General features: G+C 40.3%; 2 protein-coding genes and 1 pseudogene across 6 annotated transcripts; 2 read left to right on the top strand and 1 right to left on the bottom strand.

Annotated features, from left to right (window-relative positions):
• The first annotated feature begins 15,089 nt into the window (after nucleotides 1-15,089).
• LOC110160236 (uncharacterized) lies at nucleotides 15,090-24,165 on the top strand. Of its 3 annotated transcripts, none has more exons than XR_008632574.1 (7): nucleotides 15,120-15,209; nucleotides 15,289-15,626; nucleotides 15,754-15,807; nucleotides 19,575-19,679; nucleotides 19,758-19,795; nucleotides 21,683-21,773; nucleotides 23,745-23,781. XR_008632574.1 is itself a non-coding variant. In XM_055156508.1 (7 exons), the coding sequence occupies exons 1-6, from the start codon at nucleotides 15,151-15,153 to the stop codon at nucleotides 21,729-21,731; spliced, it is 648 nt and encodes a 215-aa protein (XP_055012483.1). In that variant the 5' UTR covers nucleotides 15,120-15,150; the 3' UTR covers nucleotides 21,732-21,773; nucleotides 23,745-23,883. The 3 variants fall into 3 exon arrangements, 2 of the variants coding, with proteins under 2 accessions (XP_055012482.1, XP_055012483.1); XM_055156508.1 differs by having other exon boundaries at nucleotides 21,678-21,773; nucleotides 23,745-23,883; XM_055156507.1 differs by lacking the exon at nucleotides 21,683-21,773 and having other exon boundaries at nucleotides 15,090-15,209; nucleotides 15,279-15,626; nucleotides 23,745-24,165.
• Nucleotides 24,166-36,739: 12,574 nt separating this feature from the next.
• Nucleotides 36,740-68,339, top strand: LOC110160231 (uncharacterized). Of its 3 annotated transcripts, XR_008632565.1 has the most exons (11): nucleotides 36,740-36,851; nucleotides 42,365-42,703; nucleotides 43,089-43,163; nucleotides 44,304-44,408; nucleotides 44,728-44,765; nucleotides 45,651-45,779; nucleotides 46,775-46,867; nucleotides 49,857-49,908; nucleotides 67,488-67,592; nucleotides 67,672-67,709; nucleotides 68,155-68,339. XR_008632565.1 is itself a non-coding variant. In XM_055156466.1 (7 exons), exons 1-6 carry the CDS (start codon nucleotides 36,779-36,781, stop codon nucleotides 45,747-45,749), a joined length of 729 nt encoding a protein of 242 aa, XP_055012441.1. In that variant the 5' UTR covers nucleotides 36,740-36,778; the 3' UTR covers nucleotides 45,750-45,779; nucleotides 46,775-47,505. The 3 variants fall into 3 exon arrangements, 1 of the variants encoding a protein (XP_055012441.1); XR_008632564.1 differs by lacking the exons at nucleotides 67,488-67,592; nucleotides 67,672-67,709; nucleotides 68,155-68,339 and having other exon boundaries at nucleotides 49,857-51,301; XM_055156466.1 differs by lacking the exons at nucleotides 49,857-49,908; nucleotides 67,488-67,592; nucleotides 67,672-67,709; nucleotides 68,155-68,339 and having other exon boundaries at nucleotides 46,775-47,505.
• On the bottom strand, nucleotides 53,850-63,052 carry LOC110160229 (UDP-glucuronosyltransferase 1-2-like; annotated as a pseudogene).
• Nucleotides 68,340-72,089: the final 3,750 nt, after the last annotated feature.

The following is a 72,089-nucleotide window of genomic DNA, read 5'->3' as shown; positions in this document are numbered from 1 at the left end:
TTTAGCAGACAAAACAGCAAATCAAGTAATCCAAAAGTATTCAGATTACATTACTCACTTTAAGTAATTTAATGGATTACGTTACAAACTACATGTTGGGGGATGTAATCTGTAATCTGTAGGGGAATACATTTTAAAAGTCACCTTCCCAACACTGTATATGGTCACTGAAATAACTAGAAACTGAGAAAAGCAATAATAAATAAAATATTACTGGAAAATAAGCAATAAAAATCAGACACAAAGTTCTTCCCAAGTCTGTTGCAGAAGTTCCATAAATGTGTGACACTTGTAGGTTGCTTCACTCTTCTGTCCAGTTCATCCCAAACCAGCTCGACGGGGTTTAAGTCTGGACACTGTGCTGCTGCTGGACACTTCATGTTTTCAAGTTTTACCATCTTGTTCTTTTTTCCTGAGGTGGTTTTGGCAGAGCTTGGGCTTGTGTTTTGTATCTTTTAACTTTTATTTATTTATTTTTAACCTGTCTGTTCAGTTCTTACCTTCGTACCATTTCAAGTTCTTCAGTGGACTTGCACGACTTGAATAAATAACTGGAAAAATCTGAGTGTTCGAAAACTTTTGATCGGTAGTGTAAATACGGCAATTATTGCAGTTTTCACATATTGAGTAAATACATACAGTAGTTATACTATGTAAAATATTGTGTTATATATTGAAATATATCATATCATATGAGATTATATACTGATATCCTTTAATCCAACTGGCCAAATTCCAGCGCACACAAGCGCACAACGAGTACGATACACAATGTATCACGTGACCACTTTGACCAATCAGAACGAGAGGAGCTAGAGCGGAGCCAGAGCTCACGATTAAAAAGCTGTTTTTAAGACAACTGAGAGATTTTGAGCTGAGAAAAAGTTTATGATCTCAAAATAAGTAAAAACTGCCCCAAAATCCGACTTTTTTGAAAACTCTAGGTGCCCTGTCAGTCCCTGTCAGTCCCTGTCAGTCCCTGTCAGTCCCTGTCAGTCGAACATGAGCAGTTTGTGATTTCTTTCCGCTCCATGGGAAAAATCCTTTCTGGGCAGGAGCTATTTTTTTCACTGAAGTACCAGTGAGTGTCCACTACACCAACTGTATAAAACAATACATAACCATATAGGGTCCATACAGGTGCCAATAAAAGACAAAATGTGATTTGGAGCTTGTTTAACTCTAAAGAAAAAGCTTTGTTGTCAGTAAACATACATGCAATAATGTAATACACTTTTGTTTGCACAGCAATGTATTTTAAAATATATGAACCAATATATAGCAATATATGATGAAGTGCTGAAATATATTTCCTAATGTATTGCAAATATAATTTTAGTATATTGCAATGTACTTTTGTTTGAATCTGAAAATCAACAGTAGGTGCCGAATAAATTTAGCAATATGAAAACACAAATTTAAAGGTGATAAATGTTGATAAAACACTGGTAGAATTGTTTTTATTTATTTATTTATTTATTATTATTATTATTATTATTATTATTATTATTGTTTTTTTTGTTTTTTGTTTTGTTTTTTTTGCATTCATTACTATATGTGAGAGGAGCAGGACACTCCACTTCTTGTTGATCAAAGTTACACCTCTGACAGACTCTTGTTTCCTTGTTTGGTTAAAGTCATGTTCATGTTGTCTTGAGCTGAGTGTGTGTGTCTGTTGTTCCAGAGGTGGCGCTGTACGTAGGACTGAGCCTGAGCGCTCTGCTCATCCTGTCAGTGACACTCACCTCACTCATACTGTACAGGAGAAAGAGAGCGAGAACAACACCAGGTCACACACCTGCAGCTCACAGCAAAGTCAACATGTGGACTTAAGTCTGAACTTATATGTGTGTTTGTGTTCCCACAGGAGCTCCTGACATCACAATATACGCTCAAATACAAGAGGTGAGAGTTCTGAACATTCAGGAATACAGACAGAGGTAGTACATGGGGTGAATATTTAGTTTAGTTTTACATCACTTAGGTGGCAGTTTATGGACATTTAAGTTTAGAAGTAAAGTACAAAAATAGAGGAAGATTACCTTTACCACAATGCCACAATTTACACACAATGAAGACATTTAAGGCTCATCCATTTCCCCAAAACTAAATTTAAGCAACTCTAAATGTCTCTCAATATCTGTGGCCCCCATTTGCTTGTATACATGTCTGACCACATCATGGAACGCTCATAATGAGACAACTCTAGCTGACCCAGACTGACAGACCATTTAAATACTCAGGAAACCTTTGTATGTGTTTTGAGCTAAATTAGCTGATTGGGGGTTGACACCAGGACTTGGCAATATTCAGCTTTTTCACACTATTCTAATTTTGTAAGAGACAGAATTTGGGGTTTTCATCATGTGTAAGGCATAATCATCAAAATGTCAAGAATTAAAGGCTTGAAAGTTTCACTCTGTGTGTTTAATCTAGACAATATGTGGGTTTGACTTTCAAATGAGGGATAAAAAAAATAGTGAACTTTTACGTGATATTCTAATTGTGTGAGATGGACTAGTCCACTGTATGTTTCACTTGCAGATGGCAGACAGCTCCAGTACACTCACATACGCTGAAGTGGATTTCTCCAAATGCAGCAGCGCCCCCCGGTGTCTGACTACCACAACTGAAGAGGCTCCTGTGTACTCCACTGTGTGTTTACCACACAAATAATTCTGTAATAATAGTGTCAGTCTTTTAGTTAGTGCTCTGATGCTAGGGCTGGTATCATTAAGAAGTTGCCAATACGATACATACCTCGATACACAGGCCACGATACGATACATACCTCGATACAGTGCACTTTCGATTTGAAATGATATATTTCAAATCAATTTGATACGGTTCACTAAAAAATAAAGGCTAAATCATGGCTGTGATACTAAAAGTGTTTGTTAAACCACTTCTTGTGCAAAGTTCATATGAAACACAAACATTTTAATCCTCAAAACAGTAAAAATGTCAAATGTGTTGCATAAATGAGTTTCCTTTCACTCAACAAGCAACAAAACTGTAGCACTGTAACAAAATAATTTAGTAAAACTCACCTAAAAATACTCTTGGTGATATATCGATACAGCAGCCCACGATATCGATACTGTATCATCACCTTAAATGATACAATATATCAATATTCTGATATTTTTGCACACCCCTATCTGATGCTCTGTTAGATTTTGTGTTTAACTGTCTATTTTGATCAGCTTTAACTTAAAGTACATAGAACTGGTTTTCTTTCTGAGCACTTCTGTTGACATACTTGGAACATTTGGTAACACTTTAAAAACTACACCTTATTTAGCCTTAATAAAGACTTAACTAACAGATAACAGCTGCCTGAATGATCATTGTATTATTAGTAAATCATTCTCTCATAACTTACTAATCATTAATAAATGCTCAAATGTGAACTTAAATATGCATTTGTAAACATGCAAACGGTTAGTTCATGAGTAATTAAGAAGTACTGAGTAACTATTTACAGCACAGGTGAATTAAGTGCAAGTTAAGTTCTAATTCAGGTAGTAATTAAGTAGTTACTAAGCGTGAATCATTATTAATTAAGTCTTTGTTCATGCTTTATTAAGGCTAAATAAGGTGTAGTTATTATAAAGTGTTACCAAGAACTCAGCCTAAATGTGCAGGGTTTTTGTGTTAAACGTGTGAATGAAACAAAACAGATCAGCTCATGGGCCCCTTCATTTGATCCACATTTTGGCAGATTTTTGCACTTTCTTAGTTTTTTTCTAATACATTGATCATTGTTTTTTGATTCCAAGATCTGACCTCCAACTATGTATGGCCCCGTTTACACGTACACGGGTATTTTTAAAAACAGAGACATTTCCCTTCAATTTGTTCACATCTTTTACACACTAACGGCGAATTTGCCTTCTGAAAACGAATCTTTCTAAAAACTCTGGACTAGTGTACTTAAATATGCATACTTCTTAATTACTCATGAACTAACCATTTGCATGTTTACAAATGCATATTTAAGTTCACATTTGAGCATTTATTAATGATTAGTAAGTTATGAGAGAATGATTTAGTAATAATACAATGATCATTCAGGCAGCTGTTATCTGTTCGTTAAGTCTTTCTGAGAGCTTTTCTAAAGTGAAGACTAATTATGCTTTATTAAACATTTGTTAAGGTTGGTCAAATTCCAGAGAAACAATAATGCATTACTAGTAAATCATTCTCTCATGGCTTATGAATCATTATAAAATGCTCAAATTTGTACTTAAATATACATTTACAAATGCACACACAAATGGTTAGTTCATGAGTAATTAAGTAAGAAATACTTATGAGTAACTATTTACAGCACAGGTGAATTAAGTGTAAGTTAAGTGCTAATTCAGGTAGTAATTAAGTAGTTACTAAGTGTGAATCATTATTAATTAAGTCTTTGTTCATGCTTTATTAAGGCTAAATAAGGTGTAGTTATTATAAAGTGTTTCCTTTTTCAAAACTGTCTCTCAGGACCTTCCAGGGTGATTTGCATACATCCACTGTAACGAAAAGGACAAAATAGGAATTATTCTTCAGGTTTTCTCTGTTGGCTCCACCCACACACAGACCTAACATCTGCTCCCAGTGCACACGCCACATTACATGAAGTGAAGTGACTGGGATGCATTCATGTCTGTTGTCTGAACTATATCTGTCTGTTTAATGTTTATGCACCTTGCACTTTTTCCCCTGGTAGGACAATAAAAGTATCTTATCTTTAGATATTTGGCCCCTGGAATCCTTGATAGTTCTGGCAGTTCCTCATTAGCTTTGTCCACATGGTATTTGTAGCAGTAGAGAAGATCATGGTGGAGGAGTTCTTGCCAGAGCCGACAGAGGACACTTGGAGAGAGAAGATGAAGGTTTCTGGGAAAGCAAAACAGACACCAAGACGAAGCAGCAGAGGCGGTGTGCCCTGTACCGCTGCCAGTGTTGGGAGTAACAGATTACATGTACTGCAGTTACATAATCAGAGTACAAATTATGAGTAACTGTATTCAGTTACAGTTACTGTTTCCATGAGTGGTAATTGGATTACAGTTACTTTGTTGAAATAAATGGATTACACAACGGTATGTTCTTGTTTTCACATTTTGGGCTAAATCTCTTTTTTTTTTTTTTTTGGTAATTTCACTCATTGTTGGACACTAAACCAGGACTAAATCAGGATTGAACCAGGACTGAACCCAGGTCTAAACCAGGACTAAAATCAGGTCTAAACTAGATCTAAACCAGGTCTAAACTAGATCTAAACCAGGACTAAAACCAGGTCTAAACCAGGGCTAAAATCAGGTCTAAACTAGTCTAAACTAGATCTAAACTGGGGCTAAAACCAGGTCTAAACTAGATCTAAACCAAGTCTAAATTATATCTAAACCAGGTCTAAACTAGATCTAAACTGGGGTTAAAACCAGGTCTAAATTAGATAATAATAATAATAATAATAATAATAATAATAATAATAATAATAATAATAATAATAATAATAATAATAATAATAATAATAATAATACATTTTATTTATATTGCACTTTACATAAAATAATCTCAAAGTGCTACAGGTAAAAACAATGAGTAAAAAAGTGCATCAGCAAACAGTGGATCAAGCTAAAACTATTGCAGGAATTAATAAGATAAAACAAGAATAAAATACAATTAACAAAAGGCTTTAGCAAAAAGGTACGTTTTAAGATTTTGTTTCAAAACAGAAATAGAGTGTGGGGCTCTCAAGTGGTCGGGGAGAGCATTCCAAAGCCTTGGAGCAGCAGAGGAGAAGGCCCCATCACCCATGGTGCAACGTTTGGTTGTGGGAGGTTGGACAGTGTTGGTGGCTGCAGAGCGGAGGGAGCGTGAGGGAGCGTGAGGGTGAGTGAGGGTGAGTGAGGGGAGCGTGAGGGAGCGTGAGGGAGCGTGAGGGTGAGTGAGGGTGAGTGAGGGTGAGTGAGGGTGCGTGAGGGTGAGTGAGGGTGAGTGAGGGAGCGTGAGGGTGCGTGAGGGAGCGTGAGGGTGAGTGAGTGAGGGTGAGTGAGGGTGAGGGTGAGTGAGGGTGAGTGAGGGTGAGTGAGTGAGGAGGTGAGTGAGCGTGAGGGTGAGTGAGGGTGCGTGAGGGAGCGTGAGGGTGAGTGAGGGAGCGTGAGGGTGAGTGAGGGTGAGTGAGGGTGAGTGAGGGAGCGTGAGGGTGAGTGAGGGAGCGTGAGGGTGAGGAGGGAGCGTGAGGGTGAGTGAGGGTGAGTGAGGGAGCGTGAGGGTGCGTGAGGGAGCGTGAGGGTGAGGGTGAGGGTGAGTGAGGGTGAGTGAGGGTGAGTGAGGGAGCGTGAGGGTGAGTGAGGGAGCGTGAGGGTGAGTGAGGGTGAGTGAGGGTGAGTGAGGGAGCGTGAGGGTGAGTGAGGGAGCGTGAGGGTGAGTGAGTGAGTGAGGGAGCGTGAGGGAGGTGAGTGCGTGAGGGTGAGGTGAGGGAGCGTGAGGGTGAGTGAGGGTGCGTGAGGGTGAGTGAGGGTGAGTGAGGGTGCGTGAGGGTGAGTGAGGGAGCGTGAGGGAGCGTGAGGGTGCGTGAGGGAGCGTGAGGGTGAGTGAGGGTGAGTGAGGGAGCGTGAGGGTGAGTGAGGGTGCGTGAGGGTGAGTGAGGGAGCGTGAGGGAGCGTGAGGGTGAGGGGGTGAGTGAGGGTGAGTGAGTGAGGGTGCGTGAGGGTGAGTGAGAGGGAGCGTGAGGGTGAGCGTGAGGGTGAGTGAGGGTGAGTGAGGGTGAGTGAGGGTGAGTGAGGGAGCGTGAGGGTGAGTGAGGGTGAGTGAGGGTGAGGGAGCGTGAGGGAGCGTGAGGGTGAGTGAGGGTGAGTGAGGGAGCGTGAGGGAGCGTGAGGGTGAGTGAGGGTGAGTGAGGGAGCGTGAGGGTGAGTGAGGGTGAGTGAGGGAGCGTGAGGGAGCGTGAGTGAGGGTGAGTGAGGGAGCGTGAGGGTGAGTGAGGGTGAGTGAGGGAGCGTGAGGGAGTGAGGTGAGTGAGGGAGCGTGAGGGAGCGTGAGGGTGAGTGAGGGAGTGAGGGAGCGTGAGGGAGCGTGAGGGTGAGTGAGGGAGCGTGAGGGTGAGTGAGGGAGCGTGAGGGGGTCTGGGGAGTGAGGAGTTCCTTAAGGTACTGGGAGGAGTGACCGTGGATGCACGGGTGAGTGAGGAGGGAGACCTTGTACTCAATCCTGAGTGTGATCGGGAGCCAGTGAAGGGATTTCAGGATGGGGGTGATGTGGTCAAATTTTCGCACTCTCATCAGGATCCTGGCAGCGCAGTTCTAAACTAGATCTAAACCAGGTCTAAACTAGATCTAAACCAGGTCTAAACTAGATCTAAACCAGGTCTAAACCAGGACTAAAACAGGATTTAACAGGACTAAACCACGCCGTGCGGACCGTGTCTCCTCCTCTTCTATCAATAATATTTTTAATATGGTTAAGTAAAGACTTGGCTTTTTATTGTCTTTTAGCAGATAAAACATCTGAAAACGTGAAGATTTCCTCGTCTTTGCTTCTCTACAGCTAATCAAGTAATCCAAAGTATTCAGATTACGTTACTCACCTTAAGTAATTGAATTGGATTACATTACAAATTACATTTTGGGGTATGTAATCTGTAATCTGTAGGGGAATACATTTTAAAAGTAACTTTCCCAACACTGTCCGAGAGTGAAGTGTTGCCGAGCTCGCAGTCAGATGGCAGCATTAAAAAGAGCAGTGATTTAGGACTTTGGGTATTTTCATAAATGATGATAAAAAAGTTGTAATATTATGTCATATTTGTTTGTTATGTCACTGCTGCTGACCCCTGCCCCGAGCCAGATTTCTCCATGAGGAAACGAAATAAGTGAAAACCTGAAATCTGATTTTCGATTTTAGTGCTGTAATCCTTAAACAAAATGGCCTTAACGTACACAAACTTATAAGTTCATAATTCAAGCCTCTACAGCCCTGATCTTATCGGAGTGCAGAAAAATATCAAAAAGTTCCCACTAGTGCAAAGAAAAAGTCCCTATGCTAAATACTGACCCCCCAAAATAACTGAACGATTATTGAAGGATAACTCTATATAGTATTTATCGTGACAGGCCTATTTCTGTGTGGAGTTTGCATGTTCTCCCTGTGTCTGGGTGGGTTCCTCTCAGCACTGTGGCCAGGTAGTCCTCACCGAGACTAGCTCTAGATCTGGAGATGGGTGGTGGGCGCTGTACGGCAGCAGCTCTCTGACAGTTTGCCCCAGCGACGCTGAAGGACGGGTCACATGCAGAGAATGAATATCCTTTAAGAGGCATCAGTAAAGTACACCTTAACCCTGACTAAGATGTGACAAGACAGCAGTAAAGATACTGCAGAGATACTTTTTTTGGGACACTCTAAATTCTAGAAGCCCTGAGAGGCAAGAGAGAGAGAGAAAAAAAGAGGCAGGTCATTTGGGCTCGATTTTCAAAGTTGTTTTTTTTGTCACTGTTGATGCGGCTGATGAAAAAAAAAAAAAAAAGACACTGCTCAAAGCCCAAGTGTTTTCCCAGTATATTCCTGTAAATCCCAAACTTCAGCACTGGTGGAGCATTAGTTCCTGGTGTTAGGTGCTGGGTTAGGATGTGGGAGGCCGGGGTCCTGGTCACGTGCATATTCATTCTTGCTGAATATAGTCTTTTCATGAGTTTTACTTTTGAGTTCTCTTTTATAAGTAATATGAGAATTAAGCTCGATGCATCACTGATCACACTACAGGCATAAGGCGCTGTTTTTCTCTTGTACTTTAGTTGTGCTGTTGTACTTTGTTGCTCCTGTTTAGTTTATGTGGCACAGGGCTGCACTATCACATAAAGGAGTCGGCGTTTGACTTTTAAGGTAGATGATTTGTTTTTTTGTCTTTGCTTGGGTTTTCCTCGTGGAGTGGCTCTCAAAGTGCCCCTGGTTTAGTCCTGGTTTAGTCCTGGTTTAGTCCTGGTTTAGTCTTGGTTTAGTCCTAGTTTAGTCCTGGTTTAGTCCTGGTTTAGTCCTGGTCTCCTCATGTCTCAGGTCACTGTAGGACAGTACTGCAGATACCATGAGCCTATTGCAGGTTGTTTTCACCATTGCCAGTGGCTCCAGTTTGACATTTTAAGCAGCCTAAACTTGCGGACGTGGTCTAATCTTCCGCACATGTTATACATTTCCTTTCCCTTCTCCGTGTTTGATAGAGGTTAAGATTTGTGGGCAGGAGCGGGACAAAATATCACAGATGTGGGCGGGAGAAATGAAAATTATTATTCTTTGCGGGAGGGAGCAGGACTGAAAATTCTGTCCCACACAGACCTCTTGCTCGGGGTTCTCCCTCTCTCTCTCAAATCCAAGATTAGTCCTAGTTTAGTCCTGGTTTAGACCTGGTTTAGACCTGGTATAGTGGGCTCAGGTGTTTTTACTTCTACTCTAAGGGGAGGCATTCACTCTGAAAACCCCTGATGTATTATATTATTTTTGGTACATTCACTTTACCAATTTCTGCATAAAAAACAAGCCACTGCGGTATGTCATATGACTGGCATGTGAATTAAACCATGTGAAAAAAAACAAACAATAAAACATGATTAAGTACTAAATAAAGGCCAAAGCACACATTTAAATATGTTTAGTCATTATTTGTATTCATGCGTGTAAAGAGTGATGTTTGGAGGTGGAGGCTCTAGTGCTGTTGACGCCTGAGCCTCCTCCACTGCTGCTCCACTACGGCCGCTCCTTTTGGGCAGCTGGATCTTTCACGATCACGATGAAGTTTCAGGAGACGGAGCTCCTCTCGTGTTGAATAAAGTTCAGCAGTCAGCTCCTGCAGCCTCCTGGACAGTTTCTGGTTTGCTTTGGTGGTTTGATCTCCACCAACATCGTTACAAGTAGTTTCAGTCTTTAATGTAAGTTGTTTAAGTTGTTCTTTCAACTTCTCATTCACTTTCTTGGTGTTGAACAGCTCTTGTTTGAGCTCTACTTTGTCTGCCGCCGACTTGTTGTAGAGAAATCTTAATTCTTTGTACGCACTCACCTCATTTTCCAGCTCTTTCTGTTTTGTCAGGAGGTTGGCTTTGACGTCTTTCAACTCAGAGTCTTTTTCATTTGTTTTTTCACTGACTTTTTTGAAGTTGGCAAACTCTTGCCTGAGTTGCACGTGCTCCTGTACTTTAACATTGTACAGGACGCGGATCTTCGTATGTGTGTTCTCTAGAGCTTGGAGTTCCTTTTCCTTCTTTTGGAGAGTAGAAGTAAGTTTTTGCAACTCTTCTGCAAGTCTTTCAGCAGACTTTTCTGTGACTTCATCAGAGTTCAGCTTTTGTTTTAAGTGTTCATTTTCCTGTACTTTAGATTGGTACAGGTACTGGAGCCTTTTATGTGCTCTAACCTCTTCTTGGAGTTGCTTGTCTTTCTCCTGAAGAGCATTAGTGAGCTCCAAGGCCTTTTCTTTGGCCATCTTCCCCTCAGTCTTGAGCTGAGCCCTTGTCCGCTCCAGCTCTATGCGCAGCTTTCTGACCAGAGCGCTGTCCTCCAGGGGTGGAAGTTCCTGGACCGGACTTCTTTCCTCAAAGTTTGAGGAGTCCTGGATGTCGGGAGACACCTGGGTCTCCGCTGGCTTCTGAACGCCGCCTGATGGTGTGGGGCAGAGCAGAGCCTCCAGCTTGAAGTCCTCGTCATAGAGGTGGGCGTCGTCCTCTAGTGTATAGAGGTGCCAGGGTTTGGAGGAGAAAGTGTACGAGCTGTCCATGGTTGTGTGTGTCTTCAACAGTGTCTTGAGAAGTTGTGTTTGGTGCCAGAAGTGTTGGTGCCCTTACAGGGCATAAAGGTCACATGATGTCACATACAGAATGTTACATAATCTCCATGCTGTTAGCTGATTGGCTGACACAAGACATCGCTACTGTGATGATGGAATCTTGAATCTTGATTCCATCATCGCCATGGTGATGATGGAATATTTTGACCTCGTTGATCTGGTTCTGTACAAGTCACATACAGTTTACACAATGAGCATTTAGTACATTTTCCAAATAAATCCATCTTGCTGATCTAAACTGATGAGATGATTTTCAGTCTAATGGTTATTCTCTCCAAAACAAGTCGGTGTGATTTCAGTGTTTAAATCATCATCTGCACAATAGTTTGGTCAACTGTCAGAATTAGTTAAGAACATGACACCATGAACACCATATATGATTTTTTTTAAATATTTGATACATTCATGATATTAATTGTCAGTCAGGTGAAATTAGAACTTCCTGTCACGCTATGTGACTGTGTGAAACAGTGTTGAGAAGGATCTTTGCCATTCTGATGGTCCTGACTCTTTATATGAGAAAGGAATCTGCTTTGAAGCATGAGGGAACAGTTTTGGGAGAGATCTGAGCTTTTGCTGTGAGCTGTAATGTTGTGCAGAACTATCAGACTGTTCAGCCAAATGATTTTATAGTTTTAAGAATGCCATTTCTGTTTCAAGAAATGAGCCAAACCAACGGAGAAAAAGTGTAATAGAGGAATGTTTTAGTTGTGAACACAATTTGACCACAGAATGAGTCGAGAGATTATGGCCTTAAAAACAGCAGAGGAAAAGGCTGGAGTTTTATCAATGACACAACCAGACAGGCAAAATGTAAATGGATCTTTTTTGAGTGCTCAGAGGAGATGACTTTGGACTAAAGGATTAATGAAACAAGTGCAAATGAAACAAAAACACAACTCCAGGTGCATGTTTTTGATGAGGGAACTGTATAACCTGGCTAAAAGTAAGAATTGAGTTTGCACAGTGTTGGGAGTGTTACTTTTAAAATGTAATCCCCTACAGATTACAGATTTTGTAACATAATCCATTAAATTACTTAAAGTGAGAAACGTAATCTGAGTACTTTGGATTACTTGATTTGCTGTAGAGAAGCAAAGACCAGGAAATCTTCACATAAGATGTTTTGTCTGATAAAAGAAAATAAAAAGTCCAGACTTTACTGAACTGTATTAAAAATATTATTGATAGAAGAGGAGGAGACATGGTCCACGCAGCATGATTTAGTCTTGATAAATCCTGTTTTAGTCCTGTTTTAGACCTGGTTTTAGACCTGGTTTTAGACCTGGTTTTAGACCTGGTTTTAGTCCTGGTTTTAGTCCTGGTTTAGTCCTGGTTTAGTCCTGGTTTGATCCCAATTTAGACCTGGTTTTAGACCTGATTTAGACCTGATTTTAGGCCTGATTTAAGACCTGGTTTAGACCTGGTTTGATCCCAATTTAGACCTGGTTTAGTCCTGGTTTTAGACCTGGTTTAAAGACCTGGGTTTAGACCTGGGTTTAGACCTGGGTTTAGATGTGATTTGGACTTGATTTAGTGTCCGACAATGAGTGGAATTACCGGGAAAAAAAGGAATATAGCCCAAAATGTGAAAACAGGAAAATACCAATTAATCCAATCCAGGAAAATACCAATTAATCCAATTACTACTCTTTGAAACAGTAACTGTAACTGAATACAGTTACTCATAATTTGTACTCTGATTACATAACTCCGGTACATGTAATCTGTTACTCCCCAACACTGAGTTTGCATAATATGTGTCCTTTAACCTGCAGATAGAGACACATCCAGGTGTTTATGGACAGGCCTCATGTGAAGCTCAAAACCTCCAGAATTCCTTCCCTGACTCATAACTGGTGCAGGTGCTGGGGTTTAGGCAGAGACTATTTAGATCAGAGAGAGACGTTTTAGGTTTAAACTGACACATTTTGCATATTAACCAGCAGTGTTCATTTCCTACACGCACACATGATGTATGGAAGCGTATTATATTATCATATTTGAACATTTCCGTCACATGTGTAATCCTGTGCGTGACCGCTAATCCAATTCCCCTAATCTCCCCGTCCCTTCTCTGCTCCTCTGTCCGAAATATGGAGAATACAAACAGACACACGCTCTCCTCTCAGATGGGTGTCGCAGGGTATAACGCCATCAAAGGCTGCTGTGCCCACGAGCAAAGGAAAAGAAAAGAAATCCTCAAACCATCATCAAAGAAGGAAAAGTTCCATAGTGTAATTCTCCTACAGTCTGTTAAGAGTCGACTGGTTTATTATAAAATATAAAACAGTCTGAGAAACTCGGTTCTTAATTTCACTGAATAAAAATTCTGAGCTGTGAATCTCTGAACCCAATGAACTAAAACACTTCACATATAAAGTACAGTTGTACAGTAGTTGTACTGCAGTGTGTTGTGTGTAATGTTTCATTAAGAGTTAGGGCTAGGGTTGGGGTTATGGTGTTCCCAAATTGTTCCCAAATAGCTATTCAAAAATGTCTGAAATTTTGCACAAAATTCCATTTTGGCATCCTGATCCAAAAGTCAATGACACCCATGTCATATTTTTTATGGCATTGCCATAGCGATGACATAAACTCTCCATGTTATTCCATTGGTAAAACTGACAAATCACACAAACTTTGGCCAGTTTCACACAAATTTTAACTGTGTGTTCACACCCCGACCCTGAACAGACTGATGTAAGAAAGATGGGTGCAATAGCGCCCCCTAGAAAATTTGTATGTAAAAATAAGGTTTTATTTTACAATTAGGACTAAAACAGGACTGAACTAGGCCTAAAACAGGACTAAAACAGGACTGAGACCAGGACTGAACCAGGAGGAAAAAACAGGACTGAACTAGGACTAAAACCGGACTGACATAGGACTACAACAGGACTACAGCAGGACTAAACCAGGACTGAGCCCTGGACTAAAACAGGACTGAGCCCAGGACTAAACCAGAACTGAACCAAGACTGAGTGTGGGGACAGGCCCGGAGGTGTGCCCGTCTAGACCGTCGGGTGACCACAGGTGAAAGGATGGATGGAGAGCTCCGTGCCTCACAGAGCAAAGCGCAGCCGTCGTCCAGTGGTGCTTTGTGGACACCCTGCTCTCCCTCGGGCCTCCAGCAGGTCCCAACGCAAAACAGTGGACACATTTTGAAAGTTCACTGCGGGCACGGGAGGGAGTGAAACTGCACAACGCAGGAGCGGGCAGGTGGGATGATAAACTGCAGTCCTGCAAACTAAATATAAGTGTAAAGTAAAAAATACAAATGATTCATGTTTGTCTATCATACATCATTTGTGCTGGATATTTGATTTGGCTTTAATAAAAACATTTTAAGTTGTAGCTATTTTATATTTGTTATTTTTTAAATCTCACGTTGGGAGAAGTGGGTGGAGGGCGTACAACACCCACTACACCCTTGGTACTGATGCTGGATGAAAGTATATGCCGCATGTTTGTCCCAAATCCCCATGAGCTCCTCTTGCCAGGCATGTTTGCTTGGAGCACCCTACTCTCATGTTGGACAGGAGCAGTTTTACGCACAGCTCCAAAAGTCGCTCGTGAATGTTGTAATAACACAAATATCCACACAAATCCCATCACAACGAGAACACACAAAATGCAGAATGTCCACTCCTGGAAACCCAACCGCTCTCTGCGTCAGGGTGCACCTCAGTCCCACTAAAACCACAGAGGCAGTGCAGCGTTCTGTCTTCCAGCCTGGAGCAGCAGTCAACCAGAGTGAATACACAAGTAACCAGGAACACGTGAGGTTCAAACCCCGGCCTCCCACATCCTAATCTTCCACTGGTTTGCCACCACTGAAGTTTGGTATTTACAGGAATATACTGGGAAAAAAAATAAAATAATAATAATAAATTAATAATACTAACACTAACACTAATAATAATAATAATAATAATAATAATAATAATAATAATAATAATAATAATAATAATACTTTTGGGTTTTTTGTTTTTTTTTAGAAATTTGTATTTTTTATAGAAAAAAAAAGTTTTTTTTTTGTTTGTTTTTGGGGTTTTTTTTGAGTTGAAAAAAACAAAAAAAACACTTAAAATATGGAGCCCAAATTACCTGCCTCTTTTTTTTCCTCTCTCTTTTGCCTCTCATGGCTTCCGTAAAATGCAATGTGCCTTTTTGAGTTAGAGCAGTTTTGTGGTTTGTAGAGAGGAAATATATACGTATGAAAGTATGAAGGGCAAGACTGAACAGGAAGCTGAAAGAGTGACGTGTTGAGCTTGAAGTAGACATCACCTTTATAACACAGAAACTTCCTGGTGACTAAATTAAACATGCAGATAAATTCAAAGCATCAACATGAAAATGGACTTTGTATCTGTGCTGTTTCTGGGTAAGTTTACTCGTGACAATTTGAGCTTTTATTATTCTATCAGTTTAACATGTTGATCTCTTTGAACAGTGCTTTGTAGTGGAAGTCTATTCACCAAAGCTGTGGACATTTATGAAAAAACAGAAGGAGACGGCATCACAGTCCAATGTTTGTTTGACACATATGGATCCTGGAAATACTTGTGTAGAAATGATTGTGAAAAACAAGAAAACATTTTGGTTCAAACTTCCTCTAACAAAGGAGATAACGGACGATACAGTCTTGAAATGAAGAAGCAGCGTTCATATCCTTATGTGATGAACGTGAGCATCCGGAATGTGACCTTGTCTGACGCTGGAACATACAGATGTGGTTCAAGAACACTGGAAGAAAACTGGACATATGCACATGAGGATTTTATAATTAAAGTCTCAAGTGGTAAGTTTATGGATATTGTTTAAATAGTAGAATGTAGGCTTTACAACTTAAATATTACATTTTATTCTCCATTGCTAATTGAAAAGGACATTGTAAGTTTTTTGTTTCATTCTTCTTGTTCTTGGAGGTCTTTCCCCTGAGACCCCCAGAAAACCTCATGAGGATCACACCCCACGGTCTGGTACGTCCACACTTCACTCTTCTCTTAAATACATCCTGTTTATAACTGTATTTATTCACATTTTCAGTTCAGAACAAACACTCCCAAACAACAATAAAAAGAAAAATAGATAAATATATATATTTTTTTAATAATAATATCTATATCCATACACATATACGTACATACATACATAAATATACATATATACACATACACATACATTAAATAAACGGAATTTAAATTCACATTCTATATGACTTACATAACAGAAACATGTGTAAATGACATGGCCAAATAATAACAAAAATAAATATAAATATACATATAAGATAAAATGAAGCATAACATTAAGAAATAAAATAAATGCTAAATAAAATAAATAAACAAAAACAAAAAAATAAAACACACAAACACACCATGGGGCACACTCATACAATAAAAAAAAAAAACTGAATATAAATGTCCACAGCTACATCATATGACAACATTCTCAAGTTCTTCTTGAGGGACCCACTACAAATTCAGATACTCTAAAATGGGTCTCCATACCTTCTGAAATTTTTGTTGGTTGCCTGACACCTCATACCTCAGTCTTTCAATATGCAGCACCACCATTTCTCTAAGCCAGGCTTCAAAGAAGAGAATCTGATGTCCAGAGTTTTAAAATACATCGTTTAGCTATCAAGTTACTACTGTGGTGACATCATGACCCATACTTTCCAAAATGGCAGAAAACCCCAAAAGAGCCGTTTCAGGATCAGGGTCTATAGTTACCTTAAAAGCACGGGAAAACCATTTAAATATTGAGCTCCAGAAATCTTGGATTCTTGGGCATAACCAGAATTGGTTTTCAAGTGTCCTATCAATTGTCTTGCACCTATCACACAGAGGTGATGTTTGAGGAAAAAATGTATTTAACTTTACTTTTGAATAATGTCGCCTATGTATGACTTTAAATTGTATCAGCTGTAGTCTGGCATTAATAGAACAGTAATGAAGATCATTTAACGCCCGTTTCCATATGTCATCTTTGATTTTAATATTAAGATCCTCCTCCCATTTTTGTTTGATTATCATTGCAGGTTGAGCAATATTATGTTGAAACAGTTTAACTAATGATTTAAATACATCTTGTTTACTGTATTTTACACTTGACTTTAAATGGTCTGTTACTGATTTCTTTGTCGTAGTACAGATATACATAGTAAATGATGCTCTCTGGGTAAAATGAGACTGCTGTGTGTTGTCTGTATGTAATTATGTCTTATGTAAGTATTTTCATCAACTACAAATCAGAAAGTAACATGAACATGAAAAATGTGTTACAATCTGTTACGTGGAGCTGCTCTATCTGCAGAGAAAATACCAACAGCGCTTGTGCAGCACCATATCAAAATCCACAGAAGGCGTCAAATAAATGGTTGAACAATATCAAAGTGGTGCATGAATTTAATGATGATTCTTTGTGTTCAGAGTGTGTACATGAGATGGTTCTATTCATCACTGCAGCACTGAAACATTTGAGTCACTGTGCATTCTTAAAGGTGCATTTAAAGGTGCATGTCACTTTTCTGGATGAGGGTCCAGCAGCTGCTCATCTCATGAAGATGCTATTGCTTTGCCTTGAATGTTCCACAGTGCGGCATTAAACTTATCTATGTTGCAATGATTCAATTACATGTTTTTGTTGCTCAGAAATACCCTGAAAAACCTCCTCTCCACAGATCTGACCTGTAACGCAGCCTGGTGGTGTCACATGCTTAGATTAGTTTGTCGTACTGTGGAACATACCAGGCAAAACAACGGCAGGTGACTCCATGTAATGTAGCCAGTCCATTACTTGGGCCTAGGGCTAATTAAAGGGTAAAATAATGAGAAACTGAAAAAGTTTTAGAAAGGTTTATTGGAATAATTGAGTATGTGCAGATTGAAGTTACCTGTAAAAGAAAAGGAAATAAGGAAAAGTAAAAGTGCATTTAAATCGAAGTAATTGTGTTAAAGTAATTGTACTTCCCCTCTGGTGTGGTCTGCCTCAGGTGCTCCGGCCAAAAGAGTCCCCGGGGAGCCAGAGCACCTTAAGAAGGTTCCGGGGCAGCCAACCATGTTGTTTGGAGGAGGGGAACACAAATTTTTAACTTGTTCTATTTAGTATTTTAAAACATTAAACACTGCTAATTTAAATAAAGAGATATACATTTTTGTAATTGATGCAATTGGATATTGTTTGGGCACTGTTTTGATAGTTTGCTTTTAGATATTAAATGTACAAATTATTGGAGCTTACCTGATCGTTGTGGGCTCACCCAATTAGGACAGGGCCTTTAAAAGAAGCCAGCCTCACCTTGTTCAGGGAGGTGCTGTGTGAGCGCAGGTAACTGCTATGCCTGTTTTTAACCTTTTTTTTTTTTTTGGAACTTTTGTAAATTGTTTTTTTGTCTTTTCGGGAATAAATGCACTGGGATCTGCACTGTAAACTGGCTCAACTTGACTCTGTTCCTCCTAAAACCGCTAAGGTTGCCACCAGGCTATTACACTCCACCAGAAAAGTTACATCATGCCCCTTTAAAGCAGACCTATGATGTAAAACCTTTTCAGAGCTTTAACTGTTTTATAATTGTTTCTTTTTTACATTGACCCTCTGAAGTTGTATTTGGAGTGATTCTTGCATGTTTGAGCCACCAAATTGTCATTCAACCTCTGTTTTCACCCTCTGTGATGTACACACTTCATTCTCTAATTTTATTTTCTTAATCTCTTAATTTGATTTGCCCCTTCCTGAATGGTAAAGGTCACATTTTTCTATAGCGCTATTCCACCTTCAAGGCACTCAAAGCCCTTTACAACAAGGAACCACTCACCCATTCACACACACAATTACACACCAGTGTACACAGACACAAGCGAGCAAGGTGTGTTAAGTGTCTTGCCCAAGGACACAACGACAGCATTCATCTGTGGGAGCTGGAATCACATCAGCCAACCTGTGGGTCAGTGGATCTGACCACTCAACCTGTGATGTTTTTTTATGTCAACAGCTGGAATTGAACCGCCAACCTTCAGATCAGTGGGCGAATGCTCTACCAACTGAGCTACTGAACCGCCACCTTAATGTAGTGGAGGGGTTTGAGTGCCTGAATGATCCCAGGAGCTATGTTGTCGGGGCTTCATGCTTCTGGGAGGGTCACCCAAGGCAAACAGGTGCAGGGGGACGGGTCAGAGTAAGAGTGGTTAGGCCAGTGACGTTGCCCAGATTGGCGTTACCGGGCCCCACCCTCTAGCCAGGCCTGGGGTGGGTGTTTGACATCGAGCGTCTGGTGGCTGTCCTCCCGTGGACCCCCCACCCGCAGGAGGATCCATAAGAGACTGGTGCAGGGAGATCTGGGCGGCAGTCGAAGGCGGCTATCAGTAGGAGGAGCTGAAAGCTGCACGGCTCTTTGTTGTGATGATGTTTACTTTGACGTCAGCTCCCACTGGACCCACAGTTTTCTAATGCAGAAGTCAGTGGACTTGTTTCTTTTATTAAGTCTTAGTTGAAGATGAATATTGTGATTTAAAATTTACAAATTATAACATAATAATCCAGGCTGTCGTAGATTATAACTGTACAGCAGACACGAGCACAATATGTGTTCTTTAAGGTGAGAGGAGCAGGACAGGATATAATGTAACTTTACTCTACTTTCCTTGTTGATCAAAGTTACACCTCTGACAGACTCTTGTTTCCTTGTTTGGTTAAAGTCATGTTCATGTTGTCTTGAGCTGAGTGTGTGTGTCTGTTGTTCCAGAGGTGGCGCTGTACGTAGGACTGAGCCTGAGCGCTCTGCTCATCCTGTCAGTGACACTCACCTCACTCATACTGTACAGGAGAAAGAGAGCGAGAACAACACCAGGTCACACACCTGCAGCTCACAGCAAAGTCAACATGTGGACTTAAGTCTGAACTTATATGTGTGTTTGTGTTCCCACAGGAGCTCCTGACATCCCAGTATACGCTCAAATACAAGAGGTGAGAGTTCTGAACATCCAGATTTTCAAGAAAGTTGAGTCATTTAAAGGTTTGATGGGATAGTACATGTGGTAAATATTTATCACAGTTTTATATCGGTTAAGTGTCACTTTGAGGAGAGAAGTAGAAAAGTACAAAAGTATAGGAAGTAGTTGTGAGTTTTGCAAGAATCAATTTTTTTCTGTCTAAACATTTATATAATGAAATAAAGGTTTTTGATTAGTCTAATCATAACTATTGTGTGATTTAGACAAGTTTTGGTTCTTGTTAACATCATGGTTGTTAGGTAACAGTTACTGTGATTAATGACAACTGGAACACTCTGTGATCTCAGAATTTGCTCTTGGAAAGTCAGAGAAAGTCAGAGCCTGAGTTATAAAACCCAACATGGCTGCACTCTGTATTTGGTGACAGTTAAAACCTGTTTGTGTTTCCTTCAGTTGCTCTCTCCTGTCCGCCCGCTGTCTGTGACCCTGGTCCTGCACGGCCATTCAGCCCCTAATAGCCGGGTTTTAATTAACCGCCGGGTCCCTTTTAAATGGCAGGTGCAGGGGTATATTTGATAAATAAGCGCGAATTTGAAATAAACTCAGAGTCTAATGCAGTCTAATCCAGCCGTCCAGATATTTTTTTCCAGATATTGGTTAACCAAGATGATCAGAGCAGCGACACCACAGAGAGCGTGATGTTTAGAGACATAGCAGCAGTTTGACTTCAGTTCATTTGGAGCAATGTCATCGTAGCTGCTGCAGCGTGAAAGGAAAGTTGTGGTAAAGGGGCGAGGAAAGGCTGAGGATGAGGGGATGAGGCAGCAGGAATCGTGCCGACAAGGTAGTCATCAAGTCATCTTATAACTGCTCTAAAAACTGTAAATAAAATATTAAAGTAAATAAAAAAAAAAAAAATAATTAAATTAAAGAATTTGAGTTTCCCAGGTTTGCTGAGCGAGATTTTTGTGAGGAAGGAATTAATCGCCTGCCCCAAATTGCCTGGTCTCAAATAAATGCCTAATCTGTTAAGTGGCAAGTGGCAAAATTCAGTTTGTCGACTGGACAAAAGTGAGTTTGGTTGAAGATGTTTCGCGGCTCATCCAAGCTGCTTCTTCAGTTCTGGTCAGACGCTGGTGGACACTTCCTTATACGTATCTGTCTGCAGAGAGGAGCTAACTACACTGAAACTAACACACACACACTTGTTTACAGTTTCTGTTTGTTAGTTAGACCTATTGACCTGTACTGGGTGTAGTTTCAGAATAGTTAGTTAACTCCTCTTTGCAGACAGATATAAGGAAGTGTCCACCAGCGTCTGACCAGAAGTGAAGAAGCAGCTTGGATGAGCTGCGAAACGTCTTCAACCAAACTAACTTTTGTCCAGTCGACAAACTGAATTTTCTCCTCACCGTGAATTCTCCCTGGACGACTGAGGGATTCTTCACAAATCTGGCTGCAAATGTGACTGAAAGAAATAAATGCCCGGGCTGTTAGTTGATATTTAACGGTAAAGCACTTCACCCACCTTGCCAAGCTACCACCACCGAACGTGGAGAGAATGAATAACAACTACAGTGTCGCACTTTGAGAAGACCTTTTTACCTTTAGTTCAGTAGAGATGGTCAATTGCACATCTGAAATCATCCAGATGATTTCAGTGAATTTGTATGGATTTACAAAACACAGTAGAGCATTCCCTTTATTAACACATCACAAGGTGGAACAAAGTGTTTTCTGTTTGAGAGAAGAACTCAGCCTAAATCTGCAGGTGTGTGTGTTAAACATGTGTGAATGAAACAAAACACAACTCCACGTCTGTTTGTGAGGAAACGACATTAGAACATAGATCAAAAAATAGTGTAACTCTTTAATTGATATGTTTTAATTTGCAGAGCAGCTGTATGTATGAAGACGTCCGAGCAGACAGAGCAGAGGGGCTCCTGTAGAGCTCCAGCTACAGTCTGTGCTCTGCTCCTGATGGAGCTCAGGTAAAAGACTTGACTTCAGATCAACCGTCACTTTACATTGTTCTTTCATTTTAGACAAACAAAATGCTTAGAGGTTTTCTTTTAGACTTGTGGCCAGATATGATTAAAACAGGAACCATGACTTTGGTAAATATAACTACAGACTGATCCCACAAGAGGAAGTTCTCACATTGAATTTTTGACACTATAGTTTCATATTTCTGAGCAGAACCTTTTAACATGGTCTGTCAGTTCTTTACACTCAATGTCCAAAAAGCAAAAAAATAAATAAATAAATAAAATTCCATCTCCGAGCTATAAGTTGATTTGGCTGTGGTAAGGCCAATCATATTTTTCAACTTCCTTCCTGAAAAAAGATTTGTGTGTCAACACTGAGAAGATGGAGAACAGGTTCCACTCCAGTTAACACAATCAAACAGTCAGTGACTTTTCTCCAATAGTTCCTGAGCCCATGGTCCCCGGGAACAGAGCGAGCAACAAGGACCAGAGGCTAGTGTTAAATCTGCTTTATTTTGACATTTTACATGAATGTAGTGCTGTGAGACTTAATGGAGGCCTTTTCAACATGACGCCAAATGGTTTCTCAGTTTAAAGGTGTGTGTAACATTTCTCTCTCTCATGCTTTAGTCTCCACTCAGGATATTATATTGATCATATAGAAATGACACGATCCTTTTGGAGCAGCTGGAACATCTCAGAGACTGACTGATCACTCAGCTCTGATGCCCACAGAACAACACACAACACAAGTATTTGGAACATATATTTTTAGAGCATTAAGGACCTTTAAGTCCTATATTACACAAAATGGATTCTTGTGAGCTTTGAGCAGCTCTGGGAATAACACAGTCACACAGTGTTAGTAAGTAATAAGTGCAGCTCATCTAATATCTGTTTGGAAGTTCACCTCTGGGTTTACACATGTTTAAGGTTTATATATGTATAAGGTTTACACATGTTTAAGGTTTATATATGTATAAGGTTTACACATGTTTAAGGTTTATATGTGTATAAGGTTTACACATGTTTAAGGTTTATATGTGTATAAGGTTTACACATGTTTAAGGTTTATATGTGTATAAGGTTTACACATGTATAAGGTTTATATGTGTATAAGGTTTACACATGTATAAGGTTTATATGTGTATAAGGTTTACACATGTTTAAGGTTTATACATGTATAAGGTTTACACATGTATAAGCGCCGTCATGTGGCACATGTGTGTAATGTTCTGGTTTCAGTGTGTTTGGTAACTGCAGTGTGGACACAGTGTGCTGTGTAAAGGGGACAGCTGTTTGCCCTGTGCTGTTGTGACTAAACAACTGTGAGTGTGAGTTGGTGCTTTTGAGCTCTGTGAAGGAGAATTGCTTCTGTCACACTGGCTCTCAGTGCATTTAGGGATTTGCAGGACAAATAAAGCTGAATATTGTTTTTTCTTGAAAAAGCAGCTGGGGTGTATTTTTGAGGATTTTTCTTCTAATTGTTCTAATAGTTACAATATGTATTAAAGTTACTTTCATCACACAGTAACTCAGTCACTAACACTAAATTTGAGGGAAAAGTGATGAATAACTGTAACTAATTTACTGCTTGCCCAACACTGGCTTTAAGCCATCTTAGAATGTTGTTATCAAAAACATACCAGAGTTCTGTTTTGTTTCATTCACAAGTTTGTCTAATCTTTTATTATTAGTCTGTCTACATTTCCAAAGCTCATACAGCTCTGTTCCACCTTGTGATGTCATGAAGTGGTAGTTTTCAAGTGAACAGCTCCTTTTACCTTTAGTTCAGGAGAGACTGACAGTTCCAGGGAGTTTAAAAACACAGTGGAGCATTTGCTGTACTAAATCATGACATCACAAGGTGGAACAGAGTGTTTTCTGTTTGAGTAATGAACATAAATCAGAAAAGAGCATAATATAAACCTTTTACGTCCCACACTGATAATATTCTGTATGTTCCACTTGCAGATGGCAGACAGCTCCAGTACACTCACATACACTCAAGTGGATTTCTCCAAACACAGCAGCGCCCCCTGGTGTCCAACTGCCACAACTGAAGAGGCTCCTGTGTACTCCACCCTGTGTTTACCACACAGTGAATAACTCTGTAATAATAGTGTCAGTCTTTTAGTTAGTGCTCTGATGCTCTGTTAGATTTTGTGCTTAATTGTCTTGGATATTTTGATCAGCTTTAACTTGAAGTACATAGAACTACTTTTCATGTTTTTCTATTAATGACTTGGGTGGGATAGTATCTGTAGTAAATATTTATCATAGTTTTACTTCAGTGAATTGTGACAAAATGAAAAGAAATGTACAAATATACTGGAAGTAGTGCTGAGTTCTCTGTTATATGACATTTAAAATAAAAAGTAAAGTTATATTTGAATCAAAACAGAATATTCTCATCAAGATTATTTTGTTCTATATACCGTTACACTTATTTAAGTGGTACATTAAATATGTAGTACTACTAGTAATTAGATATGCAGGTATATAAAGTACAGAAAAATCTAATTATTGTAAGTACAAAATAATGAAATTATACAGCCAGAAAAACGTCTTGGCTGTAAAAAGGACAAGAGGAAGGACATTATGACATACTTTAACTCTTTCTGAGCCATCCTACTTCTACATACATATACATATGCATATATATATATATATATATTTATTTATTTATTTATTATTATTATTTTATTTTTTTTCAAAGGTGTCTCTCAGTACCTTTGCTCAGCAGATTAGTGTGTGGATGCAAAACAACTTTCTCCAGCTAAACTTTGACTCCAGCTAAAGACTGAAGTCATAGTGTTTGGTCCACAGAAACAAAGGGACAGTGTCAGCATCACCTCCAGTCTCTCTCTCTAAAACCTTCAAATCAGGCAAGAAATCTAGTGGTAATAATGGACTCAGACTTGAACTTTAACAGCCACATCAAATCAATAACATCTGCAGCCTTTTACCATCTAAAAAACATAGCAAAAATCAAAGGTTTACTGTCTAAATCAGACTTGGAGAAACTTATCCATGCGTTTGTCTCCAGTAGCTTAGATACTGTAATGTTCTGCTCACTGGCCTCTCCAAACGAGCTGTGAGACGCTGCAGAACATCCAGAACATCCAGAACATCCAGAACATCCAGAACATCCAGAACGCTGCAGCTCGGGTCCTTACTCGAACTAGGAAGTACGAGCACATAAGTCCTGTGCTCAGGTCTCTGCACTGGCTCCTGTGCCTCAGAGAATAGACTTTAAAGCAGCTCTACTTGTGTACAAGTGTCTCCATGGCCGAGCACCAAAGTCCATCTGTGACATGTTAGTGTCATATGAACCATCTCACACTCTGAGGAGCTCAGGGACCAACTCCTGCTGGTGCCCAGAGTCACGACTAAACAAGGGGAGTCAGAGTTTCAGGTTCATGCAGCTAAAACCTGGAACAGTCTGAACATGTGAGACAGACTCTTCTGTGACGCTGTTTAAATCCAGACTCTAAAACATTTCTGTTTAACTGTGCAAATAACTGAAAGGTTTTCATTCCGCACTCTTCTCTCCAATTTATGTCTCTCTTTTTTAATTTTAATCTTCATGATTATTTATGTTTTGATTTGTTTTTATTATGATTTTAATGTATTTCTTATTCTGTAAAGCACTTTGAATTACTTTGTGTACGAATTGTGCTGTACAAATAAACTTGCCTTGCCTTATACACACACACACACCCACGCACACACACACACACACACACACACACGCACACACACGCACACGCACACACACACACACACACGCACACACACACCACACACACACACACACACGCACACACACGCACACACACGCACACACACACACACACACACACACGCACACACACACACACGCACACACACGCACACACACACACACACACGCACACACACACACACACACACACACACACACACACACGCACACACACACACACACACACACACACACACACACACACACACACACGCACACACACACACACACGCACACACACACACACACACACACACACGCACACACACACACACACACACACACGCACACACACACACACACACACACACACACACGCACACACACACACACACACACACACACACACGCACACACACACACACACACACACGCACACACACACACACACACACGCACACACACACACGCACACACACACACGCACACACACACACACACACACACGCACACACACACACACACACACACACACACACACACACAGCACACACACACACACACACACGCACACACACACACACACACACACGCACACACACACAGCACACACACACACGCACGCACACACACACACACACACACACACACACACACACACACACACGCACACACACGCACACACACACACACACGCACACACACACACACACACACATATATATATAGCACCAGTCAAACTGCTGTGGTGAATTAAGGCCATGTACAATAAACATGAAACTGCTGCCTGCTTTCATATTGTTCCCAAATAAACTGTGAAAAGCTTATTTTTGAGTTAAAGATTGTTCTTGTGGTTTCTAGAGAAGAAAGGGCGGAGGCTGATTGTACGAAAGAGGAAGAAGAAAGAGCGACGTCTTAAAATAGTGATCAGCTTTTTAAGAAACTTCCTGATGACTCAAAATTAAACATATTGTAAATCCAAAGCATCAACATGAAAATGGACTTTGTATCTGTGCTGTTTCTGGGTAAGTTTACTCGTGACAATTTGAGCTTTTATTATTCTATCAGTTTAACATGTTGATCTCTTTGAACAGTGCTTTGTAGTGGAAGTCCATTCACCAGAGCTGTGGACATTTATGAAACAACAGAAGGAGACGTCATCACAGTCACATGTTGGTTTAACGGAATTGGATCCTGGAAATATTTCTGTAGAAATGATTGTGAAAAACAAGAAAATATTTTGGTTAAAACTTCCTCTAACAAAGAAGATAATGGTCGATACAGTCTTGAAATGAGCTATTTATATCTTAATGTGATGTACGTGAGCATCCGGAATGTGACTCTGTCTGACGCTGGAACATACAGATGTGGTTTAGAAATATGGCCTATAGGAAAGCTGAGTGTGAATTTTATAATTAAAGTCTCAAGTGGTAAGTTTATTCATTTAATATTTGAATTACTGTAGGCTATACAATTTTATTCTCCAACTCTAACTGAAAAGGACATTGTAAGTTATTTGTTTGATCGTACAGACGTATAAACAGACTGTGTCATATGTATTCTGTCTCCAGTTGTGAGGTCCATCATTCTCCAAGAGTTCTTTCCCCTGAGACCCACAGTGAACCTCATGAGGACCACACCCCACTGTCCAGTACGTCCACACTTCACTCTCTCTCAGATACATCTCATTTACTCTACACTTACACTTGACTTTAAAGGGGTAGTACCTCATATGTTTTCATGTGGGTTAGTCCATATGAAATCAGCCGCCCTCCCCTATGACCCACCTCAGATTTGGCTGAAAAAAATAAATTAAAAAAAAATCTAAAATGACCAAATGAAAGAATCTCAAATTTTAGCTCAGTCCCTTGAGTCGTTCCTGAGTTATGGCCTGTTGAAATTTTGGGGCCTTGCTCACTTTTTTGGAAGCCTTAATTTGTAAGCATCTTTGAAAGACCAGAACTTCATCAAAAATACAGCTGGGAAGCTGAAAATGTGTATTAGTATCTTTATTAAGGAGGGTGATGTGGGCCCCCAAAATCTCACATTTGATTGCTGTTCATTTTTTTTTTTTTTTTTCAATTTTTGAGGTCCAAGTCCTATTTACTCCAAGCAGATATTTACAAACTAACTGTTGAACCTGAATATTTGAGAGAATGACCATTTCTGACAACAATCTCACACTTGTCTCAGCTTTCATGGATGGTGTAGTGTCCCAGATATGGTCACAGACCAAATGTAATATCTTTAGAGCTGGTAAAGAAAAACTTCACATTCTTTATGTTTTGTGAAGCCCACTCAAACATCTGGAGTGTGGTCAATATTTGACTGCTGTCAGTTGTCTGAAGACTTGTCCTTGCAGCTGAGTGTTTTACTGTGCCACCAAAACCATCACAAACAATGCACCACAAATAATCTCCAACTGTCTTCCCTTATAACAAGCAAATAGTGTTTAAGTCTACTAAAGGTAATTTAAGTTTTCTATCAAGTGGAAAAGTCCCTAAGCTCTAACCCTAACCTGTGAGACTCATTTTCAAAAAATCTGTTCATAAAGTTAATAGTAGATGTTTTTATTACTTTAAACTAATCAGAATATGCTAATCAAACTAATCAAAGATTCTCTGGTAAAAATTTTATCAACATCTAACTGTGCCCACATGGGGAACTGAGGCTCCAAAGAAGGGGCCAAAAAGATCACATTTGATCTGTGACCATATTTGGGACTCTACACCATCCACATGAAAGCTCAGACAAGTGTGAGATTGTTGTCAGAAATGGTCATTCTCTCAAATATTCAGGTTCAACAGTTTGTTTGTAAATATCTGTTTGGAGTAAATAGATCTTGGAGTTGCAACCAAATTTGAGATTTTGGGGGCCCACAGCACCCCCCTTAAAAAAGATACACAATATTTGAACACATTCAGAATCTATGACCAAGAATCGACAATAATACAAATATTCAGCTTCCTATTCCTATTTTTGATGAAGTTCTGGTCTCTCAAACATGCTTATAAATTAAGGCTTCCGAAAAAGTGAGCATCGCCCCAAAATTTCAACGGGCCATAACTCAGGAACGACTCAAGGGATTGAACTAAAATTTGAGATTCTTTCATTTGGTGATTTTAGAATTTTTTTTTATTTTTTTCAGCCAAATCTGAGATGGGTCATAGGGGAGAAAACTTTGAAAACTGCTGATTTCATATGGACTGACCCATGTGATAAAGTACAGTGCAGGGACAACATTACACTCTCCAAATCAGGAAGTAACACAGTGTCCTGTGAAAAGCTGTTAGAATCTGTAAGAATGTGCCGAGCTGCAGAGAAAATACCAACAGTGCACGTGCTGTACAATATCAATACTGCACTCTTTAATGATGAATGTGTATTGATACTTTGCAGCTGATGTTGTCAACATTCCCTGACTCCCATACAGGACCATCAACACTTGTACTGAACACAGGCTCCTGAAAATGTGTTTAAATCTATTTTGTATTTTTTTCTTGAGTTTTCAGACAACGTTAACACTTACTGGCTGTGTTTGCTATTGTGTACATTGTGGTGCACACAATGTACACAACTACTTAACATAACTTCTTAACTTCTGAAGATTCTGTCATAGACATACAGGAAGAACACCCCCAGCATGATGTCACTGCAAAGTGTCAGTTAGACGGATGTATTAATCACTGCTGCACTGAAACATGTACGGGTCACCAGTCATTGTGCTGAACTATGTAACTTTTCTAGTGGAAGTCCAACATCTGCTCATCTCATGAAGATCTTTTTTCTTTGCCTGGAATGTTCCACAGTGTTGCATTAAACTTATCTATGTTGCAATTATTAACAGACATTCTGACTGTGAGTGGGACCGCCTCTCCACAGATCTGACCAGTAACTTGGCCTGGTGGCGCCGCATCACTTGATTGTCTCCATGGAGATAGATTAGTTTAATGTCATATTGTGGATCATTTCAGGCAAAACAATGGAAAAAGACCACGAGAAAGGTTACACTGTGCCCCTTTAATCTATTCAGTAAAATCGACTCTCACTGAGCATCACAATTCTAATGTGAAGTCAGTGGACTTGTTTCTTTTATTAAGTCAAAGTTTTAGATGAATACTGCAATTTTAAATGTACAAATTATAACATAATAATCCACATGTGTCGTAGATTATAACTGTACAGCAGACACGAGCACAATATGTGTTCTTTAAGGTGAGAGGAGCAGGACAGGATATAATGTAACTTTACTCTACTTTCCTTGTTGATCAAAGTTACACCTCTGACAGACTCTTGTTTCCTTGTTTGGTTAAAGTCATGTTCATGTTGTCTTGAGCTGAGTGTGTGTGTCTGTTGTTCCAGAGGTGGCGCTGTACGTAGGACTGAGCCTGAGCGCTCTGCTCATCCTGTCAGTGACACTCACCTCACTCATACTGTACAGGAGAAAGAGAGCGAGAACAACACCAGGTCACACACCTGCAGCTCACAGCAAAGTCAACATGTGGACTTAAGTCTGAACTTATATGTGTGTTTGTGTTCCCACAGGAGCTCCTGACATCACAATAAACCCTCAAATACAAGAGGTGAGAGTTCTAAAAAATTTGGATTTTCAAGAAAGTTGAAGAGTGTATGACAGATTTTCATGTTTTTAGTTTGGGTGGATTGTACCTGCAGTGAATATTTATGATAGTTTTACATAAATTAAGTGTCACTTAGTGGAAAAAGTAGAGAAGTAATGTAGGGTACAAAAATACAGAAAGTTCTAAAGCATGTTTTTGACGTTCCCTCATCAAAAACATGCCTGAAGTGGTTTTATGTGCATCCTCTCCTTATGGTTTGCTATAAGATGCTTTACAAGGCTCCGCCCACAAGTCTACATCACACTCGCTCCCACATGACAATTCTCCATAAATATACAATAACATGATGTAAAACTGTACACTATAACTTGATAAACCTAGTGAAATGTGCAGTGTAGTTTCATTAGTGAGATGTACACTGATTGTGTTAACGCGTTTCCACTTGCAGATGGCAGACAGCTCCAGTGCAGTCACATACACTGAAGTGGATTTCTCCAAACGCAGCAGGGCAGAATTGAAGATGTTATTGTGTACTCCACTGTGTGTTCACCACAGAAATAAGTCAATAATACTGCAATACTAGTTTAGAATAATGAATAAAGGCTTTGATGGTTTGTGTTGTTGTTGTTTTTTCTAATAATTACTTTGGTGTACCTGCTGTGGTCAATGTTTATTATAGTTTTATATCAGTGAAGTGGCAGTTTGAGGGAAAAATGAAAAAAAAATAGAAAAATAAAAATACAGGAAGTAGTTCTGAGTTCTAAATCCCTCTATTATGTTCCAACACTGAAAATTTCATTCATGGAGAGAATTCACGCACAGAAAGGCTACGCTCAGACTGCAGGGCTTAATGCTCAATTCAGATTTATTTGTGAAATAACATTTTTTTTGTGAGGTGATTCACATTTTCAATTAAATGTGACTTGTATGTGATCTCCAGTGTGAACGATAAACGCCCCAAAAGTGTCCCGCATGTGCATTGAAGGACACGACGACGTCACACACAGCGAGCATCCTCAGTGTTTCCCAGTGGTGGGATGTCAGGACCTGCAAGTCCTTCTCTGCTGGCCTAAAAGAATCTGAATCACAGACTGATGGTAATTATATTATTATTAAATAATTCCAAATGGTCTGTCCGCTTCCTTTCAGAACTTTTCTGATGCTTGTGCTGCTTCCAGACATGAATTTTCATATTAAAGCATTTGACTAATCACATTTCAGCCGTCCCTTGTTACTAGGCAGAGTCAAAGTCATAGCGTGTGAAACTGTTGCTTCAACCAATCAGATTTTGAGTTGGTGTCACCAGGGCCTTTAGCAGCGAACAACGTCACCAGATTAAGAGCCACTTACTGGACAGAGAGCGAACCAGCCAAAGCAGCAAACTGCATCTGTAGCGGAACCAGGTCTAAACCAGGTCTAAATCAGGTCTAAATCAGGTCTAAATCAGGTTTAAATCAGGACTACATGAGGACTTATTTTGGACTTGAGTGAGAGCAAGAGAGAGTGTCCGCAAAGCACGACCGGGCGACAGATGCACTGAGCCGCATGCGGCCACTGGGACTGGTGCTTCGTGCAGTGTGAGCAGCGCGGAGCACTGGCCCCGGTGCGGTCCTTTCGTCTTAAGTCGATCCCGATCTACCACCCACTCATCTCGTCTCGGACTCGATCGCGTTTGGACTCGGTCTTGTTTCTCACTCAAGGTCTGACACTCAACAAGTGTGATCATATTTCATTACAATAAACTTGTAGCGGGTGCAGGAGCGTGTGGGGCGTCTCAGTGCAGCCTGTGCGCTCATTTGAAACCCGCGGAGACTCTACGGCACATCACAAACACACACGCTCCCTATGCACGGCTCGTCTGCAAACAGCGTGTGCCCTCGTGTACCAGCGTGCATCACAGGGCAGGTTCAACTTCCTAAACATCCTACCTGTCCATCTGCCTCACGTCAGCACGCCGCCCCTCGCCTTTTCACGCTCTCGCTCCTTCCTGCGTACAGCGAACACAAGCCCTCCCACAGTGCGGCTGATTAGAAGAGCAAGACCAAACGTGAAGCAAAAACAAATCTAAATTTGTGTTCCAGTGTTGACACAAAGCAGGTCTACAGCATAGAGCGGATCTACAGAACAGACCTACTGCCACATTTGGCTGAAGTTTGTCTAACAAAAGTGCACAAATGCATCTGTGTTTGTCACGATGTGCGTTTGGTTTGGTAAACGTGCAGAGGCTGGTAAATATCACTGCAAAACCAGAAAAGAATGCAACTCCAGTTTGGAACTTTAAAAAACAGGTTTAAAAATCTTCCTTCACTTTTTTCACAGTTTTGTGTAAAGTGTCAGAGGAAGTTCTCTTAAAGAAGAGGTTCTCAAACTGTGGGTGAGGGTCCAAAAAAGGGGCACAGAGTGTTTCAGTGCAGTTTGTTTGGCTTTGTATTAGGTAGAGCTTTATGACTTGGTCATTTTGTAAGTAGCTCTCATGCTGAAAAAGTGTGAGCACTCCTGTCTTAGGCTGTATAAATAAATGGCCATGGCTAAACCGCTCCAGTTCACTTTCTGTTGAAAAAAACTGGCCCTCTCTCTGTACCTGCTGCTGTCAGGCTCGTCATTTTTGCCTTAAGATGTTTGCATTAACCCGCTCTACATGATCCTGTTTTTGTTATTTTACTGTTTTGTTCATAAATATGAGCATTAATAACAGACCAGTCAAGTGCCTTCTTTCCCCAGAGTTGCTCATTGTAGTGTTTGCAGCAGGTCTGGTTAACACCGTTAAGCGCCCGCCTCTTTTGATTAGTCACTTTAACAGGAATAAGGAGTATGGTATGATGTGTCAATCAAAGGAAGGGAGTATGTTCTGGGCTGTTGTTGTCACTGTTGTGTGGGAAGTTACTTAAAGGGCCCATGTTACTTTGTTTTCTGATCTATGTTGTCAAATTGTACCCTCATCACAAACATGCATTGCATTGTTGTGTTTTGTTTCATTCGCACGTTAAACACATGCATACTTAAGCTGAGGGAGAATTCTTCTTCTTCAAGTTTACAAGGAAATATTAATTCCAAATTAAAGTTTACATGGAACACAAGTTAAATCAGCTTTATTTAATTCCACTGAACGTCTGGGGGAGGGGAAGGGACACCAATGTATTTACATCTACAGGAAGAAAACAGAAAACACTAGGGTGACCATATTTCCATTTGTGAAAACTCGGACACCTTACCTCGACATTGAGCTACAGTCATTCCTCGCTATATCGCGATTCACCTTTCGCGGTCTCGCCGTTTCTCAGATTTTTTATTTTTTTAAATCAATTTTTCATGTTTTTTTTTTACACATGGGTGGGTCAGGACTAAACCAGGTCTAAACCAGGACTAATCTTGGACTTAAGAGAGAGAACGCCAAGCAGTTTGTCTGCAAAGCGCGATTGAGCAATTGCCGCGTTTACCTCCGTGAAGTACCAATTACCAAACCAATTACGTAGGCACCGGGCAACAGAGGTATGGGTAACATCGGGCTGACCTGACACAAACATGGTCCAAACTTTTTCACCATCTTGTGTGTCGTCACGTCAGAGGGGTGACTTAACGCACATGCACTGAACAGGTTTAAGAACTGAAATAAACCACCCACTTAATTTAAGTTTAACTCTGAAAAATCATTAGGAATTAAGTGTTTACATGGTATTTTTTAAAGTGAAATTATTTTTTATTCCGAATTAAATTAGTTTAAAGCTCTCCCTCCCTGGAGAGGTGTTCCAGGTATGTCCCACCAGGAAGAGGTCCCAGAGAAGACCTAGGAGGAAGTGTCTGTGGAGAGGGAAGTCTGACTGATCAGGGTCTCCCAGGATGGATGGATAAAGCCTCCCCAACCCCCACCTCCCTCCTCCTGCAGTCTCCTGCAGAAAGAGACGCTGTCCTGTGTGTATCATGTCTGTGATTTCAGCAGATTTCAGACTCTCCCGGGGGCGGGGTTAGTTGTATCGATCAGGTATAAGTGGATGTACGGCTACTGAAGTTTGAGATGTTTCTTCTTGTCATTTAGCACATGTGGGTCATTAAGATGTGTGCCACTCACTAATGTTCATGTAGCATCATCATAAACTATTTGAGTGCCCTTACAACATCACGAGTTAATGCTGCACCTTCACATTAACCCTTGACCCATGTGTTAACCGCACTAACACGCCCGCTTTCTGGACTCAGGTTGTGCGTGCATCTGCTGTGTTGCCAAATCATAGACCGTATAGGGGTGTCCAGTACGTTGATCGCGGTGTAAATAATGATTTGGGTGGAAATGTCTGTCTTAAGTGGAACAGGGTTAATAATTGTCTGATTTTCAGGCAACAACTTGCAAAATGTTCAGTAATTCAAGCTCTACAACCTTCATTTCAATTTTATTTTAAATCTTTTTCTTTTAATATAGCATTGGTTTACTAATTCTTCCCTGATATCCAGGGATTATTCCCTGTTGCTTTCATCAAATATACATTCAATTGTTCAAGAGAAATGTTGCTGACAAACCAAAAGAAGAGGGAATGATTTTCTGACCAGTGGACCTTCTCACTACAGGGCCTCCTGACTAGTGGGCTTTCTGATGATAAGGGTGTAACCGTACATGTACATGTCTTTGTGTTTGCAATGTACTTCATACAAGCATGTTGCTCAAATGAAAATGAAAACAAAACAAAACAAAAACAAACAAAAAAGTAAAATTAAGAAACAGTTAGGCTTGTTTCGACTGGCTCCAGTAGACTAGACTAGACTAGGCAGAGCCAGTGGAGCATACTGTCCAAAATCAGGACTATTCTGGACTTTCCCACCCTCTGAGCCGCAGGAGCCACTGCAGAAACCTGAGCCCAGGACGCATGTGCTCGTACTTCCTGGTTGGAATCAGGACCCCAGCTGCAGTGTTGTAGATATACTGAAGCCTCTCACGCTCGTTTGGAGAGGTCACTGAGAGACTGTTACAGGAGTCTAACCTATTGGAGACAAATGCATGGATAAGTGTCTCCAACTCTGCTTTAGACAGTATACCTGTCTAAAGAGATTTTCAATTTTTTTTTAGATAGTAAAAGCTGCAGATGTTATTGATTTGATGTGGCTGTTGACTCTTTCCCCCATGAAAACGACATTTGACGACCCTCCCTGTACCCTTAATGACGTCTTTTTACACCTCTGTGTCACTAAAGACGTGATTTGACGACCATTAGAAACGGCTCGGTTTTTCACATTTAAACAGAGGTTGGTGGGGGTCACTATAAACCACACTAGGCTGACCAATAAGATTCAAGGATATGTTTTCGCTGATTTTTTCCGAAGTTAATCGAAGTAGTGACGATGGTAGCTTCTGGAAAAAACACAACATGAAACACGTGCAATGGAAAGATCGCGGCGCTGCGGCGCACAGTTTTAGAAATAATGAGGAGCGGACGTATTTTATGGATAAGTTTAGAGAAAGTGACTTTTATAGATTCCAAAGTGATGATGTTGAAGTTGATTATAAAGTGGAAAACAGAGATAGTGACGGACTTACAGAGAGTGAATCTTATGAAGGTGAGAATGCCGCTGATGAGTCTGTGTGGAGTCCTGCGATATCCAAATAAACTATCCAGGCTTTATACTCGATTATGAAACTAAATTGCCCTGAAATCTGGATGTTGCGAGTCCTTTAAAATATTTCAGTCTTTTTTTTTCAAGATGAAATGTATGACAGAATCACTACAGAAACAAACACTTATGTGGAGCTCTGCACACGAGAAAGTAACCAAGATGATAAATATTGAACACCCACTGACGGGGAAGAGTTTTTTTATTATATTATTATATTATAATAAGCTAAATGAGTTGAATAAGTTAAATGAGTTGAAATAAATTAAATAAGGTGAATAAGCTAAATGAGTTGAATAAGTTAAATGGAAAAAATGAATCAGGTCCACACAGGTGAACAACAGGTAAAAACAGGTGTCCACTTGGCTGTACTGTATCTGGTGATATGAAATCTGTTTAAATACTTTGACAAAGTATATTTTAATTTTTTTTATGAATATAGTACTCAGAACATGCAGATATCAGATGTATGTAATGTAGTTTTTTTGTTTTTCGATTTTGCACCTGACCAGGTAAACTCTCATTTTCAGTGAGCTGTTATAAACCTGTAAATGAGTTGAATCACATTTAAACATCCAGAAATGAAGAGTTCAGAGTCTAAGGTTTCCAGAGATACAAATATGTCTGTGTTACAATTAAGTTCATGAGTGTGAAAATCATTTATAATCACTCGTGGAAGTCTGTTTTCTTTTATGCAAGTATGCTCTAAGGGTAGAACTAGTAATATATGTAGGGGTTGTTCCTAGTAGGCGTCCAGGGGGGAAAGAGTTAAAGTCCATTATTACTTATTAGATTTCGTTCCTGATTTGAAGGTTTTAGAGAGAGAGACGGGAGGTGACTGCTGACACTGTCTCTTTGTTTCTGTGGTCCAAAAACGATTACTTGTGTCTTGTCTGAGTTGACTGGAGAATGTTGTTTTGCATCCACACACTGATCTGTTGGATGTAGTTGTGGCAACTGTGGCACATTTTCTGTTTTGATTAGGTAAGTTTAACAGGAATAAACTGTATGTGTGGTGAGTCATGAAAAGTGTTCAGAAAGAGGAAGGATGAAGGATGATATCATTGTTGTGTGGACAGATATATAAGATAGGGATTCTGACGATGCACGTATTTGATTTCCCCTCGAGTGAAGTCCTGGACATGACACGCCACACCATCTCAGTGCTGCTTCTTGGTAAGTTTTTTCTTGTTGATTCATAATGCACTCAGAGGTGGGTAGAGTAGCTGTTTGTACCCAAGCAAGAATAGCAGAACTGTATGTAAGATTTTTATTTTAAATTCAATAAACGCGACTTAACTGTGTCCACAGATCTGAGGTAAACATGTTCTAATCAAATGCGGATTTATTCTGAATTACAAAAACACTGGACATGGTCCTGTTGTTTGGTTCTCAGGATGAAGTTACAGAAGGAGAAAATGTATATTAAACCATTTTTAAACCATATATTAATCTATATCTTGTAATTTAGCTGGGATTTTTGTACCTTTTTTCAAAATTGTAAGAGCTTAGGCTACATACAGTTACTTTAAGATATTGCTCAAATAAAAGTACAGTAATGAGCCACAGAAGTGCACAAGGAAGAGTAAAAAGTATTTGGAGAAACTATTTGAGTACAGAGAAATAGTTTGGACATAAAATGTATTGATGAGTTATTGTAGTTGGACAGACATGACATCAGATATTACACAGAGTCTGGTATTTCCAAAGAATGGACCTACAAATGACAAAAGCAAACCATATCTGAAGGTAGAAGTGTCCAAATAATTCATCTTGTCAACGTAAAGCTTTTGTCACCATAGACTTAGTCAGAGTGGGACAATGAAAAATTTTGCTCAAGTATTTGTAAAAAAAAAAAAAAGTATTTAAGTAAAAGTAGGTGTCAAAAAACTGCTCCGAAAAGTACAAGTTTTGCAAAAGGGCCCAGTTAAGCAGAAGTAAACAGCAAGGCCAAAAGTTAATGCATCTGATATAAAAATGTATTGAACAGATACATGTGTACTCTAGTTTATGAAACTGTTGACCTTTTTTCTGTACCATTTTTGGTTTTAAAGTTCCATATGTTTTAAACAGACCAAAGACCTGCAAATCATGTAAATAAATGGATGTATTTCATCATATCTTGTGTTATTCCATCTTTGAACTGTTGATGAAGGGACATGATTTAAAAAAAAAAAAAAAGTTGCTTGGAAGGACTGACATATTTTATAGAAATAGTTTCCTTTCATTTTGAAGTAATATTAAAGTATTCAGAAGAAAAAAGTTGACAAATGATGTAAAATCATGCACCTTCTACTTGCTTGCACAATTTTCCCTCCGTTACTTTTCCCTCCGTTACCATGACCTGCATATTTGTGCTGCATATTTCATTCCCTCCGTTACCGACATGAGTTTTTTATTTTTTTGTCAACAACTTGAAAGAATATCACAGGTTTAACTTGACCCTGTTGGAGTGTAACTCTTTCCTACATTCTGATACTTTACTTATTTCAATAGTCCCTCTAGTTTCTGAATAAGAGACATTTGAATGTAAAACATCTGCCCCTGTTTCCCTCCGTTACCTCTTGACCGAACCCAAAAGTAAATGTAACTGAGAACAGTGGCTTATCTCACTGCAAGAAGGTTGGGGATTCACAGTAAATAAAATCCTCCAGCAAATGCAGAGTTTCATTCACACATGTTTGAGTAACCTTTTATTAGTCTGTGTACATGTCCAAAGCTCAAAATGCTCTGTTTCATCTTGTGATGTCATGAATTGCTTGTTTGAGTCAAAGGCCACTTTTATTTATTTTGGGCAAGTAACAGATTTACAGTCTTACACAATGGAACATACAACATCCCTAAAATAATAGACAATAGAAACAACCACAAGAAAAAATAAAGGTACATATATTAATAGTTAATAGTAAAATGCATAATAAGTGTTTAATTACATCTTTGTTAGTATTTATAAAATACTTTCAATGCATTTTTGTCTAAGGCTGTATTTTGCGAGGACTAACCCATTTACTACTTTCTTCAGTTAAAGGGATAGTTGGGGATTTTGAGATAAATCTGTCTGTCATCCCCGTGAGCAGTGTCGTGCATCAACACTGACTTACCCCCAACAGCGTCCGGTGAGTCGAGATACTGGCCGTTTTCTGTGCTGATGAAAGTAGTCCGACAAGTTGGCTGGGGACTGTATAATAAAGTGTTTTTCTTGTGATACATTTGCATCACAAAACCATTGTCGCCTAAAAAGTCAGACCTCATAATCACTTGGTACTATTTTCTTTCCGTCCGTATCACTGCGCGCTGCTCCCAGGTGACAGCCACACCTGGTTCACTTTGTTTACTGCTCGGAATGTTAGCGACAACATGTCTGATTACAACACCGACAATAAAGACTTTGCCTTTACCACAAAGCCAAGGGGAGATCTTTATGAACCTGAATATACTGATGCCGATTTCACCAGATGGAGTTAGAACGAGCAGAGAGAGAAGAGAGACAGAGAAGTGGTACAAGTTGAAGCTGAAGCCGTGAGAGACCGAGTGACACTCACCATCACGTCATTTATAAACTCATATACAGTGAACATAGAGCCTCCACTGTGACTGAAGCATGGACGACTAATAGAAACATGGAATCATCCACACGTCCACGTAGCTGCTGCCAATAGTGTACGAGACATTTACAATAGTAATAACAGTCGATTATAAAGTTATGTTTTGTAGAAGCTTCACTGGTGATATGACACTGAGTGATTTACTGCACACAGAGTTACAGCTGATTCTTGAGTCTGTTCTCTTGTAAACACAGCGGCACTTCTTCGTTCTTACCTGGTTTGGTTTCCACATTGAAGCCAAAGGCAAGAAGCCAAAGTTTCCTCAGTGCAAAGTCCGTGACAGGAAAACGGTGACGTGTGTGGAGATTCAGACAGGTTTTTGTTGTTACAGCCTGGAGAATCAAGAGTCCGCACCATTTTTTAGATATATTCTTATGTATCTTATACAAGCTCATATACTTATGGCTCTAGTTCTCAAAAACTGCCGAACAACTGCAGAAAATAATGGATTCGTGCGCGACTGTCACCTGGCGGCAGCACGCAGTGATACGAACGGAGAGAAAATAGTGCCAAGCGATAATGAGGTCTGACTTTTTTGGCGACGATGGTTTTGTGATACAAAAGTATCACTCTTTTGAACACAGATTGTTTTGAGAAGAAAAAAAAACGCTTTATTATACAGTCCCCAGCCAACTTGTCGGACTACTTTTATCAGCACAGAAAACGGCCAGTATCTCGACTCACCGGACGCTGTCGGGGGTAAGTCAGTGTTGATGCACGACACTGCTCACGGGGATGACATACAGATTTATGTCAAAAATCCTGAACTATCCCTTTAAAGTAGTGGAGATAACAGTAGATGTTGTTACATACACTGAAATCTTAATAAGCATCAATAAGTGTTTGATTAATACCAACTCATAGCTAAGTAACTGCTAATTAACAAACCAATTACCACTTAGTTAGCTGTTAATATGTGGTCCTAAAACTAAAGTGTTACCACATTTTTATGCCCAAAAAGGTAGAGCTTGGCAATTCCAGGGCTGAAATGATCTAAATGATTCCACTGAAGGTGTGTGGAGTTTAAAAACACAGTAGAGCACTTACCACCTGACATCACAAGGTGGAACAGAGTGTTTTCTGTTTGAGAGAAGAAGTCAGCAGAAATATAGAGGATTTGTGCGTTAAACATGTTTGAATGAAACCAAACACCACTCCAGGTCTGTTTGTGATAGAACTGATATGAATTTTTAAAAATCCAATACGATACTGATAAAAAGGGCTTTGGAGGTGCCGATAGCCGATATAAACAGCCGCTATATTTAGTGGTGTTAAAATTCACTGTAAGTCTTCAGTTGATTATAAAACCCAGGTTTGACACTATTTGATTTTAAGGTGGGTTTATTTAGGCGACATTTACTGTTATTTTACCTTTTTACAGTCGTATTTGAGAGGCACATCTGCTAATGCCCCCGCTCGACCATCTCAGATTTGACTGAAAAAATTCTAAGAGGTTCACACACTTTCCAATAGGAAAAGTCTCAAAAACTTCTTATAGTATCGTCGTTAAAAAATAATTTGTCAACTCTCCCCCGACCTGTTTTGAGCAGAGTTTTCCAACGAGCCACTTTCAGATTGCTATATTTAAAAACTACTTAAGGTTGGTCCTTCAAATTTTCAAGGCAAATTTTAGCAAATGTACCTGATTTCATGACACACACCTTAAACTCAGCAAAATGTTTGATTTCATTCTTCATAAACTATACTTGAAGTATAACTTATATGCAGTCTTTAGATATAGAAATAGAAACGCGTCTGTGACGATCCTGTGCAAAGACGCAACAAACAGAGGGAGGTGAGGGGTTATATATTTTTATTAACTAAAGAACTAAAAAAAGTAGATTTGCAAATGCACTGGCAGTGCCAGGTACCAGAGAAAATCACTGTTACAAGCCAGTGCAACAACATCTGAGGTCAGCAAAGTGTCTTGGAATAGCTGGATTTTTTGTCCACTATGAGACAGAACATGCAGAAGAAGAGGTTCCACAGGGCTTCCAAATCAGTGACATGATACCTGGCCAATATGTAACTTGTGTTTACAACCATCACCGGTGGGTGGGAAGCATCAGAGAGACATCTGAAGCTCAGCAAGATGTTCAGATACAATTCATGCATCCACGCGACCCAGCAAAAAGATTCTTCTGCCTATATACAATTCAGGAGTGTTACACCAAAACATCTGAAAGTTTCCTCAGAGAGTTGAGATCATTTACAATAGTTGAGTAATCAAATCAAGCTTTTTGTTGAGTTTAAGCTCAACAATCAGAGTGTTTTCTTAGCTTCTGAAAGAGCCTTCATAGTCCATGAATGCTCTGCATGTGTGCGGACATCACATTTTCAAAAAATTATTTTGCAAAAATAAGGCAGAACACCATCACAAATTTTGGATATGTTAAAAACAGACATCTAGTCTTTCTAAAACTGTCCATTTTATGTTGGTGGGTGCTGTCATTTTTCTGGTATAACATGGTAAAGATGGCACCAAATGTATTTTTCCATTTTTAACACTTAATATCTTGTCTTCATCACAGAGGCTCAGTTTTAAATACAAAGTACACACACATACGCATGTGTGGGAAGGTTTATGTTCAATATCAAACTCTGTCTTTGAAATTGCACTTTCCACAGTCCTTCAAAGATGCCCTCATATTTGAAGAGTAGAATTATCAAGTAAATTCAAGCCCCCAGAAATCTGTGATAAACCAAAAGCACATGTGTAAAAGTCTAGATTTTACAAGTACATTTGACTAATTTTAACCCTTGAAAACTTGAAGGACCAACCTTAAGTAGTTTTTTTTTAGATACAGCAATCTGAAAGTGGCTCGTCAGAAAACTCTGCTCAAAACAGGTCAGGGGGGTTGACAAACTATTTTTTAATGACAAAACTATAAGGAGTTGGGGGCTAAAATGTGTGACTTTTCCTATTGAACCTCTAAGATTTTTTTCAGTCAAATTTGAGATGGTCGAGTGGGGGCATTCAGAGATTTGGCGTGGAATGACCCACCTCTGATTGTATTTTCTTGGCTGACATAATGGTGGTCTCTTATTATTTTACTAATCAAACCTGTTTATCTCTTGGAACAGTGCTTTGCTGTGGAGGGTCACTCACCAGAGCAGTGAAATATCTGGTAGCGAGAGAAGGAGAAGACTTCAAATTCAAATGTTCATTTTACAAACGTGGGTTCTATAGGATCTTCTGTAAACACCGCTGTGAGTCAGGCAGGGATTTTTTGTTTATTTCCTCAAGAGACTCAAGAGAAAATTATGGGAAATACAGTTTTACATTTGAGGAGCGTGATTCATATCCAGATGTGATGTATGTGACCATCCGAAATGTGCAGAGATCTGACGAGGGAACATACAGCTGTGCTGTGGCTGGCTTTCAGTGGAGGTTTGTGGACGTCGAGATTTCTGTCACAAGTGGTAAGTTTTGTGTTTTTATCTTATCATTCACAGGTTCCTCACTTAAAGTTGCACTATGTAACTTTTTTCTGGTGGGGGTTTTGCCTGTTATTGATGATTGCATTGGTTGGAATATTCCCACAGTTTGGCATTAAACCCTTTTTCTATTACTGGTGTTTTTATTGTTAAAAATACTTTCTTATTGAGAGGTTGACTCTCCCCAGATCTGACCTGTAGCTTGGGCTGGTAGCAGCCCCCTTTGTCTCCATGGAGATTGGTGAAGTTAAACAAAGTTATGAACCCCGTAGAAGAGAATAGACACTGTGTAGCTTTAATCCAACAGCACAAACCATGTAAAAATAATATATGATGCCATGTGCAAAATGATTATGTCTTTTGTCTCCAGCTAAAATTTCTGGACCTGGAGTCCCCGAGGGCCCCAGTGCATCTGAAGCTCAGCAGGACCAGGACCCACTATCTGGTATACCCACATTTTATTTATGAACAAAAAAAAAACAGAACAAAAAACAACTAAAGCAAACACTGAAAAACTGTTGGCTAAACTAAAGTCTAACTCAGACAGAGCAGTGCACTCAGTTAACTTCACCTCCAGGGAAAAATCTCCAACACTGTTCCACCTTGTGATGTCATGTGACAATACAGGAAGTGCTCCACTGTGTTTTTAAACTCCCAACACCTTCACTTGAATTTCAGCCCTGGAATTGCCGTTCTTCACTAAACAAAAGCTAAAAGGAGCTGTTAACATGAAAACTACTGCTTTATGCAATTACAAGGTGGAACAGAGCATTTTGAGTTTTGGGGATGTAGACAAACAGGATTACTCAAACAAAACATAGCTCCAGGTATATTTCAGATGAGATAACAACATTCTAACATGGCCTGAAGCTCACAAGAGTCAATTTTGTGTAATATAGGATCTCTGTAAAAGCCTTCATCAAGATGTCTGATCACGTGTCATATTTATGATGATTTGACACTGGATAAAAAGGGCAAAAGGGATGAGTGCAGCATTGAGAGGACTGTCAAACAAAATCCACTCAAGTATTTGGAGGAGTCTCATAAGGACTGAGGCTGTCAGTGCATCGAGAGCACAAATGAAGCCTATATGGGACATGAGACGATGTCAGAAGAGTCTTACCTGGGCTGTGGAGAAAAAGAACTGGACTATTGCTCAGTGGTCCAAAGTCCTCTTTTCAGATGAAAGTACATTTTGCATGTTACTTAGAAATCAAGGTCTCAGAGTCTAGAGGAAAGTGGAGATGCACAGAAGTCTTCTGCTTATGCTTGAAGTCCAGGACAAAGTTTCCACAGTCAGTGATGATTTGGAACTGCCATGTCATCTGCTGATGTTGGTCCACTGTGTTTTCTGAAATCCACTGGACCAGGACATTTTAGAGCACTTCATGCTTTCTTCTACTGACTATCTTTATGGAGATGCTAATTTCACCTGCTTATACAGCCCCCAAGACAACTGCAAACTCGCCTGACCTGAACCCCATCGAGAATCTATGGGCTATTGTCTAGTTTCTAATTTGAGATGTGCCTGTACTAAATGTGGTCTGGAGATCATTTGAATTCATGTGAATTATTGTTGTTACAGATGTGGTGCTGTATGTAGGACTGAGCCTGAGCGCTCTTCTGATCCTGTCAGTGACACTCGCCTCATTTATACTGAACCGGAGAAAGAGAGCCAGCACAGCACCAGGTCAGACACCTGCAAACACAGCAAAGTGGAAGTTTCTACTCGAAAAAGTGAACCATACATGACCAATTAAAAGTTTGGACAAAGTTTGGACAAAGGGTTGCTATGAGCATTTGTTTTGAGCATTTGGATATACAATCTAAAAATATTAATTCTACATAATTCTAATATATCTTATATCACATATCACATCTGTGAGTGTGTGTCGAAAATGTAGACTGGTGGAGTGTATGTATATTCATTCATCCAGGAGTAGTCCATAGTAACAAATGTAACATGTTAGTAGAAACCACTGTAACTATATGTTTGTATGTTCACACAGAATCCCCCCAGACTCCAGGATATGATCACCTACTGGAGGTGAGTCTTCTTCAGATCAGTGTCCACATTTATGCTCTTTATTCATAACGATGTAACAGAATGCAGTTGTCTGTACAACAACATTTTCACCGACACTCATGAAGTTAATTCATCCAGAAAGTCAACAGCACAAGTATTAGTGCAACTTTCAGACATCAGAGAGGAGTTCTGTCGCCACATTAAAGCTAACAACATCCAGCCAGAAATCTATTAAAATAACTGGAGAGGGTATTGCTAGCTCAAAGCTGTCTTGAGTTGGTGTAGTGGGCACTCACTGGAACTTCAGTGAGAGAAATCCTCCTGCCCAGGAAGGATTTTTCCCATAGTGCACAATGTAATCACAAACTGCTCGTATTTGGCTGACAGGGCACCTACAGCTATCAAAAATGTCGTGGGCTCCGCTCTATCTACTTTTGCTCTGATTGCTCAAAGTGGCCACATGTGTTGGCGTGTGTCCGCGTGAGAAAAATAGTACTGCACAAGTTCAATAGATAGAAAGCCACTGGAAGTACCTAGCGGGGCTAGGCTAATCTAGAGACATGTGCCATACAGCTTGGCCCGTTGACTTTAATGGGTGAGTATGTTGAAGTCAAGTGCTTAAGATGAAGCTGCGTTTCCATGTTGGACTTGGAAGAAGTTTATGCTTCACGCTAAGGGAGCGCAGCAGGTTTGGTGTTGCATGAGCATCTTTTCCTGAAAACGAAATAAAGACAAGGCCAATAAAAGACGAGAGGGCAGCAGCAGCAGAGGACTGTACAGAGCTCCACTAATACACACTCTATTGTTCCACTGCTGCTCTGAGTAATGAGCAATGATTCAATTAGAAAGAAATGGTAAGATTGTGATCAAAGAATTGGACTTTGTTTCAAATGGTACATTTTACAGAGCACCCCTGAAGAGGTTCCACCTGACAGCAGACAGAGCAGAGAAGCTCCTGTAGACATCATCTCAGACTCCTTCACTAACCCCATCTACACCGAGTAGTCTATGTACTCTGCTCCTATTGGTCCACAGGTAAGAGAGTTCAGTGTGTTTACAGAGCAAGAATGCTCATGTTTAGCTGTTCTAGACAGTGTGGTGCTTTATGGTATTCAGAGCTGGTTTAGAAACCTGTCAGTGGCTGCACTGAATGCAACTTTCAAACCTTGTAAGAAGAGCACTCACGACCTATGCAATGTCTTCCATCCATCTTCTTCCTTTCCTTTAAAAATGACTTTATCCCATTCTCTATATGATTTGTTAATGGAACAATAGACTGTAGCCGATGCCTTCCAAATAGAAAGGCACTGGCTCCAAATCATTTTCTTTTGAATAATGTAAGTCCCTGTCTCTGTAACTGCTCATTCAAGTTGTTTAGTTCTAACCCACTTCTGCCAGCATGATCCTGGCATTTTTATTTATTTATTATAGTTCAATATAAATCCTATAAATCGATATATAAACTATAATAACAGAGCAATCCAGTGCCTTTGATTGATTGATTGAAATTTGATTGATAACTGTTTCATCTTTTTGCTGAGAGGAGGGGTGAGTATCTTCAACAGTGCTGGTTACAGTCTATCTGCACATCACTACAGACCAACTGTAACCTATAATATGTACCTATGCACATTATAGCCTGTATTATGAGCTGCACTGGTACAGTATGTATCATGAGCTGCACTGGAGCAGAGTGCTCATGTTGTTAGACGTGTTTGGTACTGCACAGTACAGGGGCTGGATCTTTCCATACTGGGGCACAGCTGATGTATACTGGGGTATGTGCTTCAGTAAAAAAAAAAAAGGTCTAGTGACGTCCCTGGTTTACAGCAAAGTGTGAGCTTGTTGTGCAAATGTATGAGGCACAATAAAATGTCCCTCACCTTAAGTTTATCTTCAAAAAACATCACTACTGCAGACAGCTCTTGCAGCTTTACATGCAAGAATGATTGGACTAAACCAGGACTAATGTCTTTGTATGTCATATTATATAATGTATGTATGTTTTTTGTTTTGTTTTTTTGTTCCAGCTGAAAGCTCCAGTTTGTTACATGCTGTGCCCCCCAGTGTCCGACTGCACAAACTGAAAAGGATCCTCTATACTTTTTCACTTCACTTCAGAAGTAATTATGCAATCACTGTTTTAAGCCTTTTTTTATTTGCTTTATGTGATGTGTTGTAGTAGTTTTCTTGAATTTGTGAAATATAACAATAACTTGGGTAGTACAAAGTTGGAGTTAAGGTCTTATATTATATGCTATGGTCATGGATTTGGTATCTTTTTTTTTTTTTTTTTTTTTTATTTAAATAACTATATGAATGGAAAATGTAAACCTGAATTCAGTAATAATTTCTATGCACACATAAAGTCATTGTAGCCAGCAGAAGGCGTATGGGACTTTTAAATTAAGCTAAAAAGTGAAGTGTATGAACATAGAGGATACTTTGTCACCTTTAGGAGCCAATGTGAGTGTAGAATTATTCAAAGATACAATGAGTTTGTAATGAAGGAACATTATTGTGCAAATAAAACTGGTCAGTTCAATCAGTTGTGCATTATACTGGCCCACACTCCACAGTCCTGTCAAAGCCACACCCCCTTTTCTGTCCCCTTCTCATAACTTGTGTGCATGCTTGCATCTCTACAAACCTGACGCGTATTTGGCATGGAGCCTGGAGGAGTCTCTCATGTTTGTTTCCATGGAGATGAAAAATCTGGGTCAACTGCTCACTTATCGTCCAATAAAATGTGTAAATATTATTTCTCCGCATTATTTCTTATCATTTATGGGGTAGATTAAAAAAGGGTAGATCCTTCTGAACAGACTTTCCTCTATTGGCAGTACTGACACGCCTCAACTGGTTTCACTGCTGTCTTTCAGACCACACTCAGTTCAGACCAGCTCTAACATGAGGTCTGTTTTTTTTTTTTTTTCTTTTTATGATCATTTATTGTTGTAAACTGACCTTGAGTGTCTACTAGACCTATTCACTGGGAACATGTTTTTGAAACTAATGGAGGGAGAACTGGAGGAACAGCTGTAAGGCTGTGCACAAGAAGGGCATGAGTAGACTCTACTTCAGGTCAGGTCTTTTAATGTGTGCAGAAAGATACTGGAGATCTTCTACCAGTCTGTGGTGGCAGTGCCCTGTACTTCACTGTGATCATCTGGTGGAACAGCTCCAAGAAAAGGGACATTTGGGGGATTGACAAACTGATCTGTAAAGCTGGTCTTACAACTGTACAACAACTCACCCTTATGTAACAGATAATACTCCCTACAACTGTACAACAACTCACCCTTATGTAACAGATAATACTCCCTACAACTGTATAACATCTCACCCTTATGTAACAGATAATACTCCCTACAACTGTACAACAACTCACCCTTATGTAACAGATAATACTCCCTACAACTGTACAACAACTCACCCTTATGTAACAGATAATACTCCCTACAACTGTACAACAACTCACCCTTATGTAAAAGATAATACTCCCTACAACTGTATAACAACTCACCCTTATGTAACAGATAATACTCCCTACAACTGTACAACAACTCACCCTTATGTAACAGATAATACTCCCTACAACTGTACAACAACTCACCCTTATGTAAAAGATAATACTCCCTACAACTGTATAACATCTCACCCTTATGTAACAGATAATACTCCCTACAACTGTACAACAACTCACCCTTATGTAACAGATAAGCCTATATCCTGTCAATCATATCATTGTAGCACTGTTTTCCTATGACCTCTTGTAAACAGCTGAAATTTTATATTTTATTACTTATCTATTTTATTTTGACTTGTACATTTACATTTATATAATTATTTCTTATTTGACATCTGTCTCTTGCTTTTTTATGACTTATTTAGAATGAATTATTACCATTTATATATTTACTCTTTGTTATTATATTATGTTGTGATGTGTGAGCTACTGTGTCCAAATAATTTCCCTTGTAGGATTAATGAAGTTTTTCTAAATCTAAGTCTTGTTATGCTAAGAAAGTAATTTGCTCTAACACATTAACAAACCCATTGCCCCAGCACTGGTGATAAGTGAGTACAGGACTGCGGTGGACCACTGTTTCAGCATGCTGCTTTAGAACACTTTAAGTATGTTTGGAAATGCTCCTAATCCCAATTCTTGGTACAGTTGGGGAGGGTGGGTTAACTTTGGGAGCCCTGTGTGAGTGAGTGTGACTGTGTATTTCATGTGTTGTAAATGTCTTTACTTTACTGCTGCTTACGAAACATCGTTTAGTGAATTGTTGAGATTAGGAACAATTTAATATTAACAATTTGTTAAGAAAACATTAGTTATTCCATGAACCTAACCAAGTCAAAGCAGTCTATGACACCAGAACCAGTCGAAACAAGCCTATAAAGATCAGTAAGGAGGGTTATGTTGTGGGGTGGAGCTAAACATATCATAGTTATACATCAGAGAAGTGACAGTCTGTGTCATCAACATACAAAATTACATCCAAAATACAGGGACTATTTATACACAAGAAAGACTTGAAAAATAACTTTCTAATTAGATGCAAAATGCAAGTAGGTGAGGACATAGCTGGCTCATTATCAAATCAGTGTGCATGTGCAACATTAGGCAACATTAGGCCCCTCACTCTGTAACTGCTGCAGCATTTTGCTCTACACGATCCTGGTGTTTTTATTTCACTATTTTGTCTATTAAAAATGTCGTATTCCTAATATGGAGCCTGGCTTCAAATTCGCTCTGGTAACCGTGAGCATCGTGAGCTTCATTGGAGTGGAGCCAGAGGCTATGGGTGACGTCACACTCACTTAGTCCACTTCTTTATACAGTTTATGGGTGCAGCATCATGTGACTGTCAGCATTTCTAAGCACTCGCCGGCTGAGCCAGGGTTGCGAGTGGAAAAAACAGCCTCGATTGGCTTCATTTGGCTGGAGCCAAATGCCAAGAGTCTATGCTGCAAATGTGGCTAATTGTGATTCTGATGTGTCACATTTGAACACATATGGGATTAATACTGTTGGGACACATTTTCTGTTTTGATTAGGTAAGTTTAACAGGAATAAGCAGGATGTCTGATGTGTGTGTTCAGGAAGAGGAAGGCCTGGACATGACACTCCACACCATCTCAGTGCTGCTTCTTGGTAAGTTTCCTCTCATCGATTCATGATGCACTCAGAGGTGGGTAGAGTAGCTGTTTGTAGCCAAGCAAGAATAACGGAACTGTGTATGATTTTTATTTTAAATTCAATAAACATGATAAACAGATTAACATGTTCTAATCAAGGCAAAGGAGAAATTCAATTCAACTGGACAAAAGTTTATTTTGGTCAAATATTTTGGTTTCGCAGTTCATTCAAGCTGCTTCTTCAGTTCTTGTTTTCAGTATAATCATGCAGGTCCTACCCCAAACAAATGACCTTCTCCTCTACTTTTGTTTGCTCAAACTACACATGTTAAAAATAAACCCCTCGGGATTTTCAGCAGGTCTCAGACTATAATAAAAAAGACACTTTTACTTTTCCTGTCCTGTTCAAAAATGTGGTGGAGTAGAAAGTACAGAATACCTGCTCTCAAATGTGGCGGAGTAAACAAGAACGTATCCACTTTAAAATCTACTTCAGAAAACTACAGATACTTTTTTTTTTTTTTAAGTACAGTACTTACCACTGACAACAACATGACTATTTTGGATTTATGCCATCGTAGATCAAGGGACCTCAACTGGAGATTTGTCTAAACGTTAGTCATTGGTCATTAGTCATTAGTCATTAGTACACAGAATCTGGAGTTGCAAACGGGGACAAAACTTAGAGGAAATTCAAACTATTGTATAAGCATTAAAACTGACAGTACACATGAAACTGAAAGGGTTATGAACATAAAGATAGTGCTGTGATGACTGTTTAAGTTCCTATTTACAGTATTTTCCACACTATTAGGCGCTCTGGATTATAAAATGCACTGTCATAGAATGATGTATTTTTGAACTTTTTTCACAAATAAACTGCACTGGACTTTGTTTGACGCCGTTACAGGCCGTCGTATTTGTTTTGTGTGCTCCCGTTCTTCTCTATTTGCTTTTGTGTGTGCATGATGCGCTCGGTCCGTGAGCGCTGGACCCGGATGCGTGGGAGCACCAGATGCCGGACGGAGGCTGGCGTCACAGCGTGTCGAGGATTGGCCGGTCACCCTTCTGCCCTCACCGATCCGCGGATGCCACGTGTGGGAGCGGGGGTTTAAAAAGGACAATCTTCCGCCTGCTCGGGGAGGCTGGATCCCTGCGGCCAGTTCACCCTTTTTGTTTGATTCTTTGGTTGTCTCACTTTGTGTTTTGTTATATGGCTGGCTGTTGCCTCCGTTAGTTCTTTGAGACACCTTTTTGTTCGCATTGTACTTAGTTAGGGCTCCTTAGTTTATTAGATTATTTTGTTTAAATCCTTTTTATTTTCTCCTCAAATTCCTGTTTTTTTTTTTTTTTGGTTTTTTTTTTCTTTTCCTACACTGTAAATAATAAATGCACAATTTTTAGTTAAACCTTAAAACATCCTGGTTTTATTGTTACTTCCCTTTCTCTCCTAGCAAATGGGATGTAACAGGCACGTTCACGGTGACTCTGGGCTTTGTTCAGTTGTGGCGTGTAGGGAGGGGGCTGTCTGGAACCGCTGGATTGTTGACGTGTTCGCAGTGACTCAGTTGTTCAGTTGTGTCTAGAAGTGGCACATTGCACTCGCTTTTTCGGTTCGTTCCTCCGTTCCGTTCCTCGTCGGCGTGGAGTGATGAGTGTGTCTGTTGGTGTGTTTCGCTGCACGTTCGCTGTCTGCTCTGTGTGTGTTTGCGTGCGCTGTGGCTTTGTAGTTTACTGAGGTCGTGCTGGGACACCCCAGTGGATTCGTGTATAGGGCGCTCTGGATTGTGGGGCGTGCAGTCGTGTTTTGATGAGGTTGGAGGCTTAAGAGCACGTGCTGTGGTGTGGAAAATACAGTACTCCCTCCAACTGTGTGAATGTACCAGTTTTAAACCTGGAAAATTTGCTGTTGCACAATGAGCTGGACAAAAGTGAATCTTTGACAAACTGACCGCAATGAAATTACACATTTATAAAAGTTATGAAAAAAGATCAGAGGACAAAATTGGTTCAAACTGTCCCATCTTTACTGCTTTGCCTCTGAAGTAGACATTTATAAAAGCTAAAAGTTGAAAATCGAAATGTACGTGGGGCCTATGCTTTTTTGCACTCTACCTGCTCCTACTTAGAGAAATTTTTAAAAAACCTTTGCCAGAAAGATTGACAGATTTACTTGCAAAGAAAGATCCCTGACGCCTGACACTCCTACTCGACTGTCCATCTGGCGTCAAGGCTTGGATGGCCTAAAACTTTTTGTAAAACAGAATGAAGCAAAGACTGAGGTGATACTGTTTGGATCCGGTTGTACCCTCTTGTACCCTCTTTAATGTGGGACCCCTCAAAGATTATGTGATCAGATCAATGGTGTTTTAAAATCAAGTTTTTATCATTTGCGGCTTTAATCCAGAGTCAAACCTTTTTAAACTTTCTGAACAAGTCATGCGCACTTTTATTTCATCACGCCGGGACTACTGTCTTTATATGGAGTAAGAAAGCTTTCAGAAATATTCGTGCGCATAGAATAGAAATCCGTGCGTATCTGTCTGTAGTTGCAATAAAATAAATATTTGTAAACTCTTGAATGAGTCCAGTCGTACATAAAACATATTGTGTGCATTTTATCCATCAGAATACGAATTGAAAAGTTGACGAACGTCAAGAATTACAATCACGAAATGAAAATTAACGATTACACTTTCATCAGTACGAATACGAATTCACAGACTCGACTTTATTGTCAAAAAGACAACATTGATCAGGATCAAGACTGCGCAGGCTTAAGTTTGTAGCAGAGAGTAAAAACAGAGAGTGAATGGCACAAGGAGGAGCTACATCAGCGACCAACAAGTTTGACGGTTTCATTAAAAAAAATATTGTAAAAAATCTCTTGTCTTCGCCACATTGAATTCAGGTTTAACTCGAACGCAGCCCGATAATGATGTAATATTGTGTAGAAATAACTCCTCTGAACGAGAAATTGCACCTATATGTTAGTAGAAACATAGTGGAGCCAGTTGGCGAACATGAGATGTAACGTTATCCCAGGACTAATTAGCAAATATCAGGTTCTCTGTATGTTCAGGTTGAAACATTCACAGCTACAGCCACAGTGAGCATCAGTCAGTCTTAACCTTCATCTCAGCTGCATTTCTCACATGAATCAATCCACAGACACAGGTCACTGAAGTAGGCTGACCAAAAGTTCCTCGGGAAGCTGAAATGTCCCAGTTTACACCAAACACTATCAAACTGTCCTGGTTACAGACGTCACAGCCAATGAAATGTTACACATTACAGTTTAATGCAGCTGCCAGCATCAAGTAATGTTCATGTTTACAGGCAACACTTTGGTGTATGTATTTACCGGTAAGTATAACGTCATTGTGTCGTGTCGTGGATGGATTTGTTAGTTCATTATAACTCATTATAACTCATTTATAACCCATTGTGTGTAACAAGGACAGTTTGATAGTGTTTGGTGTAAACTGGGACATTTCAGCATATTTTTGACAGTAAAGTCGTGTCTGTCAATTTGTATTCATACTGATGAAAGCGTAATCGTTCATTTTCATTTCGTGATTGTAATTCTTGACGTCGTAATTTTTCAATTCGTATTCTGATGGATAAAATACACACAACATATTTTATGTATGACTGGAATCATTCAAGAGTTTACAAATAATTATTTTATGCACAACTACAGCCAAATACGCACGGATTTCTATTCTATGCGCACAAATATTTCTGAAAGCTTTCTTACTCCATCATTTTATTCTGGCATCTCACAAAACGCACTTTACTGACTACAGTTTGTCCAAAAGTCTGTGACATCACTTTTAACAAGAACTAAAAAAAAAAGAAAGCACACTATCCTGTCAGCTTCTCCTGGAGGCAACCTGAACAGAGTCTTAAAAAAGAGTCTTGGAGAGTTAAAACAGTTCTCAGACATGTCTCTTTATTGGTTCAGGTAGGTACAGGTCTCGGATTCAAGTAGATTTGCATGATTCAGCCACACGGCATATCTCGCGTCGTCCCCTGACAACGCCCCCTTAGACGATGTCCCCCATTTTGACTATTCACAGAAAACAGGTGCCTTTATTCTAGTCATCTGACTGCATAACTTGTTGATTTAGCATTTTCTGCAGAAACATACACAATTTTGACCCGACACATGTTTACCATAGACTGGCATATGCTAAAGGTTGGAGACCCACCCCTCATATACAACCCAAAGTCCACACCACATCATATCTCAACCCATTGACACTCCAAGGTCCAAACATTGCACTACTTCTGTATTACAGGGTGAATTAACACGAATGAAACATTAAAAACACAGAGAATAAGTCCACAATCCCGATCAATTCATGCGTCTTTGCACTGGCTTCCTGTTAATTTTAGAATTGGTTTTAAGATTTTATCGTTTGTTTTTAAAGCTTTGAATGGACCGGCCCCACAGTACATCTCGGACCTCATCCAAATTTACATCCCAGCGCTCGCTCTGACGTCCGAGGGTCAACTCAACCTCGTGGGCTCTGAAACGAAACTTCAAACCGGGGGGGACAGGGCCTTCTCTGTGGTTGGCCCCAAACTCTGGAACACTCTGCCCCCCATGTCCCAACAGCCCCCACAGTGGAGAGTTTTAAGTCTCGTCTTAAGATCCACTTTTATTCTCTGGCTTTTAACACCGCGTAAGTTGTGTGGTCCTCTGTGTCTTTTATTTATTTTTGAAAATTTTATTCTAAAATTTTACTTGATTAACTTTAAAATACAACACAAAAAAGATAAATACAAATCCTAGTTTTATTCATTCTCCTTTTATCTTCCTCTTTGATCTCCTGCAGCACAGTAATCTACAACAAAACATGAACAACCAAACCACGGCAATTAAGATGGTGAACAAAAATGCCGCTACATCCAAACAGAAGTAGGAATACCACGGCAGTTTGTAGCCCGCCGCCTGAAGATGGGGCGCGCCTTTATTTCTAATCACGTACTCAATCCAAAACAAGGCTGTGTCCATTGGCTTCATTGGCGTGTCACGGTGCAGTCTCGAAAGACGCTGAATGTTTTCACGGTACGACGGATTCTCTATGACGTCCTGAACCGCCTCCAGGAAATACTCTTTGGTGATAGATTTCAGCTCAACCATCCTGGCAGCCCCGCGCGCTTGTAGGCGGAGCACGTTATCAAACTGTTCGAAAAGCAACGGCAGCCCTACTACAGGAACGCCGTGGTAGATGGCTTCATATATACCGTTTGTGCCTCCGTGAGCTACGAACACACGGGTTTTGGGGTGTCCGAGGAGATCATTTTGAGGCAACCACTTCACCAGTAAAGTGTTGTTGCCTAAAGCAGTTGGTGGATGTCCGGTGTACCTCCATATAACTTTTTGGGGGAGTTCCGCATATGCTGCCGCGATGGCCTCGGTCGCTTTTCGAGGTAAGACGGACACAAAACTTCCTGTGGACATTACAATGACTCCGTGATCGCCGGAACTTTCAACAAACTTTTTCATCTCATCCGAAAGCGGAGAGGGTTCTTGGCACTGGAACCCACCGATATAGACCACGTTGGGCATTGTCGGAAGCGGAAACTCGAAGACGAAATCTGATCTTACCAACCAGATGTCCGCTGAGAGCTCCAAAGTCAACAAGCTGGAACCAGGAGGGAAGTGCCGCTCGATAAGATTGGAATATGCTGGGGAGATGACAAACTGCATCTCTATTTGGCTGAATATCTGGAACAAGACATTTTTCACTCTGTCCATGAAGTCCATCTTGTCTGTAAGTTCTGAACCCGTCTGTGGAATGTAAGAAGATGGTGAAGGCGCCATCGTGAAATGGCTGTCTCCGGTTGTTTATCCAACGAACATTGAAAACCATCGGTAACTTGAGATAGCTTCCGAGGATTGCACCGATGGGCAAACCGGGGTCCGTTAACATCAGGTCGAATTGAGAGTCATGCATTTTCTTCATAAAGACAGGATCATCCAGAAGAAACGCGGTGGAATCAGCAATCATCCTGTGAAACTTACTCAACAGTTTAGTGAGAATGTACTTTTGACAGAAGGGACTCACGAACTGTGACTTCTTACGACATTCCATGACACATGTAAGTATACTGTTGTAGTCCTCCTTGTACTTCAGTGTGCGTATGTTGATGGAGGTGTACACAGTGGAGTTTTCGGGGATGTACCGGCTCTCTGTGGGGCGGAGCAGGGTGATTTCATGGCCTCTGGCGTGTAGCTGTCTCAGGATGAGCTCCATGTTGAGCCAGTGGCTGCCGTCCATCGGGAGCACCACAATCCTGCTGCTGTCGCCACTGGGGCATCCAAGCAGCACGGCAGAAAGGACGGACAAGGCGAGGGAGAGGGGGGTCCACATTCTGTGAAGAGAAGAAGTTTTATTATTATACTCTCACTTTATTTTGGATTTAAAGTTCCTTGTGTAACACTTGTGAGGTTTAAAGGGCCCATCTCATGTAAAATCAACTTTTCAGAGCTTTCTACCTTCTAAGAGTGATATGTGGGCCTTGTATATGTTGCCGAAGTGTTTTTTAGATTGATTCGGCTTTTTTTTTTAAAGAAATTGCAGCGTTTTTCTGCCACCCTCCCACGTGACAATGAACTAAAGCTGCTATAACGATGACACAGCCAGCTACACCTATGACGCGTTTGACATAGCAGAAAGCGCTTCGCACCCGCCACCCTCCCCTGCTCCACTGCCTCCATCCCGCCTCCACTCCGCATTGGTTGACAATTCCCACATGATCACTTAAACAATAGTGACAGCATAAGTTCATTCTTCTACACTGCAGTGTACACGATATAATAAGTTTATCTACTCGTGTTTATTAATACTTTACCAATCAGTAAGGTTCAGCTGATGTGCTTGTGCTTCTTGCACCTCAAAGTCCTCGTATGATTCTGGGTCCAACACATAAGGATGAACGCACTGTATCTCCATGATGAATAAAAGTTTATTCCTACTGCTATCAGACCGCTAAAAGGGTTGTGGGGCTGCAGAGCTGTACACTTACGCCACAGGTCGCACACCTGTCTCCCCCTCCCTCCCTGAGATGGGCGGAGGAAGGGCAGCTCACTCAGAGCCTACGTCACGTTTGGAGGGCGGAATAGTCGGCCTTTTATAGTTCCTGGTCTGTGACTGCCTCCAAGAAATTAGTAAGATTTCATAACTATTGTGTAATGTTCTAAAACCCAAATTGCAGAGTCGGTGTCAGAGCACATCTACTGGAGGGGCGAGGGTCACCAGCAGGGGGGGCACTGCCATTTGAGAAATATTTTAACGCGGTGGAGTCATACACAGCAGAAATCAACTATCAAACACGTTTTTTTTTAACAGTATTAGGCTAATTATGTGTTGTTATAATTATCATTATTTTATTGAAATTATTATTATTGTTAGCTGCAATAGTTGTTGAGGCTGTGTGGTAGACGATACGCACACAAGACAATAATAAAAGGAAATTAATAAAAAACTAAAAACAAGAAGGCCTGCCACTGGTCGTAAACATTAAACAACAGCCTCTCGTCAAAAACACCTCTGAACAACATCACTGAAAGAAGCAACCGGGCAGCACCAGGGCTGTAGTGAGTCCTGTCCTATAGAGACCTGAGACTTGAGGGACCTGGACTAAACCAGGACTAAACCAGGACTAAACCAGGACCAGTGGTGGCTAGTGGTATAATTTTTGGGAGGGGCACCAAAGCCAAAATTATAAATATATATTATGAATAATATATGTATTATATATCTAGTCTATAGTATTATAACAAATACCAGAAACAGACATCTGAAAGTTATGGCCAGTCCATATCAGCACCAGGACACCAGGTAGAATTATGCCTCTGCGCGCTATGCTCAGGTCAAACTTTTACACCCAGAAACGAGCGGGCAAAGGCGGATAGAGCAGCGAGCGACTGCCCTGGCCCCATCGGCGGCAGCGAGAGCCCCGGCCCGGTGGCAACTGCCCCAGTCCCGGCAGTGACTGCCTCGGGTTCCGGCAGGGACTGTCCCGAGTCTGGGCGGAGACTGTCCCGGCTCCCGGCAAGGAATGTCCCGGCTCCGGCAGCGGTAGCGACAGCCCCGGGTCCCGGCGGCAGGTCTGTCAGTGTGTCGCTCTTTGACTCTGTCCTCGCCACTTCCTGTGTGGAGCTTTAGGCTGAAGTAGCAGCTGCCGCTAATCGTGGAGCTGCTACGAGTTGACGCAGCAGGTTGACGTGACGTGAGTGACAGGACAGTTGTCCAATCACACTACACTAAATAAACAGAGACTGTGATGTCATTGATGTCACAGTTAAGTTTGTGCCCTCAGCCCAAAGTGAAATGCACCAATCAAAATCATTTTAAAATAGTAATAATAACGGCCTGTGCTGGGGGGTGGGGCACCAGTGGCCGCTGGGGGGGCACGGCCCTCAAATGCCCCCCCCCTTGCCACCGACACCACCAAATTGTGCTTGAATATGTGCAGAAGATACAATGTGAAAAGAGTTATTTTGTATGAGATGGGCCCTTTAAGCCATTTCATGATGTGTCACCTCATCAAAAACAGACCTGGAGTTGTGTTTTGTTTCCTTCACACACATTTGGGTAATCTTTTATTATCAGTCTGTCTACATCTCCAAATGCTCTGTTCCACCTTGTGATGTCACGATGCTGTAGTTAACAGCTCCTTTTACCTGTGGTTCAGTTCTGCAGTTCCAGGGCTAAAATAGTCCAAATTATTGTAGTTTATATATATATATATATATATATATATATATATATATATATATATATATATATATATATATATAGTTTCAATAGTCCTACAAAATAGTCCTACAAAAAAAAACAAAAAAACAGTTTTTTCTTTGTACATTGACAGAATATTTGTTTTCTTTCACTATGGATCCAAATTTAACACATTTAACACAAAATTGTCCAATTTGTTCTGAACTAGTCCTATGGAATCAAATTGAATAATGTCGAAATGTATGTTCTCTGGCTTCAGTATCCTGTTATCGGGGCCATTTTGAAGACTTTTGACCTTTGATAAGACAATAGGGTTTTCAAAAGTAAAAAAAATCTGGTACAAATTGATACTAAAACTAGTATTGGAACTAGAAACTCATTTGAGCTTGTATCAATACAAAAAAGAGCCTTTCCTCAATAGCTTTAGAATGATCTTGAGCTGTATCAGAGCAAGTCTAAGAGCACATACTCCCTCAGATGATGTCACAAGGTGGAAGAGAGCATTTTGAGCTTTAGAGGTGCAGACAGACTAATAATAACGGGTTACTTAAACATGTGCGAAAGAAACAAAAACACAACTCCAGGTCTGGTAACAATTAGAACATGGCTTCAAGTTCACATGAGTAAATTTGGTGTAATATGGGCCCTTTAATCTATATTTGACCTGGTTTGTCATGCTATATATTAAAATAATTCTGCAGCCAAATGGTCAAATGAAATGATCTGCTGTTGTCTGAGGAAGTCAGTACAAAACACCAGGTTTACCAGCAGAGGGCGCAAGGAGACAACGTGACTTAAACGTGTCAGACTTCAACTCTTCCAGAGTTGTTTTACTAGAAGGAGTGGCTCCTCATCTCCAATGTTCACCAAAACACAAGTACAATGATGTACTCATGATAGGGTAATGTTTCATTTCAAATGTCTTTAAAAACATAAACTACTAGAATCTGTGGCAGACATGTTCACCTCAAATCACTGTAAAACACATTTATTCTTAATTTAAAAATATTAGACATGATGGAAAAGCTGTTCTCACCTGGTATAAATGTTTTCACATAATCAAGACATTTATCAAGTAAGAAAGCAAAGCCTCTCATTGGTTGGGCCCTTAAAGGACTCTCTCTCTCTCTCTCTCTCTATTAAGTGCAACTTTAAAACACACAAACTAATATGATGTAGTCTTATAATCTATAATAAAACTTGAAACAAGTTTACTGGCAACACTAGGGCTGTCGCGGTTCAAGAATTTCACTTCCTTTCCCTAACTGTACATGCCTCTGCCCCGCGGTGTGTGGTGTGTGCGGTATAGCACACCGTCATAACACCGAGGCCGTACTAACACATGTATTTGGGGAAGTATTTGAAAAATATCAATATAAAACCACAGTCAAATCTAAGTGATAGACATGAGCATGTGCACGTGTAGCGTTATGTAGTTTTACAGACGCGTTACAAGAATACATGATTAGGATCCTCGCATGATTAACATGTAAAGCCTGTACAGGATAAACCTGCACAGAGGCACCTGCAGGGGGCGCCTGTACACACTGTGTGTACCTTGAATATCCCCAATGAATCTACATGGATGTCTCAAGTTATGCATGGAGGAGTGTGGCAGTGATGATTGACCAAACTGTTCATCAAACCTGTTCTTGGATAGTAGTGATGCGCGGGTAAACCTGTACTGGTTAATGGTTAATCCATGGTTAAGGAAAAGGTGCGTGGCGTCCTGTGCTCACAGAACAGACACAATACGAATAGTTTTATAGCTACTCATTAAAAGTGCACAAACAATGCTCCAGTGTGAACAAGACAGATCACGGATCATACACACCGACACGGTGCAAAGACAAAGCTCCTCATCCAGAGCACGTACACGCATCCAGGTGCTTTAGTCCCAAACTCCACTAAAGCTCCACTAAAGCACTAAAATCTTCTATGTCCAGTATAACCAATGAGTGTGTAGGCCATTTCAAACAGGTCCTAAACAGTGCACTTAAGTGTAAAAAGTAAAACGAAGGCTGATTTTAACACATTACACAAACAAAACCGCATGTCCACAAGGCGCGCCACCACAGATACGACGGCCAGCTGCACAGGTGTGCCACACATTAGTTTTACTGTGCGTCGGTTTGGGTTGAGTCCCAATATTTCAACACATTTGCTCAAAGTCACATAAACATCAGTTGCTTGATAGTAGAATAGAAAAATTCTGGGAATAGAAGGAAAAATACTACCATTTAATACTGAAAATGTCATTCTATTGTCTAAAGAAAGAGTGTTTTTTACTAACATCACAGTATTTGAATCAGTATTGAGTCTAGTCTTAGTGTTGAGAAATTGAGTTTGAAATTTTAGTGCCAACACTTCTTCTCCGTCTATTTGTATGTTATTCTTTGGTTCCTATAGGTTGGGTGGGCTTGGCAAGTTGGTGCATACTGTTTTTGTGTCCTTTGGCAAGACACTTTACCCACCTTAGCCATGTTTGAATGAGTGGTTTTCATAGTGTTCAAAGTAATTATGTCATGCTCCTTGCGGGGAAACTGGCCAGTGTGGTCTTAAGCAGGAGGCAGACTCAAAACGTTCCATTCACTAAAAATGTATTCATAATCACCGTGGCAAAAATAATACATATTTACAAAAAATAACTGCGCTCCAATTAGGCAAAAACAACAGAAAACTAAGGAAAACCCACGTGTACCCGGCTACACTGATGTGAACTCCTCGAGAGGCAAAGCTGCACTGCTTTTATAGCTCCCTGCAGGAAGCACCTCAAGAGTATTCACTGCCAAAATTAAGTTAAGTTAAGTAGAGATACCTAGAAGTTGTACTCAGTGATGTAGTAGGACTAAACCAGGTCTAAACCAGGACTAAACCAGGACTGAACCAGGACTAAACTAGGTCTAAACCAGAACTAAACCAGGACTAAACCAGGACTGAACCAGGACTGAACTAGGACTAAACCAGGACTGAACCAAGAATAAACCAGGACTGAACCAGGACTAAACTAGGTCTAAACCAGGTCTAAACCAGGTCTAAACCAGGACTAAAACAGAATAAAACCCAGGACGGAACCAGGACTAAAACAGGACTAAACCAGGAATGAACCGGGTCTAAGCCAGGACTGAACCAGGACTGAAACAGGACCAAACTAGGTCTAAACCAGGACTAAACTAGGACTACACCAGGACTGAACCAGGACTAAACTTAGACCTGGTTCAGTCCTGGTTCAGGTCCGGACAGCAGTGCAGATATCATGAGCCTATGCAGGTTGTTTTCATCATTGCCTGTAGCTCCAGTTTAACATTTCAGTTGTAGCTATTTTATATATATATATTTTTTACCTCACATCGTGTGAGTCGGGGGGTGGACGGCGTACCCCCACGTACCACACACACTTCACCCCCGATTGTACTTAAGTTTTGTACTTTTACATTTGTAATTAGTTACCTTCCAACACTGGAGGTAACAACATTATAACATGACTTAAAGCTTACAAGAGTCCATTTTGCATCACCAGTAAAGTCACAGTATGTAACTTTTGATCATTTTTAATAATTATGGTATCAGACTTGAGTATAAAGTCTATTCCAAGTATCAGAATCTTAGTATCCTAACAACACTACCACTTTATACAACATTTAAGTCACAGTATGTCACTTTTTTTTTTGTTATTGCTGTGTCTAGATGAAATTGTCGAGCACAAGTTTCCACCAGTTTAAGGTACAAATCAGATCTGTGGAGAGGCGAGCCTGCTCACCATTTAAAGGTCCTATATTGATGCAAACTAGACTCTTGTGAGCTTTGAGTCTTTGAGTTCTAATGTTTTTACCTCATCACAAACATACCTGAAGTTATGTTTTGTTTCATTCACACGTTTAACACACAAATATATTTATAAAAAAATTAAAATTAAAAATTAATTAATATTAAGAATAAGAATAAAAATAAGACTACTTCAATTAAGAATCTCCAGAAGTGATTGATTAAAAATGTAACTCCAGGCTAACATGGCTTAAACATAAAATGACTCAAGTTGAAAATAAGAAGTAGACCGCCAAATTTTTCTCATATTTTTGAGTATTTATGTAATGAAATATATGCAATGTATCTGGCATAAAAATAAATACAAAAAATAACCCATGTATGTCTTAAAAGTCCAAATTACACCAACATTGGTACTAGCTACCCTTGACCTTTTCTTTAAGCAGATCAGAAAATAGTGTAATATAATAAAGTATTTTCTGAAATTGCTCTTATATACAGAGTTGATATAAGTACACATATATAAGTAAATGTGACTAGTTTCTTAACAGCTTTGATAAAAAAAAAAAAAAAAAAAGATCACACCATAGACTGTACTGACACCCGCTATAATAATGTTTGAGTTTCTTACCTGGTGATTTTTATCTCTGACCCAGCGCTGTCGCCTCCACGTCCAAAAACTCCTTTTATGAATGAAATTGTTAATATTTACATATAATCTGAAATCAGTGGGCAAAGTCTACTCTGGCACACAATGAACTCACAAAATGAACTCTTGTTGTTATAAAAATGTTATAAAACTGTTACCTCCTCAAAAACAGACCTGGAGTTGTTTTGTTTCATTCACACATGTTTGAGGAACCCTTTATTATTAACGTATTTTAAGTCGCACCAGCCAAAAAATGTGTAATGAAGAAGAAAAAAACATAATAAGTCACACTTTTTGGGGGGAAATTATTTTATAAAATCAGAGACCAGGAACTGACATTTCCTGTTGAAAGTCAAGTTCTAGTAATAACAATAGAAGAGAGAACAACAGACTGTTAACGTCACATATGAACAGTTCTTCAGATAAACTATAACATAAACAACAGAACAGAACAAGTTTACCAAACTCTCCATCTCACTCCAAATCACTAAATCCATTTAATTCTTCATCCTCGGTGTCACTTCTGAACAACTCTGTGACCTCTGGAGGTAAACAGAGCACCGCTTCCTCTTCTGTGTCGCTGTCGTCAGACTCAGCATCAGTTCCAGTTAGAATTATTCGGGTCTTTCTGAATCTCGACAGGATGGTTTCAGTGTCACTGAAGTCCAGACTTTGTCCATCCATCCAGTGACTTCAGGAAAGTTGCATGTTACACCTTCCTGATTGTCACGAGTTTGTATCTTACTCCAAACTTTCTTTCTGCTGCTCTATTACCATTTTCAGCTGCAGATTTCACAACTTGCAGCTTGTAATTGGCAAAATATGATTTTTTTTTTTTTTTTTTTTTTGGGGGGGGGGGCATTTGTGTTTAGTCTTCTCAGTCGTCTTTATAATGGTGCGATCAACTGACATGATACAGACAGGACAGAGGCTCTTTCTTCAGGAGACATGTGCAGTAGAGTGAAGTGACAATGGTGCAGGAGGAACAGTGGAGCCCAGGCAACATAAGATGATTAAGTGTATTTTTCTTTATTTCTAAAGTGTATTGTGGCTGCTCTTTTTTTTTTGTTACTGTTTATTCGATCAGCTGTTCGGGACTTAAAGGACGTAACACGGATTATTAACGGAACTGAACCGATTTGGACCACGTAAATGGTGCTGAGGATCAGACCGACAGGACCCAGCTCGATCCAGGTGAGATCCATCCATGTACTTTGCCTTTGAGCGTTGATGGAGGTGTGTGCCGAGAGCACACGCCACCACTGCGGCCCATTGGACATACGTTTATTTTTGAAGATCATTAATTTGGAATTTATAAGACTGTTTTAAAGGGGTCTGCGGAGGGGATTCGGATCGTGGCGTGGCTCTGGATTAAATAAATCCCTCAGATGAAAGACTATGGTTGGGGCATGCGTGTGGACAATAAAACTATAAAGGGGGTGCGATGTTGAACTCTGTATTTGCCAGTGTGGGATATAAGTGGCCTAATATAATTTAAAATCAAAGCAGCCTTTCCTTTGCCTTTGTTTTATTTCATTTTATTTATTACAACCAGACTAATTATAGGGCAATAGTTAAAAAAAAACAATCAGTTCCCCAGATACTATTTTGAATGATAATCTCCTGCGCTCAGTGTGGGTGTTCCAACAGGAGTAGCAGATACTGGCACACAAGTCCAGAGCGCCCTCTTGCAGCTGTCAGAGTGAACATTTTAACATATACTGTAAATGGCCGTTCACACCAAGGTGTCAAAACGTCCAGTTTCTATGTAAAGTCTATTTGGACGCCCGACTTGAGCGTCCTGCGTTTTTGCGGCATGTCTTCGGCGTCGGCGGTTTAGACGCGTGTCCAAGGCGTCAGCATCAAGAAGTGGAAAATGCTGAACTTTTCACGTCAAGCGCACCGTGTCAACCAATCAGGGACGAGTATCCAGTGACGCAGCAGCAACGTTATTATCAGGAAGCAAGACCCGAGAACCAGAGCGAGAGCCACAAACATACGCCACAATCACCGAGCCGATCACGAGGATTACACCAGGACCGGACCAGGACTAAACCAGGACTAGACTGGGACTAGACCGGGAATAAACCAGGACTGATCCAGTGTCATCAGCGGAGTATAAATATATATACGCCCCAGTCGTCGACCCGATCTCCTCCGCTGATGTTTTATGTCATAAAAACACTCTATCAGTCTGGTCTGACATCGTTTCGGGAAAAGACCAGGACCGGGCTCTTGTTTCCAGGGCAACGGACACGCGTCAAGTATTTTTCTCCCGTTCGTCCACAGCGTGAAATACGCACGTTGGGGGCGTCCAAACTCAAATGCGAAGGCGTCCAAATAGAGGCGTCAAGGCGTTTTTTGGCGCTTTGGTGTGAACGGCCCTTAAGGCGCACAGGAGTATAAGTCGCAGCAAAACACCCAAACCATAAAAAAGTGTAACTTACCATCTGAAAAATACAGTAGTCTGTCTATATCTCCAAAACTCAAAATGCTCTGTTCCATCTTAGCAGCTCCTTTTACCTTGTTTTGTTTAGTAGTGTCTATGGAGTTTAAAACACAATGGAGCACTTCCTGTATAACCACATGACATCACAAGGAGTATTTTCTGTTTGAGAGAAGTTAAACATGTATGATTGAAATAAAACCCAACTCCAGATATGTCTGTGATGAGGAAACAACATTATAACGTAGATCAGAAAATAGCATGATGTGGCCCATTTATAATCTTTAAAACCTTATAAATGTGGCAGTTTGGTCTCTCGAGATCTTGTACCATCCCTGCTCCTCACCGTAAACAACATGAACACCAAATGAGTTGTATTATTTCTCTGTATTCTTTCCATTGAACTTCAACTGCTCAGGTCAAGTCTAACCGCAGTCGTCAATGTAGTGAGAATTGTTCCATTTTCTTTGGCTCCAGCGCGTTCAGCATCTCATTAAAGACTATGGAAATATAGGTCCATGTTTTTCCAATGTGGGATCGCAGTTTTACACCAACAATATCCAGGCTCCCAAGTCAATCACCTCAGAGATTTCACAAACTTCCACTGACAGATGGAAATTTAAAGTTCTGACCTTCACAGTCTTTAGATCCTGGTTTTGGCGAAAGAAGATTTATGGTAAAAAGGCCCCAGTAACATTTGGTGAACTGTTATAAGCCCCGTACCTGATTTTTACTGTCTTAAATGTCTGGAATGTTTCACAGTATGGTGTTAAACCTTTCTATCATCGTGGAGACCAATCCAGAGAGGCGACCCTGCTCACAGTCAGAATGTCTATTTTTCGAGGTAGGTTTGAGCTATAAAACCACCTGTCATTGAATAAACGTAAGGTAGAGTTGTTTAATGTCACACTGTGGAACATTTCAGGCAAAGCAAAGGCATCTCCATAGAAACAAGTAGTTGACAGAACCTCCACCAGTTACATAGAAACCAGAAAAACAAGACTAGATAATTTTAAATAATTTGCAGTGGTCTATAGTTCTTCCTCACTTACCTATGATATTTTTTTGGAATATAAGGCGCTCTTAAAATCATTTTTTCATTTTCTCAAAAATCGACAGTGTGCCTTATAATCCAGTGCACCTTACATTTCAATTACAATTCTGGTTGTGCTTACTGACTTCAAACCGATTTTATTTGGTACACGGCGTTCAAAAATCTGTCAAAATGTTTTAGTACGACTTTAGTATGAAGCTGCATTGCTTGATGGATTGTTGAAGCATTACTGTAGTTAGGAGCTTCGTTGAGAAAGTTAGTCTGACAGAAGCTGAATCGCATCAGTGCACAAGGAGAGAGATGATTTTTTTCAGCGCTTATAGTTTATGCAAATGAGCCATGTGGTTTTAAGTTTCTTTTCTGTAAAACAGGAGTGTCAAACTCAAATTCACAGAGGCCAAAATGAAAAACTGGGACTAAGTCGTGGGCCAAACTAAATATTTATTGAAAAATTTGATGAATGTGTATTGATACTTTGCAGCTGATGTTGTCAACATTCCCTGACTCCCATACAGGACCATCAACACTTGTACTGAACACAGGCTCCTGAAAATGTGTTTAAATCAATTTTGTATTTTGTATTTTTTCTTGAGTTTTCAGACAACGTTAACACTTACTGGCTGTGTTTGCTATTGTGTACATTGTGGTGCACACAATGTACACAACTACTTAACATAACTTCTGAAGATTCTGTCATAGACATACAGGAAGAACACCCCCAGCATGATGTCACTGCAAAGTGTCAGTTAGACAGACACGAGCACAGTATGTGTTTAAGGTGAGAGGAGCAGGACAGGATATAATGTAACTTTACTCTACTTTCCTTGTTGATCAAAGTTACACCTCTGACAGACTCTTGTTTCCTTGTTTGGTTAAAGTCATGTTCATGTTGTCTTGAGCTGAGTGTGTGTGTCTGTTGTTCCAGAGGTGGCGCTGTACGTAGGACTGAGCCTGAGCGCTCTGCTCATCCTGTCAGTGACACTCACCTCACTCATACTGTACAGGAGAAAGAGAGCGAGAACAACACCAGGTCACACACCTGCAGCTCACAGCAAAGTCAACATGTGGACTTAAGTCTGAACTTATATGTGTGTTTTGTGTTCCCACAGGAGCTCCTGACATCACAATAAACCCTCAAATACAAGAGGTGAGAGTTCTAAAAAATTTGGATTTTCAAGAAAGTTGAAGAGTGTATGACAGATTTTCATGTTTTTAGTTTGGGTGGATTGTACCTGCAGTGAATATTTATGATAGTTTTACATAAATTAAGTGTCACTTAGTGGAAAAAGTAGAGAAGTAATGTAGGGTACAAAAATACAGAAAGTTCTAAAGCATGTTTTTGACGTTCCCTCATCAAAAACATGCCTGAAGTGGTTTTATGTGCATCCTCTCCTTATGGTTTGCTATAAGATGCTTTACAAGGCTCCGCCCACAAGTCTACATCACACTCGCTCCCACATGACAATTCTCCATAAATATACAATAACATGATGTAAAACTGTACACTATAACTTGATAAACCTAGTGAAATGTGCAGTGTAGTTTCATTAGTGAGATGTACACTGATTGTGTTAACGCGTTTCCACTTGCAGATGGCAGACAGCTCCAGTGCAGTCACATACGCTGAAGTGGATTTCTCCAAACACAGCAGGGCCCCCCAGGGTTCAACTACCAGAACTGAAGATGTTATTGTGTACTCCACTGTGTGTTCACCACAGAAATAAGTCAATAATACTGCAATACTAGTTTAGAATAATGAATAAAGGCTTTGATGGTTTGTGTTGTTGTTGTTTTTTCTAATAATTACTTTGGTGTACCTGCTGTGGTCAATGTTTATCATAGTTTTATATCAGTGAAGTGGCAGTTTGAGGGAAAAATGAAAAAAAAATTGAAAAATAAAAATACAGGAAGTAGTTCTGAGTTCTAAATCCCTCTATTATGTTCCAACACTGAAAATTTCATTCATGGAGAGAATTCACGCACAGAAAGGCTACGCTCAGACTGCAGGGCTTAATGCTCAATTCAGATTTATTTGTGAAATAAAATTTTTTTTTGTGAGGTGATTCACATTTTCAATTAAATGTGACTTGTATGTGATCTCCAGTGTGAACGATAAACGCCCCAAAAGTGTCCCGCATGTGCATTGAAGGACACGACGACGTCACACACAGCGAGCATCCTCAGTGTTTCCCAGTGGTGGGATGTCAGGACCTGCAAGTCCTTCTCTGCTGGCCTAAAAGAATCTGAATCACAGACTGATGGTAATTATATTATTATTAAATAATTCCAAATGGTCTGTCCGCTTCCTTTCAGAACTTTTCTGATGCTTGTGCTGCTTCCAGACATGAATTTTCATATTAAAGCATTTGACTAATCACATTTCAGCCGTCCCTTGTTACTAGGCAGAGTCAAAGTCATAGCGTGTGAAACTGTTGCTTCAACCAATCAGATTTTGAGTTGGTGTCACCAGGGCCTTTAGCAGTGAACAACGTCACCAGATTAAGAGCCACTTACTGGACAGAGAGCGAACCAGCCAAAGCAGCAAACTGCATCTGTAGGGGAACCAGGTCTAAACCAGGTCTAAATCAGGTCTAAATCAGGTTTAAATCAGGACTACATGAGGACTTATTTTGGACTTGAGTGAGAGCAAGAGAGAGTGTCCGCAAAGCACGACCGGGCGACAGATGCACTGAGCCGCATGCGGCCACTGGGACTGGTGCTTCGTGCAGTGTGAGCAGCGCGGAGCACTGGCCCCGGTGCGGTCCTTTCGTCTTAAGTCGATCCCGATCAACCAGTCGATCGCCAAGGTCGTGTGGGTAGATCACCCACTCATCTCGTCTCGGACTCGATCGCGTTTGGACTCGGTCTTGTTTCTCACTCAAGGTCTGACACTCAACAAGTGTGATCATATTTCATTACAATAAACTTGTAGCGGGTGCAGGAGCGTGTGGGGCGTCTCAGTGCAGCCTGTGCGCTCATTTGAAACCCGCGGAGACTCAGCACATCACAAACACACACGCTCCCTATGCACGGCTCGTCTGTAACAGCGTGTGCCCTCGTGTACCAGCGTGCATCACAGGGCAGGTTCAACTTCCTAAACATCCTACCTGTCCATCTGCCTCACGTCAGCACGCCGCCCCTCGCCTTTTCACGCTCTCGCTCCTTCCTGCGTACAGCGAACACAAGCCCCTCCCACAGTGCGGCTGATTAGAAAGAACAAGACCAAACGTGAAGCAAAAACAGTCTAAATTTGTGTTCCAGTGTTGACACAAAGCAGGTCTACAGCATAGAGCGGATCTACAGAACAGACCTACTGCCACATTTGGCTGAAGTTTGTCTAACAAAAGTGCACAAATGCATCTGTGTTTGTCACGATGTGCGTTTGGTTTGGTAAACGTGCAGAGGCTGGTAAATATCACTGCAAAACCAGAAAAGAATGCAAACTCCAGTTTGGAAACTTTAAAAAAACAGGTTTAAAAAATCTTCCTTCACTTTTTTCACAGTTTTGTGTAAAAGTGTCTCTCTTAAAGAAGAGGTTCTCAAACTGTGGGTGGTGAGGGTTCCAAAAAAGTGCAGTTTGTTTTGGCTTTGTATTAGGTAGAGCTTTTATGACTTGGTCATTTTGTAAGTAACTCTCATGCTGAAAAAAAGTGTGAGCACTCCTGTCTTAGGCTGTATAAATAAATGGCCATGGCTAAACCGCTCCAGTTCACTTTCTGTTGAAAAAAACTGGCCCTCTCTCTGTACCTGCTGCTGTCAGGCTCGTCATTTTTGCCTTAAGATGTTTGCATTAACCCGCTCTACATGATCCTGTTTTTGTTATTTTACTGTTTTGTTCATAAATATGAGCATTAATAACAGACCAGTCAAGTGCCTTCTTTCCCCAGAGTTGCTCATTGTAGTGTTTGCAGCAGGTCTGGTTAACACCGTTAAGCGCCCGCCTCTTTTGATTAGTCACTTTAACAGGAATAAGGAGTATGGTATGATGTGTCAATCAAAGGAAGGGAGTATGTTCTGGGCTGTTGTTGTCACTGTTGTGTGGGAAGTTACTTAAAGGGCCCATGTTACTTTGTTTTCTGATCTATGTTGTCAAATTGTACCCTCATCACAAACATGCATTGCATTGTTGTGTTTTGTTTCATTCGCACGTTAAACACATGCATACTTAAGCTGAGGGAGAATTCTTCTTCTTCAAGTTTACAAGGAAATATTAATTCCAAATTAAAGTTTACATGGAACACAAGTTAAATCAGCTTTATTTAATTCCACTGAACGTCTGGGGTGGGGGAAGGGACACCAATGTATTTACATCTACAGGAAGAAAACAGAAAACACTAGGGTGACCATATTTCCATTTGTGAAAACTCGGACACCTTACCTCGACATTGAGCTACAGTCATTCCTCGCTATATCTCCGCGATTCACCTTTCGCGGTCTCGGTCTCGCCGTTTCTCAGATTTTTTATTTTTTTAAATCAATTTTTCATGTTTTTTTTTTTTACACATGGGTGGGTCAGGACTAAACCAGGTCTAAACCAGGACTAATCTTGGACTTAAGAGAGAGAACGCCAAGCAGTTTGTCTGCAAAGCGCGATTGAGCAATTGCCGCGTTTACCTCCGTGAAGTACCAATTACCAAACCAATTACGTAGGCACCGGGCAACAGAGGTATGGGTAACATCGGGCTGACCTGACACAAACATGGTCCAAACTTTTTCACCATCTTGTGTGTCGTCACGTCAGAGGGGTGACTTAACGCACATGCACTGAACAACCGGAATTATTTTTTAAGAGGAATAAACATTTACATGATCGTGGAATAAATTTATTCAGGTTTAGAACTGAAATAAACCACCCACTTAATTTAAGTTTAACTCTGAAAAATCATTAGGAATTAAGTGTTTACATGGTATTTTTTAAAGTGAAATTATTTTTTATTCCGAATTAAATTAGTTTAAAGCTCTCCCTCCCTGGAGAGGTGTTCCAGGTATGTCCCACCAGGAAGAGGTCCCAGAGAAGACCTAGGAGGAAGTGTCTGTGGAGAGGGGAAGTCTGACTGATCAGGGTCTCCCAGGATGGATGGATAAAGCCTCCCCAACCCCCACCTCCCTCCTCCTGCAGTCTCCTGCAGAAAGAGACGCTGTCCTGTGTGTATCATGTCTGTGATTTCAGCAGATTTCAGACTCTCCCGGGGGCGGGGTTAGTTGTATCGATCAGGTATAAGTGGATGTACGGCTACTGAAGTTTGAGATGTTTCTTCTTGTCATTTAGCACATGTGGGTCATTAAGATGTGTGCCACTCACTAATGTTCATTTAGCATCATCATAAACTATTTGAGTGCCCTTACAACATCACGAGTTAATGCTGCACCTTCACATTAACCCTTGACCCATGTGTTAACCGCACTAACACGCCCGCTTTCTGGACTCAGGTTGTGCGTGCATCTGCTGTGTTGCCAAATCATAGACCGTATAGGGGTGTCCAGTACGTCGATCGCGGTGTAAATAATGATTTGGGTGGAAATGTCT

Source organism: Boleophthalmus pectinirostris, unplaced genomic scaffold (genome assembly GCF_026225935.1).
Source record: "Boleophthalmus pectinirostris isolate CB_2022bp ecotype Guang Dong unplaced genomic scaffold, ASM2622593v1 HiC_scaffold_20, whole genome shotgun sequence".
NCBI lineage: Eukaryota > Metazoa > Chordata > Actinopteri > Gobiiformes > Gobiidae > Boleophthalmus > Boleophthalmus pectinirostris.
This window is presented reverse-complemented; position numbering and strand designations above follow the sequence as displayed.

Coding starts and splice junctions, on each gene's coding strand:
- LOC110160236 (XM_055156507.1), top strand. CDS start 15,176: ATGAAAATGGACTTTGTATCTGTGCTGTTTCTGG. Junction 15,808..19,574: donor GGATCACACCCCACGGTCTG/GTACGTCCACAC, acceptor CTGTTGTTCCAG/AGGTGGCGCTGTACGTAGGA. Junction 19,796..23,744: donor TATACGCTCAAATACAAGAG/GTGAGAGTTCTG, acceptor TTCCACTTGCAG/ATGGCAGACAGCTCCAGTAC.
- LOC110160231 (XM_055156466.1), top strand. CDS start 36,779: ATGCACGTATTTGATTTCCCCTCGAGTGAAGTCCTGGACATGACACGC. Junction 36,852..42,364: donor CATCTCAGTGCTGCTTCTTG/GTAAGTTTTTTC, acceptor CTCTTGGAACAG/TGCTTTGCTGTGGAGGGTCA. Junction 44,766..45,650: donor GATATGATCACCTACTGGAG/GTGAGTCTTCTT, acceptor TACATTTTACAG/AGCACCCCTGAAGAGGTTCC.